This window comes from Microtus pennsylvanicus, chromosome 2, assembly GCF_037038515.1.
Source record: "Microtus pennsylvanicus isolate mMicPen1 chromosome 2, mMicPen1.hap1, whole genome shotgun sequence".
Lineage (NCBI taxonomy): Eukaryota > Metazoa > Chordata > Mammalia > Rodentia > Cricetidae > Microtus > Microtus pennsylvanicus.
In genome coordinates, this window is record NC_134580.1 from 4,466,055 (window position 1) to 4,522,862 (window position 56,808).

Here is a 56,808-nt window from a genome sequence, read left to right on the forward strand (position 1 = left end):
ACGAGCTTTGGGGCGGCACATAGATTAATAGAAATGGGTTGAGTTCTAAGAACCAATTAGTAACAAGCCTGAGCTATTGGCTGAACATTTGTGTTTTATATTAAGTCTCCGAGTCACTTATTGGGAAACAGCTGCCGGTTATTTGGGAGTAGGCAGTCAGGACAGAGAAACTCTGCTTACACCCCTTCTCAGAAATCCTCTACCCCTTGACATCTTGCCCAGTGCTTTAGCGCCTAGTGCTTTTTTTCCTGCCTCTTGTGTATTTACTATGACTCCTTGGGTCCCTTCAGGGTCTCTCTGAACCTCTCCCGACTGTAGGGTAGGCAGGTTATCTAGTTTCAGAATTCCTGGCTGCTCCTTTCCCCCTGCCAGGTGGCTCTCAGGGCTTGTACAGGTCTTCCCAGAGGTCAAGCAATCCAGGTAGACAGAGAGGAGGCCTGGAGGCCCCTTGCCTTACCCTGCCTCCTGGCTTTGTTCTCTTAGGCAATATCCTCCAGAAGAGCAAACTGGATTTGGAAACTTGCCTCTAAGACCAGGGGAAAGCGGTGGCAAGAGACTGTCCCCTTTGGGATGGGTGGTGAGACTGTGGCTTCCGTTCTTGCCCCAAGGAAGCCGACATTGATCTGCTGAGCGCCTCTGGGGAGCTCCATGTGGCAGGAAACTTCCTGATAAAGGTCAGTGAGGACAAACCACTTTCCCTGCGACTTCTCAAGTTTGGAAAAGGTTCCTAGTGAGTGTTTGAAAGCAACCGGCTAAACAAAAAGATCAGCTGTCTTAAGGGATTTCAGGAGACTAAGCATCTATTGAATCATTATTTACTACTAAGAAATAGAGGCAGCAGTGTTAAACTGAAGCCGTGGATGCTACGGCCAAGTGCGTCTCAAGGCCCTCAGTGATGGAACCTCACCATACCCGTCAACTTGCCTTCAAGAATGACTTGGACGCTTGCATATTTATTAAACAAAATTTACCGAAAAGATCAAATTGCACTTGATTGATAGAACAGTAGAAGCAAATAAATATGAAGGCGCGTGGTGGGCACACCTCTCAGTGGATGAGCTCCGAACTCTTTGTGGAATGTTGACAGTCCCAGCACTCCGAGCGGGAGACGCTCAGTGCGATTCAGCTGCATTTAGAGGAGGCGGAGGGAGACTGACGGGAAGATACAAGTTATTTCTCTTTTTGAGATGACTTACAAGATGCCACAGGAAAGTTGTATTTATTTTAACTTGTATAACAAGTGACACAATGTAGCATTTCCCTTCTCTTTGAGCGAGAGAGAAGTTATATTGTTTATTTGAGCTGTCCTAACAGATTCCACAGACCTGGTGACTTGAACAGCAGAAATTAATTTTCTCATACCCCAGGGCTAGAAATCCAAGATCACAGTGGGGCAGGGCTTGTCCCTCCCAAAGCTCTTCCCTTGGTAATGTGGACAAAATCTCCTCCCCGTGTCCTTGAACAGTTATCTGTCTGTACACAACTTTTTTCCTTTTTTAAGAAAGATATATTTATTTCACTGTGTTGTGAGAGGGTTTTGAATGCATGTCTGCATGTGCTGTGTGCAGGGGGTGTTCAGGGAGGTCAGAAGAGGGTGTGGGGTTATGGAGTTGTCTCTATATGGGTTCCAGAGAAAGTTGTTTGTAACTTTTTTGTTTTGTTTTGCTTTTTTGAGACATGTTTCTCTGTAGCTTTGGAACCTGTCCTGGAACTTGCTCTTGTAGACAAGGCTGGCCTGAACTCACAGAGATCCGCCTGCCTCTGCCTCCTGTGTGCTGGGATTAAAGGTGTGTGCCACCACCACTCGACATGTTTGTAATTTTGAATGTCTGGAGCCACATGAGCTAAACTCATTTTCTTATTTTCTAAAGACCACCAGTGGTGGGAGTATTTTTAAGTGGGGGAGTTGGTATACCTATTTCTACTTCCTGGGTCCTGAGATTATTAGTGTGAGCCACCACTTACAGCCCTCGGGTTTAAAGGGATGATGGGGGAGGGTCTCTTATTCCAAGATAATCGGATGCCTAAGAAGCCCAGCTTCTTCTGGGTCCATTACAGTTAAAATTGTTGTAAATGTGACTTGTGGGAGGTCCCTGGGTCATAGGAATTAGGTGTCTCCTGAGCCCCAGTGTTCATCCGTGTGTTTTGCTGTGAAGCCATCGGTCCCCATCTAGGCCCTGCATCAGATGAATCAGCTCCTACCCCAGCCTCCGCCACACAAGGGAACCTGGAGGGGTTTACCCAGCAGAGAGCATACTCCTCTTTCTCACATCCTCCGTGCCCCAGGTATGCTCCGCTCGGTCTGGGTGGAGCGAGGGAAAGAGGCCAGGTATTGGACTGCCCCAATCTGTCCTTCATGTCACCAGGAAAAAGGAATAAATGGATAAATAGTGTGAGGGTATGTTGGCAGCTGGACAAAAAGTCACGTCTGACCTACAGGGAATAAAGCAAGCAGAACCCGCTTAATACCTGGCATTCAGCCTTCAGCCTTCTGTGAAAATCTCTCTCTCTCCCCTTCCCCCTCTCTCCTTTCTTCTCCTTCCCTCTCTCTCTCCCTCTTCCTCCCTCCCTCCCTCTCTTTGTGTGACTGTGTGTGTGTGTGTGTGTGTGTGGTGTTTTGTTGTTGTTTTGTACTCAAACTCATGGTCTTCCTGCCTCAATTTCTGGTGCTGAGATGACAGGTATGCCCACTATAAAGTCAGTTTTGAACACAAGCTATTAACTAATTCGTGCCTTTGGATAGTTTCCATAACAACTTAAATTTTTTTTTTGCTAGAAGGATTCTTTGGGATGACTTTGGGGGGGGGCTTCTATTAAATTAAGACGGGAAGAGCTACAAGCATGTTTAAAAGCTGTTCTTTGGCGCTATCATTGCAGATGTTTTGGGATCCCTTCCAGGATACCCTGGACTTGTACACATGGCCACATTGGAGCCAAGTGCTGTTATTATCCTCCTTCAACTAAAAAGGGGGAAAAAGGAAAGTGGAGATCAGGAACTGGCCGAAGAGCAGGTGGATGGTGGTCGGAGGTGGTCCTGGGAGTTGAAGGCAGCAGCGGAAGCATGAAGCCTGGCTTCACTTTTTCTGGAAGCCACAGTCAGTCTGTGACACAGGTGTCTACAGCTGGGAGACATTTTAAGGGATCTCAGAATTAAATTTGCTTTGAAGAGTGGCAAGTGCAGAGACTAGCAGGTGCACAGGGGGGCTGCTGCGCCTCTTGAATTCTGACCCCAGTCACCCCTCCTCCCTTTCAGACACACAGCATGCTGCCCGCTGGCTGTTCCAGAACACCTCGTGCCTACTTGTTAGCACAGTCAGAAGCTACTGGGCACAGACAGCAGAGGTGGGCTACTAGCATGCACTGTCCAAAGCTCGATTGCCTCTCAAGACCACGAATTTGCTAGAACAGGATATAACCAGAGACAGCCTTGCAGTGGCGGACAAGAGCTTGCTGGGTGAGGATGCAGCCTGTACTGGATGCTTGCAAGTTTGCAACCAGTCACTGGACCCTGGCAGGTCATCACTTTCCAAGTCAGAATAGTAATCACTGGGTTCCCCCATGCCTGACCAAGACAGAGGAATGGGCCTCAGCTAATATCTCTGGGTAGAACATGAACAGCTACCTCTTTGGGGGAACTGGGGGACTGGAATGTTCACAGTGGTGCCTGGATGGGAACATCAGATCAAAGAACAGTTGGTATGGTGGCGAGTCTGCTCAGTTACTCTTCTGTTGTTTCTATGGCCTTGATCGGAGGATGGTAGAGTCTCAAGCATGGCAGTGGGAATGGCAAGTTAAAGTCCCGTGAGAAACGTACTCATTCTTCTGTAAGCTCTTACCCAGAGGTTCTCAACCTGGGGTCACAACCCCTTTGGGGTCACATATCACATTTTTACATTACGGTTAATAACAGTAGCAAAATGGCAGTTGAAACACGGCGATGAAACTATTTTATGGTGGGGGCAGCATTAGGAACCTTGAGAACCACTATATCTAGAGTATAACAGGAATCCCCATTTCCTTCATTTTTCTCCTCCTTGAGGTGTTGGCATGGGTGTCATTATAAGGACCTAAGAGCCTCCAAAACCTTCACCTTTGTGGACAGGGGATTCAGGCACCAAGTCCTGGTAGGCATAGCAGTGCGGCAAGGCCCCTCTTTCCTCTGGCTGTTTTGCTCTGAGCATGGTTATATGGACTTGCTGGGCAGCACAGGGAATTAAAAGGTGGGCTTCTAAATGGAGGGTCACAAGAGTACCTCTGGTGACCGGAGTATGTGGGGGTCCAAGAAACCTAGCTGGAGCTAGAGGAGGGGCCCTTTGCTTTTCACACAGTTCACCCAAGCCTCAGAATCACTTCCAAACTGAGGGGCACCCATGAAGAAAGTGTCCCCACAGTACAGCAAAAGCTTCAAAAGGGAATGGGTACTGAGACCACCAGCTCAGTAGGTGGACATCACCCCTGGACCAAACCTAACCAGAAGGAGGGCCAGCTGCACAAAAGGCCAACATGGACACAGTACACAGGACCCAGGTGGTCATGAAAATATACAAGATAAACAACAACAAAATGGCTCTGCATTCTAAGTGCTGGAATGAGTGGGCGGGTCCGCAGAGAGAAGCTGACTGACAAATGGCAGCAGTGATAGTTCAGGAATTAGAATTATCAGGAGAAAGTCCAAAATAGCAGGTCAGGTTTATTGCTCACTGTCACCAAGAAAAAAAAAAGCCAGTCAACTGCCAAACAAGCTACTATATTTATAGGATGACATAAATTTATATTATTTATAGCTCACACTCATGCGGACATATGCACAAATCTCAAATCTCAGATGTGGAAAAGAACTTCAGAGAGACAAACAAAGCTTCAAAGCCCAGTGAAACAGAGTCAAGAGGGCTAAGATCACGGCATTGGAGATCTGAAAGGAGGAAGAAAGGCCTACGAGAAAAGCACTTTGAAACAATAATGCCTGAAAATGTCCTAGATTTGATGAAATCTATAAATTTCTGGTACGAGGGACTTCATCACACTTTGGATAGGATCAGCTCAGAGGACACCATTGCAGGTAGCCTGTAGAGGTTCTGCAGAACAGGAGGCACCCAAGGTCACTGCAGCACCCACACTACCGAATGAGTGACCATACCAGAGTACAGCCCCTGCCCTCACCACCTGACTCACGGTGCATTCTGAAGCAGTCCTAGCAAACTCAGCCTACAGAGCTCAGTCAAATTTCAGGTTGTTTGGCTCCTTAGTTTAATTTCTGCATTAAGGATTAAAGTTTTATGAACGAAGCCTTAAACATCTAAGATAAAAATAAGAGCTTGTGGAGGAGGGGGCATGGAGAGATGGCTCTATAGAAAAGAGTACTGGAGGACCCGGGTTCGATTCCCAGCACCCATACAGTGGTTCACAGCCATCAGCTCCTGTTCTGGGTGATCTGATATCCTCTTCTGATCATCACATGGACACATGTGGCAAACAGACATAAATGCAAGGCAAAACAGCCGTATAATAAAAGCAAGTAATGATATACAATTTAAAGATGATAATAAATAAAATTAAAAGAAAAGAAAAGCTTTTTTTTCTGATTTACCTCACTTTATGTCTATGAATGTTTTGCCTACATGATTGTATGTGTGCTACCTGTAAGCCTGGCATCATTGGAAGTCAGGAGAGGGCATTGAACCCGTTTGAACTGGAGCTATGGATGGTTATGAGTCTCCATGTGGTGAACCAAACCCATGTCCTCTGAAAGAACAGCCAAGTTCTCTTAATCTCAGAGCCATCTCTGCAGCCCCTGCTACTCAGCCCCTGTCGATTTGTTGGGCTATCCTGCACCACGCTGAGACTCTGCCAGCAGAAAAGTCATGACCAGAGGAAAACCTTGCCTTAGACTCTTCCAAATTTGGGGTCAAAATAAACCATTTTCTCCATAAAGCAAAATCAAAGCCTCAAATCATTCCAGATAATGGGAATTCCGGTCATATATAAACATATCTAGCAAATTATCTGTCAGGGCAGTTGCTTAGCTAGTCACTACTGGGGTGGGGGTGACCCACAGACTGAGCTGTGCGCAGAAGATCATAACAAACTTAGCACCCAATGAGGGGAGAGAAATACAGGTGACAGTAATGCAGCCAATGCTACTGAGAGAGAGACTTTAGCGCAGGGGAAATAAGTCCCTGCAAAATTCATTTTATTGTCAGAAATTCATTTATTATCAAAAGACATGTATGCACTAAAAACAGAAATACAGTGAACGACTGAGATGATTCAGAGGCGCATGGAGAGGAAGTGAGCAACGTTGGGCTAAATACAGGGCCAAACCAGGGGACATCACGTGCCAAGTGCCCGTATTAAAAATATGAAAGAGTGTTGACAAACAAGGTGGCTAACACCTACAATTCCACCTCCATTCCCACAGTTTAGGAGATCAAGAAAGAAGATCACAGGTGGGTTGAGAGCAGTGTGGATGACATGGTGGGTGATCATGGGGCTGCCTAGAATACAAGGAGAGGCTGTATCAGACCACTCCTCCCAAGTCCATGATCCCACCAAAACCAACAGAGAAAGAGTAAAAGAAAGAGCGAAAAAATTGTGGAGGAAAAACAACAGAAACAAGAAGGACATACGTGAGGGAAAAAAAAAAAACAACCAAAAGAGGGGCAGGGAGGCTAGAAAGATGAGAATAACCTTAAATTAAACCATGATTCAGAAGAGTAAAAAAGTATACAAAAACAGCAACGTCCAAACCAAGGACTATGCAAACACTGCAGTATTTAAGAGAAAAAAACCAGAAACATTTAGCGCTTAGAAAGAGAGAGAAACAATAATCCAGTTTCAGGGTCAGGAATGGCTCTCTGCAAAAGCTGGAGATATGTGAGGTTCTCATGTGTGTTGGGGTCAAAGAAGCCCTTGGTGTCATCCCCGGGATCTGCCAGGATGCTGTTCATCTCCTCGTCAAAATAGCCACGTTGGTAAGCCACGTCCACGGGCACACGGTGGCTGTGAACAGGGTCAATTACACCACCAGTAGCAATCTGGGCCTCCAGCAGGCGGATGCCATGATTCTTGACAATGAGTTCCTTCTGCATGGCTTGGAAGAGGGAGATCTGCTCCCCAGTGTAGGGGTCCGTGTAGCCGGTGACAGCACGCTCAGCAGACAGCAGCTTCTCTTGGACCTCGCCACCCACCACGCCTGCTGCCACGGCCTCCTCCACAGACAGTCTGCGGTTGTGCACTGGGTCGATGATGAAGCCCGTGGCCGCCTGGGCCTCCAGCAGTACCAGGGCAGTGCCGGGCCTCAGCACGCCCTTCCACATGGCCTGATAGATGCTCATCTTCTCCTGACGGCCAGGCTCTCCCTGGACTGGCACCAGGACTCCTGCAATGCAGCTGGTGCCCTCCAGGTAGCGCTTGACAGAGTCCATCTCTGTCACCTCCTGCAGGGTCTTGGTCCCTTGTGCCAGTTCCCGCAGGGTCTCTTGGTCTATGATGCCAGACGTGTGCAGCTCAGACGCAGATACCTGGTGCCTCAGGCCACGGAAAGACACCTTGCTGAGCCGTTCTTCTGTCTCCTCGATGATCTGGGTGAGGATGGCGATGAGGTCCTGCAGACCCAGGGTGCCAGCCAGGTGCTGGGCGAGGAGCTCCTCCCGGCGGGTCTCACTTAGGTACGAGGAGAACAGGACTCGCCACACGGAAACGGGTCCACCCCGGAACTGCCCACGGTGGACGCTCATGGTGGCAGCACGCAGAGCCTGCTCCTGGTTCTGCCTGGCAGTGTCGGCCTTGTCCTCAACCGTCTCCTCGTCTGGGAAGGTCCCTGAGCTTCTGGCCCTGGTGTCTTGTCGGTCAAGAGAGGCCTCAGTCAGCTTTGGATTGGACTCCTGAGTCTCCTCGGCTTCCTCGATGATGGTGGTCAGCCTTCGGGTCAGCATGGGCAGAGTCAGCTTCCCAGAGCTGAACTGGGCCAGCAGCTCCTTCCGGGTGTCCCTGCTCACATAGCTGGAGGACAAAACGTCCCAAACCGGCACTTCTGGGCCCCGGAGACGACCCACTTTGACTTCCATGGTGGCCTTACCCAGGGTTCCTTGGGGATCTCCACGCGGGCTCCCATCCTTGGCTCGGGCCAGCAGTGAGAGGAGGGTGGTGCTCACGTCCTGAACGGTCAGCCCACCAGCTTGGTACCTGCGCAGCAGATCCTGGCGCAGGCTCTCGGGCACCTCGCGGTAGAAGAGAAGCTCCCAGACAGAGATGCTCTGGCTCTGGTAGTCGCCCGTGCCTGGCGTCACTCTGGCCTCACGGAGGGCACGTCTCAGTTCCTCGCTCAGGTGGTGCACACTGGAGCCCTTTCCCGCCAGTTGCAGCATGTAGAACCCAGTCTCTGGGTCCCGCACACAGCGACGAAGCAGCTGGAGGTAAGTGAGGTTCTCGTGTGTGTTGGGGTCAAAGAAGCCCTTGGTGTCATCCCCAGGGTCTGCCAAGATGCTGTTCATCTCTTCATCAAAGTAGCCACGTTGGTAGGCCACGTTCACGGGCACACGGTGGCTGTGAGCAGGATCGATGACTCCGCCCGTGGCAATCTGGGCCTCCAGCAGGCGGATGCCATGGTCCTTGACAATGAGGTCCCTCTGCATGGCCTGGAAGAGGGAGATCTGCTCCCCAGTGTAGGGGTCCGTGTAGCCGGTGACAGCACGCTCAGCAGACAGCAGCTTCTCTTGGACCTCGCCACCCACCACGCCTGCTGCCACGGCCTCCTCCACAGACAGTCTGCGGTTGTGCACTGGGTCGATGATGAAGCCCGTGGCCGCCTGGGCCTCCAGCAGTACCAGGGCAGTGCCGGGCCTCAGCACGCCCTTCCACATGGCCTGATAGATGCTCATCTTCTCCTGACGGCCAGGCTCTCCCTGGATGGGCACAAGGACACCTGCAATGCAGCTGGTGCCCTCCAGGTAGCGCTTGACAGAGTCCATCTCTGTCACCTCCTGCAGGGTCTTGGTCCCTTGTGCCAGTTCCCGCAGGGTCTCTTGGTCTATGATGCCAGACGTGTGCAGCTCAGATGCAGATACCTGGTGCCTCAGGCCACGGAAAGACACCTTGCTGAGCCGTTCTTCTGTCTCCTCGATGATCTGGGTGAGGATGGCGATGAGGTCCTGCAGACCCAGGGTGCCAGCCAGGTGCTGGGCGAGGAGCTCCTCCCGGCGGGTCTCACTTAGGTACGAGGAGAACAGGACTCGCCACACGGAAACGGGTCCACCCCGGAACTGCCCACGGTGGACGCTCATGGTGGCAGCACGCAGAGCCTGCTCCTGGTTCTGCCTGGCAGTGTCGGCCTTGTCCTCAACCGTCTCCTCGTCTGGGAAGGTCCCTGAGCTTCTGGCCCTGGTGTCTTGTCGGTCAAGAGAGGCCTCAGTCAGCTTTGGATTGGACTCCTGAGTCTCCTCGGCTTCCTCGATGATGGTGGTCAGCCTTCGGGTCAGCATGGGCAGAGTCAGCTTCCCAGAGCTGAACTGGGCCAGCAGCTCCTTCCGGGTGTCCCTGCTCACATAGCTGGAGGACAAAACGTCCCAAACCGGCACTTCTGGGCCCCGGAGACGACCCACTTTGACTTCCATGGTGGCCTTACCCAGGGTTCCTTGGGGATCTCCACGCGGGCTCCCATCCTTGGCTCGGGCCAGCAGTGAGAGGAGGGTGGTGCTCACGTCCTGAACGGTCAGCCCACCGGCTTGGTACCTGCGCAGCAGATCCTGGCGCAGGCTCTCGGGCACCTCGCGGTAGAAGAGAAGCTCCCAGACAGAGATGCTCTGGCCCTGGTAGTCGCCCGTGCCTGGCGTCACTCTGGCCTCACGGAGGGCACGTCTCAGTTCCTCGCTCAGGTGGTGCACACTGGAGCCCTTTCCCGCCAGTTGCAGCATGTAGAACCCAGTCTCTGGGTCCCGCACACAGCGACGAAGCAGCTGGAGGTAAGTGAGGTTCTCGTGTGTGTTGGGGTCAAAGAAGCCCTTGGTGTCATCCCCAGGGTCTGCCAAGATGCTGTTCATCTCTTCGTCAAAGTAGCCACGTTGGTAGGCCACGTTCACGGGCACACGGTGGCTGTGAGTAGGATCGATGACTCCGCCCGTGGCAATCTGGGCCTCCAGCAGGCGGATGCCATGGTCCTTGACAATGAGGTCCCTCTGCATGGCCTGGAAGAGGGAGATCTGCTCCCCAGTGTAGGGGTCCGTGTAGCCGGTGACAGCACGCTCAGCAGACAGCAGCTTCTCTTGGACCTCGCCACCCACCACGCCTGCTGCCACGGCCTCCTCCACAGACAGTCTGCGGTTGTGCACTGGGTCGATGATGAAGCCCGTGGCCGCCTGGGCCTCCAGCAGTACCAGGGCAGTGCCGGGCCTCAGCACGCCCTTCCACATGGCCTGATAGATGCTCATCTTCTCCTGACGGCCAGGCTCTCCCTGGATGGGCACAAGGACACCTGCAATGCAGCTGGTGCCCTCCAGGTAGCGCTTGACAGAGTCCATCTCTGTCACCTCCTGCAGGGTCTTGGTCCCTTGTGCCAGTTCCCGCAGGGTCTCTTGGTCTATGATGCCAGACGTGTGCAGCTCAGATGCAGACACCTGGTGCCTCAGGCCACGGAAAGACACCTTGCTGAGCCGTTCTTCTGTCTCCTCGATGATCTGGGTGAGGATGGCGATGAGGTCCTGCAGACCCAGGGTGCCAGCCAGGTGCTGGGCGAGGAGCTCCTCCCGGCGGGTCTCACTTAGGTACGAGGAGAACAGGACTCGCCACACGGAAACCGGTCCACCCCGGAACTGCCCACGGTGGACGCTCATGGTGGCAGCACGCAGAGCCTGCTCCTGGTTCTGCCTGGCAGTGTCGGCCTTGTCCTCAACCGTCTCCTCGTCTGGGAAGGTCCCTGAGCTTCTGGCCCTGGTGTCTTGTCGGTCAAGAGAGGCCTCAGTCAGCTTTGGATTGGACTCCTGAGTCTCCTCGGCTTCCTCAATGATGGTGGTCAGCCTTCGGGTCAGCATGGGCAGAGTCAGCTTCCCAGAGCTGAACTGGGCCAGCAGCTCCTTCCGGGTGTCCCTGCTCACATAGCTGGAGGACAAAACGTCCCAAACCGGCACTTCTGGGCCCCGGAGACGACCCACTTTGACTTCCATGGTGGCCTTACCCAGGGTTCCTTGGGGATCTCCACGCGGGCTCCCATCCTTGGCTCGGGCCAGCAGTGAGAGGAGGGTGGTGCTCACGTCCTGAACGGTCAGCCCACCGGCTTGGTACCTGCGCAGCAGATCCTGGCGCAGGCTCTCGGGCACCTCGCGGTAGAAGAGAAGCTCCCAGACAGAGATGCTCTGGCCCTGGTAGTCGCCCGTGCCTGGCGTCACTCTGGCCTCACGGAGGGCACGTCTCAGTTCCTCGCTCAGGTGGTGCACACTGGAGCCCTTTCCCGCCAGTTGCAGCATGTAGAACCCAGTCTCTGGGTCCCGCACACAGCGACGAAGCAGCTGGAGGTAAGTGAGGTTCTCGTGTGTGTTGGGGTCAAAGAAGCCCTTGGTGTCATCCCCAGGGTCTGCCAAGATGCTGTTCATCTCTTCATCAAAGTAGCCACGTTGGTAGGCCACGTTCACGGGCACACGGTGGCTGTGAGTAGGATCGATGACTCCGCCCGTGGCAATCTGGGCCTCCAGCAGGCGGATGCCATGGTCCTTGACAATGAGGTCCCTCTGCATGGCCTGGAAGAGGGAGATCTGCTCCCCAGTGTAGGGGTCCGTGTAGCCGGTGACAGCACGCTCAGCAGACAGCAGCTTCTCTTGGACCTCGCCACCCACCACGCCTGCTGCCACGGCCTCCTCCACAGACAGTCTGCGGTTGTGCACTGGGTCGATGATGAAGCCCGTGGCCGCCTGGGCCTCCAGCAGTACCAGGGCAGTGCCGGGCCTCAGCACGCCCTTCCACATGGCCTGATAGATGCTCATCTTCTCCTGACGGCCAGGCTCTCCCTGGATGGGCACAAGGACACCTGCAATGCAGCTGGTGCCCTCCAGGTAGCGCTTGACAGAGTCCATCTCTGTCACCTCCTGCAGGGTCTTGGTCCCTTGTGCCAGTTCCCGCAGGGTCTCTTGGTCTATGATGCCAGACGTGTGCAGCTCAGATGCAGATACCTGGTGCCTCAGGCCACGGAAAGACACCTTGCTGAGCCGTTCTTCTGTCTCCTCGATGATCTGGGTGAGGATGGCGATGAGGTCCTGCAGACCCAGGGTGCCAGCCAGGTGCTGGGCGAGGAGCTCCTCCCGGCGGGTCTCACTTAGGTACGAGGAGAACAGGACTCGCCACACGGAAACCGGTCCACCCCGGAACTGCCCACGGTGGACGCTCATGGTGGCAGCACGCAGAGCCTGCTCCTGGTTCTGCCTGGCAGTGTCGGCCTTGTCCTCAACCGTCTCCTCGTCTGGGAAGGTCCCTGAGCTTCTGGCCCTGGTGTCTTGTCGGTCAAGAGAGGCCTCAGTCAGCTTTGGATTGGACTCCTGAGTCTCCTCGGCTTCCTCGATGATGGTGGTCAGCCTTCGGGTCAGCATGGGCAGAGTCAGCTTCCCAGAGCTGAACTGGGCCAGCAGCTCCTTCCGGGTGTCCCTGCTCACATAGCTGGAGGACAAAACGTCCCAAACCGGCACTTCTGGGCCCCGGAGACGACCCACTTTGACTTCCATGGTGGCCTTACCCAGGGTTCCTTGGGGATCTCCACGCGGGCTCCCATCCTTGGCTCGGGCCAGCAGTGAGAGGAGGGTGGTGCTCACGTCCTGAACGGTCAGCCCACCAGCTTGGTACCTGCGCAGCAGATCCTGGCGCAGGCTCTCGGGCACCTCGCGGTAGAAGAGAAGCTCCCAGACAGAGATGCTCTGGCCCTGGTAGTCGCCCGTGCCTGGCGTCACTCTGGCCTCACGGAGGGCACGTCTCAGTTCCTCGCTCAGGTGGTGCACACTGGAGCCCTTTCCCGCCAGTTGCAGCATGTAGAACCCAGTCTCTGGGTCCCGCACACAGCGACGAAGCAGCTGGAGGTAAGTGAGGTTCTCGTGTGTGTTGGGGTCAAAGAAGCCCTTGGTGTCATCCCCAGGGTCTGCCAAGATGCTGTTCATCTCTTCATCAAAGTAGCCACGTTGGTAGGCCACGTCCACGGGCACTCGGTGACTGTGTACTGGGTCAATTACCCCGCCTGTGGCAATCTGGGCCTCCAGCAGGCGGATGCCGTGATTCTTTACAATGAGGTCCTTCTGCATGGCCTGGAAGAGGGAGATCTGCTCCCCAGTGTAGGGGTCCGTGTAGCCGGTGACAGCACGCTCAGCAGACAGCAGCTTCTCTTGGACCTCGCCACCCACCACGCCTGCTGCCACGGCCTCCTCCACAGACAGTCTGCGGTTGTGCACTGGGTCGATGATGAAGCCCGTGGCCGCCTGGGCCTCCAGCAGTACCAGGGCAGTGCCGGGCCTCAGCACGCCCTTCCACATGGCCTGATAGATGCTCATCTTCTCCTGACGGCCAGGCTCTCCCCGGACGGGCACCAGGACTCCCGCAATGCAGCTGGTTCCTTCCAGGTAGCGTTTGACAGAGTCCATCTCTGTCACCTCCTGCATTGTCTTTGTGCCTTGTGCCAGTTCATGTAGGGTGTCTTTGTCCAATATTCCAGATGTGTGCAGCTCAGCTGCAGACACCGTTTGTCTTAGGCCGGGGAAGGACACTTTGCTGAGTTGTTCTTCAGTGTCTTCTATGATCTTGGTGAGAATGGTGATGAGGTCCTGCAGAGCCATGGAACCAACTAGGTGCTGGGCAAGGAGCTCCTCTCTGCGGGTCTCACTTAAGTACGAGGAGAATAGGACTTGCCACACTGAAACTGGCTGACCCTGGAACTTCCCACAGTTTAGGCGCATGGTTGCAGCTCGCAGGGCTTGTTCCTGGGTCTGCCTGGCTGTCTCAGCCTTGTCCTTCTTACTCTTGTCTGGGGAGGTCCCTGATCTTTCTGTTTCAGTTTCCCTTTGGTGTGACACACTGTCTTTAAGTGCTTCAGCCTCCTGTGTGTGTTCTGCCTCCTCAATGATAGTGGTGAGTCTTTGGGTCAGTTTGGGCAGAGTTAGTGTCCCACTGCTTAACTGGCCCATCAGCACCTTTCTGGTACTGTCACTAACGTAGCTGGACAACATCACATCTAACAAAGGTACCTGATTTCCCTGGAGATGGCCAACCTTTATTTTCATGGTAGCCTTGCCCAAGACTTTCTCTAGATTCACATAAGGAGTACTGTCATCAGTCTGAGCCAGCAGTGAGAGGAGGGTGGTGCTCACGTCCTGAACGGTCAGCCCACCAGCTTGGTACCTGCGCAGCAGATCCTGGCGCAGGCTCTCGGGCACCTCGCGGTAGAAGAGAAGCTCCCAGACAGAGATGCTCTGGCCCTGGTAGTCGCCCGTGCCTGGCATCACTCTGGCCTCACGGAGGGCACGTCTCAGTTCCTCGCTCAGGTGGTGCACACTGGAGCCCTTTCCCGCCAGTTGCAGCATGTAGAACCCAGTCTCTGGGTCCCGCACACAGCGACGAAGCAGCTGGAGGTAAGTGAGGTTCTCGTGTGTGTTGGGGTCAAAGAAGCCCTTGGTGTCATCCCCAGGGTCTGCCAAGATGCTGTTCATCTCTTCATCAAAGTAGCCACGTTGGTAGGCCACGTCCACGGGCACACGGTGGCTGTGAACAGGGTCAATTACACCACCAGTAGCAATCTGGGCCTCCAGCAGGCGGATGCCATGGTCCTTGACAATGAGGTCCCTCTGCATGGCCTGGAAGAGGGAGATCTGCTCCCCAGTGTAGGGGTCCGTGTAGCCGGTGACAGCACGCTCAGCAGACAGCAGCTTCTCTTGGACCTCGCCACCCACCACGCCTGCTGCCACGGCCTCCTCCACAGACAGTCTGCGGTTGTGCACTGGGTCGATGATGAAGCCCGTGGCCGCCTGGGCCTCCAGCAGTACCAGGGCAGTGCCGGGCCTCAGCACGCCCTTCCACATGGCCTGATAGATGCTCATCTTCTCCTGACGGCCAGGCTCTCCCTGGACGGGCACCAGGACTCCTGCAATGCAGCTGGTGCCCTTGAGGTATCTTTTCACATCTTCGTTTCTTTCTATCTGGTCTACTGTAGTTCTTCCTTCTTCCAGATCCTTCAGAGTCTGTCTGGTGATGACGGCTGAGCTGAGCAATTCCTCTGCTGTGACCTGAGTTCGTAGTCCTCGGAACCACAGTTGCCTGCTTTTTCTCTCCTTGTCTGCAATCATTTGTAGAATAACTTCTACCACTCTCTGCAGTGCCCGGGCTGTGTCGCCTTTGTATATCCTGACCAGTTCCATCTTTTTCTCCTCCGACACATACTCTGAGTTCAGCAGTTCCCACACAGACCGCCTCTGGCCTCTGTACCTCCCCACAGTCACTTCCACCTGCTCTGCCTCTAGGGCCCTTTTAGTGGCCTCATCAACATACTCCATGTCCTTTTTGTCCTTAACCACTGGGAACAGTGCCCAGCCTGACTTCTCCTCCCTCTGGCACCTGTCCTGCAGCTCCTGGTACGTGACCTTTTCTTGTGTATTGGGATCCACAAACCTTTTCCTCATGTGCCTCTGATCAGCAACCAGCACAACGGTGTCATCGCTCAGACAGCCACGCTTGCATGCTGTTTCCAGGGGAACTCGGTGGTGGTGCCGTGGGTCAATGACCCCGCCTGTGGCCACCTGCACCTCCAACAGCCTCAGGGCCTCCTCCCGCCTAACTAATTTCTTCTCCATGGCCTGGAACAGTGGGATAGTCTCGCCTGTGGCTGGGTCTTTGTAGCCCTTTGCTGCCTTTTCTGCATTTACAAGCCTTTCTCGCAGGTCTTCACCCACCAGGCCAGCTGCTACGGCCTCATCCACACACAGCCTCTGGTGGGTACGGGGATCCATCAGGTACCCAGTAGCAGCTTGTGCCTCCAGCAACTGAGCTGCAAACCCTGCTGGGATGAGCTCTTCTCTGCTGGCCTCGTAGAAGCTCATCACCTCCTGGGTGAGGGGTGCGGTCACTCCAGCAATGCAACTGCTGCCTTCCAGGTAGGTGTTGACATGCTCCAGCTGGCGGAGATCCTGGTACCCTCGCTCCCCACTGTGAAGCGCATCCAGGGTCTTCTTATCAAGGATCCCAGCGTTGAACAGTTCCGCTGCAGTCACGTCACCGTGGATGCCTGCCACCTTGAAGTTTTGGTTTTGCTTCTCTGTTTCTTCCACGGTGGAGGTGATGACCTCCAGCAATTTGTCTAGGCCTATGTTCTGGGCTCTGTACTCCTGCAAGAGCTTTCTTCTCCTTCCTTCCGTAAAGTACTGAGAAGACAGCAGGTTCCACACAGACACCGTCTGGCCTGCAAACTTGCCTACGGACATCTGCATAGTTCTGGATCTCAGAGCTTGCCTTGTGGCCTCATCAATGTACGTGTAGGTTTCTCCCTTCTTGACAATTTCCAGCATGTACAGGCCTGTCTCGGGGTCCTCCACACAGCGCTCCAGCAGCTGCAGGTAGGTGAGGTTCTCATGCGTGTTGGGGTCAAAAAAACCCTTGGTGTCATCACTCGGGTCAGCCAAGATGCGGTTCATCTCTTCATTGAAGTAGCCACGCTGGTAGGCCACGTCCACAGGCACGCGATGGCTGTGCACAGGGTCGATGATGCCCCCCGTGGCAATCTGAGCCTCCAGCAGACGGATGCCATGGTCCCGGACAATGAGGTCTCTCTGCATGGCCTGGAAGAGGGAGATCTGCTCCCCGGTGTAGGGGTCCGTGTAACCGGTGACAGCACGCTCGGCTGATAAGAGCTTCATATAGGTTTCCTTGCCAAACATCCCAGCCTGGAAGGCCTGCTCTACAGTTAGCTTCCGGTTCTCCACAGGGTCAATGATGAAACCGGTGGCTGCCTGCGCCTCCATCAGCACCAGCGCTGTGCCTGGCCTCAGAATGTGCCTTCTCAAGGCCTCTGGGATACTCATCTTTTCTTTTGTACCCTGAATAAAGACCCCAGCGATGAAGTTGCCTCCTTCCAGGGACCTCCTTACACTGTCCATCTCTGTCACTTCCTGGACTGTCTTTTTCCCCTGATTGAGTTCATCCAGTGTCTGCTTGTTGATCAGCTGGGACCTAAACAAGTCCCCAGCTGATACCTGCTTCCGGAGCCCTTTGAAGGTGGCCTGCGGGGGCTGCTTCTCTGCAGCCTCCACCAAGGTGGTGACCATATTGATGACCTGCCGCAGGGCAGCAGCCCGCCCAGAACAACAAAGTGCCACCAGCTCCCGCCGCTTTTCGGTCCCAACGTACTCAGAGTGTAGCAGGTCCCAGAGTGACACACTGTGTCCTTTGTACCTCCCCATGCTGATGGGTACCTTCATAGCCCTCAGTGCCACCGCAGTGTGGTCATCCACCTCAAGCATGGTATCCTGGGGCAGTGGTAGCAGCCACAGGCCAGTGTCGGCATCCAGCACGCAGAGTTCTTTGAGCTGCTGGTATGTCACCTTTTCGCGGGAGTTGGGGTCAAAGAACAGCTTGTTTTCATTCTCAGTGGCAGTCAACACCTGGCTTGTCTGCTTGTCCAGGAGGCCAAGCTTGCAGGCCACCGCCTGGGGCAGGTGCACTCCATGGGCAGGGTCCACAACACCCCCCGTGGCCAGCTGGACTTGGAGGAGAGGAAAAGCTTCACTCTTGGACACAAGCCCTTTCTCCATGGCTTGCCAGAGAGAAAGGGAGCCTCCTGAGTAAGGGTCTGAATACCCTGTGACGGCCCTCTCCACCTGCTGAAGCTGTTCACTCAGCTCCCTGCCCACCAGGCCGGCTTTCACCGCCCCCTCCACTGACAGTCTCTGGTTGGTTAGCGGGTTGACGAGGAAGCCAGATGCCACCTGGGCCTCCAGCAGCTGCTGGCCCAGGCCTGTGGGCAGAAGGCCATTCTTTACAGCCTGAGCAATGCTCAGCTTGGTCCCCGAGGGCTGCAAAAGCACACCCGCCACACAACCTGTGCCCCAGAGGCAGGCCTTTACAGCAGGCTTTTCGGCTACTTCAGCCGGTGATTGTATGCCCTGGGCTAATGCTTCCAGGGTCTCTTGGGTAATAATACCAGCATCTCGTAGCCAAATGGCAGGGACCTCACCCCGTGGGCCTGGCACGGTGATGCGGGCCCGGGCCAGGAGCTTTGCTGCGTGCACCCAGCTGCGCACGGTGTCCTGTAGCTGTGGCACCGAAGTCTTCCCAACCCTTACCTCCTCAAGGAAGCCCCTGCGCTGCTCCTCAGTAAAATGGCAAGAGGTGAGCAGATCCCAGAGGGACAAGCCATCCTCAGTGCCAGCTGATGCCTGTAGGGTCTCCTGGATCTGAGTGTCAGTGGGGATCGCGGGAGCATCTTCTGTCAGGGGCAGGAGGTGAATGCCAGAGGCTTTGTCCTGGAGACATTGCTCCAGAAGTTGGGCATAGCTGGTGTGTCCCCGGCCATCAGGTGTGGGAAAGGTCTCAGGAGAGCTGGACAAGGCCACCTTCATCTCTTGATCAATGCAGCCCCGCTGAACTGCCACAGGCATGGGGAGGTGGAGGTGGGTTGTGGGATCAACAACTCCTCCTGTGGACACCTGGGCCTCTAATAGGCGGGTTGCTTGCTCCTTCGGGACAAGGCCCTTCTTCATGGCCCTGAACAGGGACACCTTTTCTCCAGAAAAGGGGTCTCTGTAGCCAGTGATAGAACTCTCTGCTCGTTTCAGCTTGCCATACACGTCTGCTCCCACCACTCCCCTGCACACAGCCTCGTCTACCGTCAGGCTCTCTGTACTGCAGGGGTCTGTGATGGCTCCAGTGGCTGCCTGGGCCTCCAGCAAGGCCAGGGCCACACCAGGAGCCAGCAGCTTCTGCTTCATGGCCTGGTAGAGACTGAGTCGCCGATTGGAGGGCTGTAACAGCACACCACCCACGGTGCCTGAGCCCCGAAGGTACCTGCGAACGTCACCCATGTGAAGGAGGGACTCTGCGCTGACCGCCCCTGTCAGCACCTGGTCTAGGAGTTCCTGGTTGATGATGTGGGCCTCTAAGAGCTGGTAGGCACTGACCTGGCCCTGTAGTGCAGGCACTGTGATGTCTGCCCACCTCATCATCTCTTTCTCCAGCAGCTGAGTGACCTGCTCCAGTGTGACCTTGCGCTGCCGAAAGCGCTGCAGTAGCTGCCTCCTCTGGTCCTCTTTGAAGTATTCTGAGTTAATGAGCTCCCATGCAGAAACTCTCTGCCCCCGGAACCGTCCATATCTCACAGATAGCAGTAGACTCTGGAAGGCCTGCCGAGTGGCGCTGTCTACTAGCTGGGGTCGTGTACCACTAAGGGGCAGGAGATGCAGGCCTGTCTCTGACTCATGTACACAGCGCTCCAGAAGCTGCAGGTAGGTGAGATTTTCATGTGTGTTGGGGTCAAAGAAGCCCTTGGTGTCATCAGATGGGTCCAACAGGATAGAGTTCAGCATCTGGTCAAAGTAGCCACGCTGGTAAGCCACGTCCACAGGTACACGGTGGCTGTGCACAGGGTCGATGATACCACCAGTGGCGATCTGAGCCTCCAGCAGGCGGATGCCATGATTCTTGACAATGAGTTCCTTCTGCATGGCCTGGAAGAGGGAGATCTGCTCCCCAGAGTAGGGGTCCGTGTAGCCAGTGACCGCACGTTCTGCCGACAGCAGCTTTGCATATACGTCAGGCCCAATGACGCCAGCCCTCAGTGCCTCTTCCACAGAGTATCTCTTGTTCTCTTTGGGGTCAATGATAAAGCCTGTAGCAGCCTGGGCCTCAAGCAAAATCAGGGCAGTACCAGGCCTGAGGAGCCCCTTGCTGCGGGCCTCATAGATACGGAGGCGTTCCTGGGAGTCAGGCAGCAGCAGGCCTGCAATGCAACCTGTGCCCTGCAGGTACCTCTGCACTGAGTCCAGGCTGCCCACATCCTGGGCTGAGGTCTGCCCACGTTCTAGCTGCTCAAACAGGTCCTGGTTGATTATCTCAGCCTTCAACAGTTCTCCTGGTGTCACGGTGTCTCTCAACCCAGCGAAGGTGACTTTGGCAGTGGCTGCAGCCTTCTCGACAATGGCCTTCAGCTCAGCTTCCAGCTCCTCCACTGACAGGGCCCCCTTCTGGTGCTGTTGGGCAAGCACTGCCCTCTGTTTAATGGGCACTGCCTCAGAAAAGAGCAGTTCCCAGAGGGATACAGGCCGGCCCTGGAACCTCCCTACAGAGATGGAAGTTGTGGCCTTGCTCAAGGCCTGCCGAGTGCAATGATCAATAAATGCGGGTCCCTGGGGCTCATTTGCATGGGCTTCTCCCGGGAGAGGCAGGAAAGCAAGCCCTGTCTCTGGGTCGGTGACAGAGAGGGCCAGCAGCTGTTCGTAGTGAAGACTCTCATGTGTGGTGGGATCTGAAAAGCTCATCTCCTGAGAGAGATGCTGCCGAGTCTCTTCATCCAGGCAGCCAAAGCGCAGGGCAGCCTCCAGGGGCAGCCGGAACCTGCGAGCTGGGCATATAAGCCCACCTGTGGCCAGCTGGGCATCCAGGAGGCGCAGAGCCAGTGGCTTGTCCACAAGCTCCTTCTTCATTGCCTGGAAAAGGGGGATGCGGGAGCCACTGAAAGGGTCATGATACCCGGTCACTGCCTGCTCTGCAACCAGGAGCTGCTCGTGGAGTTCTGGGCCCACCACACCCTCCCTGACTGCCTCCTCTACCCACAGAGGCTGACCCGTGGCTGGGTGCACGAGGGTGCGAGTGCCTGCCTGAGCCTCTAAGAGTTGCACTGCAATGCCCTTTGAGAGCAAGTGTTCAACTGTAGCTTGGAAGAAGCTCTTCTTGTGGCCTCCAGGCAATAGGACAACCCCCGCCAACCCTCCAGTGCCCTCCAGATAGCGCTGCACCTCAGGGCGTGTGGCCACGTCAGGCACCACCAGTGTGCCCTCCTGCAGGCCTCGAGCTGTCTCCTCATCTAGTACTCCTGCCTCCAGCAGCGCTGACGCACTGGCTGCGCCACCGAGGGTACGAAAGGTGGGCTTCAAGGGCAACAGGGGCAGCCCTGAGCTGGGGTCTTGCACACACCTACTCAACAGCATGCAGTATGGCAGCTGTTCTAGTGTGTTGGGGTCAAAAAAACCTGGGGCACCCATGCCGGGTTCTGACTCCACCAGGCTGAGCCATGTCTCCTTGTCTAAAAGGCCCTGCTGGCAGGCTACCTCTGGGGCCACTTGCACTCCTTGGGTTGGGTCTACCAGGCCCCCAGTAGCTAATTGAGCCTCCAGCCATCTCATCCCCGAGGTCCTGTCCACAACTTCCTTCCTGATGGCCTGGAAGAGGGCCAGCTTTCCTCCTCCGTAGGGGTCAGGATAGCCAGTAACCGCACGCTCGGCAGCCAACAATTTCTCCTTTAGCTCCAGTCCCACCAGATCCCGCCTTAGTGCCTCAGACACAGGAAGAAGCTGACCCTGGGCAAGGTCTACAAGGCCTCCAGTGGCTGCCTGGGCCTCGAGCAAAGCCAGCCCAAGCCCAGTAGGCAGGAGGCCCTGCTTCATGGCGGCGTAGAAGCTCCAGGTCTGCCCTGAAGCTTCCACATACACCCCAGCAATGCTTCTGGCTGTGGTAGGTGGCACAGCCTCCGCTGGGGGCTCAGAACATGTGCTGGGTCCCAAATGGTGCTTCATGATCTTACGGACAATGGGTTGCTCAATGCCATTGGCAACCACGACATCAAGAGGAGGGGGTTGGCCGTTCATCACGGACAACTGGTAGCCCAGAACTTGCTTAAGGTTCACGTGTGACCTGTAGGGGATAGAAAGATTCAGTCAGGGACCCTGAGTGACCTGGCAGGTGGAAAAGATAGGATCATGGGGTCGGATATAGGTTCATCTAAGCTGAGATAGTCCCGAATCCACAGCCAAATGTAAGGACAGGAGGACCCCTGAGCAGCCACAGAGGTTCATGGTAATCAAGGACCTCCAAGGGCATGAACAAATCTCATTGTTTGGGGGAGAAGGGTCCAACCTGCAAGTCCCTTCAAGAGGGATTAAGACAAAGACAAGCTGCCCAAAGAACTCAGACAATGCAAGAGTCAGTATGGTCAGTTTTGAAATCAGACTGCACCCTACTTTAAATTACACCATACTGTAGGAAACAGTGTCTTTCCAGGCTGTGCCTCGCCCTGGGAGACACCATTCTACAATCTGGCTTTTGCCATTTTGAGGGAAGTAGGTTGCAGGCCCTGGGCGGGTCCACAAACAGAGCCGTCTGTCAGGCACCAGCTTCCACACAGGCTGAAAGGACTTATTCCCAGGAGTAGAAAGGAAGGCACCATAAAAATTTATCAGCGTGAACTGCGACTGTAGGTACACATGGGCGTATTAAAGCCATTACCAGGGAAAACCAGGCCGGAGAACTTATCAGACATACCCATCTGAGAAAAGCATACAATTCCCTCACCCGGATCCCATAAAGTCACGGACGCCTAACACTGCGATGGCCTGGCCTTGCATCCACCTGGCACCTGGTGGTGCATCGAGAACTGGCAAGCAGAGGACCCCACAAATGTTGTCGCAGCTTTAGCTTGACTCTGTCCTCTGTTGTTGATGCGCCCTACTTGACTCTGGGCTCCTCTATCATTTTGTTTCTCTGGACCTAGACCTGAACCCACCATTTCCTGGTTTTGAACCCTGCTTTTGTTGTTCCCCACACAGACTCTATGGCTTTGTTCTCAAACCCTGACAGCAGCAGCTCCCTCCTGGTCTTGTTTGGCGTCTTATCAATAGACTCTCAGAACTTCGAGGACTCTCCTTGAATCCAGCTGCAGCCTCTTTGAGTTGCGTTCATTCTCCAAGCCACACATATACATAGAAATGTATAAAGACGTTTACTGTGTGCTGGGTGAGAGGTTGCTTTAGTAATTAAGAGCACAGCATCTTGACTGCCTCCACCTTGGCCAGATTACTGGAGTCGGTGGGATTACCTGGCAAATTCTTTGCATTTTGAAACTGCTGAACCTTGTGAGCTTGCTGTCGTTCAATAAGTTCTGACACCGTAGAAAGACACAGACATGCTTGTCCACATTTCTGGCATACCATACTCATAACACACAGGGAGCTGAGGCCAGCTGCTCTTGGGAGTCCCTGTGGATCATCTGGCTTCTACTCCAAGCCTCCAGGCTTCTAGTGCATAGGGCTTGGGGCCTCCTCCCCAGTCCTGTCCTAGACTCAGAAGACGTATGTTGGGTCTTCATGCCTGCGTGTGTCCTGGGTCACTCAGCTCCAGGTCTCTAAGCTTCTGCCAAGACTTGGAGCTTTGGAGTTGGGCTGAATTGATTGCCCAGAAAGGCAACTCAAAGTCCTAACCTGCAGGACACGACTGTAACCTTATTTGGAAGCAGGATCTCTGCGAATGTAACTAAGATGAGATCATCCCAGAGGCCTGCTGGCTCCAATCCAGTGCACCTGGCATCTCTAGAAGATGGCAGACTCGCTCAGGGAGAAGACAACCAACCACCCTGCAGACTGAGTCTTCACACTGTGTCCTTTCTTAGTTCACAGCCTCAGTATTTCCGGAACATTCTCTCTGCTCGGAAGTTCATCCAGGCTGGTCCTTGCATGAACTTTGGGAGGGGCCTGCCTACCCTTCCCCAACACATATTTGTATTGAGGAACTTAGCAGACAGACTTTGAATCTGGTCACTGAAGACAGGATCCTCCTGTACCAGGATTCTGCTCTGACCATCTGTGTCCAATGAATCAAGAGATTCCCGGGATATTCTCGGCTCTTTATACCTGCAGCTTGAGCCAGCCAGTCCTGAAGTCATAACCCGCTCTGTGTCCTTCTGGATACAGATCATCTTGTGCCCTTACACGTCACAATCCCCCTTCTACTCTGTTCTTAAAGATGCGTCAACGGGTCCAGCTGCACGCTGGCTGCCTGCTGGTTCACCTCCCACTCATCTAAGACCTCATGGCTTTGCCATGGCACCTTGAAGCTCATCCCATCAATTCTCAGCCAGACTTCCTGCTCCTGTAGGCCCAGGCTTCTGCCCCATGTGCACAGGAGCCTTCCACGCTCTCATCAGCTACCTCAAGGCTCCTCACCAATGCCTACACCACGTATGGAAGGTGGAAGGCAGGGAAATGGGAGTGAAGTTGGCTGGCTGGGCAGCTTGCCCAAGGCAGGTGCATAGCCTATCCTGTGAATGATAAGAGCCTTTGATAGCACGTGATTCAGTAGAATAGACCTGGCCAACTTAGGGAGGGTAACGGGCAAGTGGTCCCACTGATGCCTTCGAGAATTGCCCTATCTGAGGGCCTGCGCCAGGTTCAGCCCCTTGACATGATTGGGGGGAGACTCTGCAGGCTATAAAGCCATGACCCTTAGAGTTACTACTGAGACGGCATCCGGCCATAGCTTTGGTAAAAATGTCATTCTTCATTCCCTCCCTCAGGCTGGTCCTGAGCCTTCTGGGGTATCGGACTGCTAACCCACTGCTCAGAGTCTCAGGCCTCTGGCCTACAACTAGGCAGGCACCTGGACAGAGTTAACAGTGCCCACCACCAGTCTGCAGCAGAATGCCCAGGGCCCATGCTGCCAGCTTCAGGGCCAACATACAGCTCTTTACGGGTGGGAGGTGCTTTTAGGGCACAGAGTGGGACATGGAAAAAGTATATAAGACACCGATGGCAGGGGTAAGGCCATGAAAGACTGGGAGTGGGCAGTTGAACAGCTGTGGTCGAAGACCCAAGCAGCTATATTGTTAGGGGCCCCAAACCAGAACAGGAAACCGCAAATAGAACAGAACCACCCTTTGCCAAGAATAAGTCCCAAGTCAGGGTGGTCGGGGCTCTAATTTAGGATGAGTATCTTGATTAATACATGCCAAACTCTCAAAGCTGTAGACACCCTTGATGCCCCTGTATTAGTGAAAGTGTCCCTCCTTAGTCAGCCTACCCACTGTAGGGCCAATGCCTTCTGTCTCCCACAACTTAGCCTAAGGAGTCAGGAACCAACCCAAGAGGGTGGCAAGGGATAGGCCAAGAATCAGATTGGTCAGGGAAGGGTTTCCTAGAACAGAGGAGAGACAGAACACAGCGGTAAGGACTCTTGAACGCACAAACCCTTACAGAGACTGACGCTGAAAGCCTGTGGAAGGCTGTGTCTCTCTGAAGAAAGCAGCCCCGGCATTGGCAGCGTGTTTGTGGCATGGAATGAGCCCAGGGCTTTCAGACTAGCCTTGACTTATCCATTAGGAAGGAAGTGGTAATGGCCCAAACACAGAACAACAAAGTCCAGGTGCTAGTGACAACCTGAGGAGGCTGAGGAGAGGCAGCTAGAGGGGTCTAGCCACAGAGAGTCCCAGAGAGAGTTAGAAGATCAGCTATCCCTAGAACATATGAAGGGCTATTGATAGGACCATGAGAGAACAAGAGCCCAATTCCGGTGCCTGGGGTACAGGTACCACCAGCCCCCAACTCCTGGGCAAGAATGGACGTCAAGAGAAAGAGGTGCAGCCCAACTCTAGTGGAGGAGAGCTCTGGCCAGGCACCTACTGACCATGCTATGGCAGCGACCTGGACCCTAGGAACACCCACCAGCTCCTAGAGCCTGAGAGTTACTGGGGTCCCATATCAGCTTGGTGTGGCCACAGAGATACTTTATGGTTGTCTCATGTCTTTAGGAAGAACAAATTAAAGAGTTCCTTGACCATGGAGGCTCAGGTATTCACTAGGGGAAGGCCAAGTGGTTATTGAAGCTGGCTGTGGCTCTGTGCACTGCTCAACAGAAGCTGCTGGCAGATAGGATGTAGGGATAATGTTAAAGGCACAGCCTAGATGTCGGCTCCCAGGTGACACCCTGCCGTCTTGGCACCATCCCTTGGACATAGTATTTCTATTCTAAACCATGGATATTCCTAGTGCTAGGTCCCAGTGCAGGGTCATCTCCTGCCCAGAAATCAAGGTCTAGGAGCAGTGGGCTTCACACTGGAGGAGTGAGTTCCAGGATCCATAGAGAAGAAATACTTGTGAGGGCAGACTTGATTGGCAGGGGGTGGGGGGAAGGGCCATTACCCCGTGGATGTAATGGTCCTCATAATCACGTGGCAGCTGACAGTAAGTGAGAGAATACAGCTACTCTGGCCAAAGAGAAGACTCCCAGGGAAGGGGGTCCGGTCACGCCCCAGTGACCCCAGTCGACAGCTGTAGTGAATCAATGGCATTTTTTTTTTTAGATGACTGGAAGAGGTAACAAATGACCAACAGGACCTGAAAGCCACAACAAGACCAGGCCCATCCCACAGACCTTCTCCTCCTGCACTCAGGAAGGTACCCAATGGTATCTGAGAGACTGGTTCGGAGGCACAGTGTGACTGTAGTAGACACAGGGCTGCCTGGACATGTCTACTTTCAGGGACAAGCTAGAGAGCACGGCAGACCAGCCTCTCCCACCAACCTGCCTCCTGTCCCCTCCATGACCGTGTGTGTCCTAAGACCACCCCTAATGACTCATCCCAGACTCTGCTTCCCAACACTGTGAAGCATTGAGTTGGGGGAAACCTTGTGTGGTTCTGCCCAGGACAGGGCAGAGCACAGGGGAGAGACCCTAGGGAGGTGGAGCCTGGGTACTATCCCTTGACATATGGCTAGATGAGCGTGGGGCAGGGGGAATCCAGGACAAGCAGTTCACTGTCCTGCAAAGGTGTGACACAGAGCCTTGGGACTAGAGTAGGGATAGAGACTGCCAGAAGCGCATGGTCGTTAGTGGCTCCTGACCTGAACATGGACAGCCAGCCCTGTCAAGCACGCTTCATACAGAAAGGCAAGGCCCGAGTGAGAAGCCAACACAAGCTGAAGCACGCAGCTCAAGTTCCCTGAACAAAGAGCAGATTCAGGGTGGGAAGCCTCTGACAAAGAACCAGAGACCAAGGACTCTGGGGAAGGGGTGGGGCCGAGAGACTGAGTTCTGGAGCGTGTGAGGTGCAGCCGGTAGTTGGCAGCCACTCCCTGTCAGTTGGTGGGTGACCTTGGACCTGCTATGACTCTCCCTGGGCCAGGCCCCTTTCCAGGCGTGTGGAGGAGTAGACACTTGGCAACTGCAGTGGTTGCCTGGGAAAACAACCAGACACAGGGGTCAAGAATTTAAGTAGTATACAGAACTCTGTTGAGGAGGGCGGGAGTCCCAGGAAGTGTAGATAAAGGTAAAGGATCAGGGTCCCAGGTCTGGGACTGAAGCCTCTGTTAGGGCTTAGGGGAAAGGTTTGGGGAAGGCAGGCAGCAGGCACTCCTCTGGCAGAGAGTGATAGTGATAAGCCCTTCCTGCTTCTGAAGAGATGGTGACAAGCTGCTCTAGCCACCAAGAGGAAAGAGGGTCATTTCTGAGCCAGGTGGGTCAGTATCTCGAGCACATCAGACACCACCTGTCATCACACCAAAGGGTAAGCCCTCACCCCAGGCTGTGACAATGATAGGCACAAGGGCCCCCGTTGCTACCGCTGCAGCGCTGAGCTAGGTCAGAACAGAATGAGGAGGCCAGGCTGGACAGACTCAGCCCAGCACACATGGAGACAGAAAACTTGGCCTCTGCCCCATCGTGAGCAGCGTGAAAGAGGGCATCAGCTGTACCTTGCCCAAAAGACAGAAGTCAACGACTCTTTTGTAAGCTTGACATGGTAAGCAAGTAGGGGTAGAGACACAGCCCTGCTCCCTTCCTCTTCTTCCCAGGCCCCCCCCCCCCCATAGCAGCCAAGAAGCCATCCCTGTGGCTGCTTACCCTGGACAGCTGGTAGCTCCTCCTTGGGTCAGCACCACCTCCCTCACCCAAAGAGGGCTGCCAGGAGTCTCTTGATGGTTGGCGTAATTGCCTCTGTCATAAGATTTCTCACCACTAACCTCACTTTTTGCAAGGGGGTACAAGGAATACCCCACCTGCAGGGCTAAACAGCACACCACATATTCTGCTGGAACCTCCAGACAGCCCCCCATACACCCCAACTGCATAGCAGTCTGGGAAGGACCTCAGTTTCCCCGTCTGTCCCAAGGGCTCAGGGGTTTCCCACCTCCCAGCTGGAAGCTCCGACTGCCCAGGGTGGTAAATGGGGCCCCGGGTCCCTCAATAAATCTACCTGGGGCCACTGGCCCCTGGCTCCCACAGGTGTTTCTGTTTCGTTTCCCCCAACCTGCCCTTATGTCCCCACCTGCTGTGACAAGGGCTGGTGCAGCGTCCTCGGTCTCTCTGCTCCCTCCACACCCAAGCACCGCGCCACAAGCATTTAAATCTGCATGGCCCCTCCTTATGGTGACCCAAGTCCCTTCCCCATTGAGGGCGGTAGGCGGGGTTGAGGCCAGGCTGGACTGGGACAAGACAGGTGGAGTGGGCAGGTAAGCATAAACTATGGCACGGGGCAGGGCTACCTCTTTGCAACTTAAACTGGGAGAGGTTGCTGAGTTGCAAAGTCCCTCCCTTCTTCCCTCCCTATTACAAGTCACTGAAAAAGAATGCCGGGCAGGCGCTAGGTGGGGGTGGGGAGGCAGCCTGTTTCAGCCCCTTGGCTTTTGAATGGAGTTTGCAAGGGAAATGAAGACCTGTCAGAGAGAGTCCAGTTCCCCAAACTCCTTTTTATTGCGGAGAGCTAGAGCCACAACCCCGCCCTGTGTGCTGGGACTGTGTGGCTCCAGCTCCCGCTCGGTCCCTGAGCGAGTTCTGCCACTGTTTCTTGCCCCTCTCTGCTGGATCGTGAAGTCTTCAGGGTTTCTCATCAGTGGGCTGCTCCGAGGTTTTGACCCTGTAGGCACCGGGATCTCGGTGTTCTTTGCCAGTTGGCAGCCCTGTCTGAAAGGACTGGCCAGGCTTCACTTCACCATTCAGTTCCTCCACCGGGGCTCAGAGAAGGTCCTCAGTCCATCTGGAGGACCTGGCCCCTGGCTCTGAAGCCCATGCTAGCGCTCACCTTCTGAGGCGGGGGTCTGCTGGAACCCATTCGGATAGAGGTCCAGAGCTTCAGGGTGAGCACGTCAGGGGCTGGCATGCTAGGAGTCCAGCATAGGAACCTCTCGTGGATCTTCTGGCTGGTCCTCCCCTTTGCTGCTCAGAGATTCCAGGTTGCTGGGCTAAAACAGATGCCAAACGGCCCCTACCTACCCACCCCCAGGCCCTGGCGACTTGCATGTCCCTGCCTACCCCCAGCTCTCACCTCTGACAGGGTCATTTTTGACCAGAAATTCATCCAGAGCTGCCCAGCCACCTCCAACACGGACCATCAGGGCTCCTCTTGCCACCTGTCGAGCAGAGGGGTGTCTAGCCTTCTACGTAGGGACTGGGGGCAGTTCCTGAGGCTCTGTCCTCCCCACTGTCACAGGCCCACGCTCACCCCTGCTCACCAAGGCTCCTTGAACCTTGAGCCTGCCTCTGGCCACTGACGCACTTGTCCCTTCTGTGTTCCTTGTTCTGACCATGCAGTGTGGCTGGTTCTGGCCACTGGGGAGCCCTCGCTCCAACACGGTGGGGCGCTTGTGGTCAGGCCCACATTTCCCCCAGGTATAGCCGGGCCAGCCTTGTTCATCCCTGTCCTGCTGCCCAGTTGCCAGGAAGCTGTCCACAAGATCCTGCTGGGGAATGTTTCAGTGCTGTCTGTGGCTTGGGGTGTCAAGAACACCCTAGACCACTTTATTCTATGACCAAAGCAATTGCAGGTAGTACCCCCAACACCGACAAGTCCCAAGTGTACCGTGGCCCCTTGCTGTGAGGTGTCGGGGTAAACAGAATATGTATCTACCTGCTCTTACCTGTCCCTGGTGGCCCTGTTCCACCTGTACCCACTGGTCCCTTTTCTCTTTGTTCCTCTTGCTATGCTCTGGCTTCCTCCGACTCCAACTCTCCGTGATGACGTCTGCCCACCAAGGCCTCCAGCTCTGTTCTGAAATCTGCCCCAGGAGGGAAGCCTTAGCTCTACTTCTCAGATCCCCAGGCGACTCCTGGTCAAGATTCCTCAGCGTCAGTACCTCCCTTGGGGCTTGAGTCCAGCACTTTAGGCTCAGGGCCCCAGGCAACTCCACCAGAGGCCAGTTCCGGGCTTGTAGCGCCTACATATTAGGAAGCAGTGTTAGGGAACTGGAAGAACCCATGCCCCAAATGGCCCACCAATCCTGAGCCAATGCCCCCATCCTCCAGAGCTTCTCAGCAGTCCTGCCCAACACTTAGGCCTTCCAGCTAACTCCTCCTAGAGATCAAATGGTCTCACAGAGGGTCCAGGGCATTAAAGCTAGTGTCATTAGGCTAACCCTGGATTGGTCCACAGTTACTGTACAGACTAAAGTCTCTGGCCACTGGTCCCACCTTGGTCCCCGAGGGTTCAGCCTGGCTCAGGCTACAGGAGTATGAGACCAGTCTCTCTACAAGGTGGCCCACAAGCAGCAACATTCCTTCCAGGGTGTGCATCCTGGAGACGAGATGGGCAGATGTGAGCAGGGTAGAGGGCCAGCGAGAGTGGGGCGGGACAGCTGGCAAACAGGCTCACCTCTCACAGGAAGGGCTAGACACGGCAGCCTGGCAGCCCAGCAGCTCCAGCAGCAGGCCCAAGTGGCAGGTGCTCCCATAGGCAGTGTCTCCTCTAATCCTTAGCCATGACACCACCAGGGTTTGCTGTCCCCATAGGAACTCCTGTCACCAGAACAGCCTGGTGTACTGTTGGTTCTCCAGGTAGGAAAAGCTAAAGGGTGGAATCTTTTTTCCTCTGTATACCTCACATCTTGAGCCCTCTTCCTGACACCTCCCTTCACCTTAAACCTCACACTAACCGCCACACTTGCAAGAAGACCACACATGCTGGCCCAGTCCCTCTACCCCTAAGCCTCCTTAGTATGAGAGGGGCAGCTGCACCCAGGATTGTGCCGATGTTTAGGGCAAGGTGAAAAAAGTCAGTAAAATCCTCCCCATGGGTAAATAGGATCCACCACCACCCATTCCCAAGTTGAAGCCCCAGTCTTTACTTAGAAAGAGGCAGTTGTATATATAGCTAACTGTACGGTGAGGCATCAGTGTGACTGCTGCCCTTAAGAGGGGTGGGATTTGGGGAGCGGAAAGGCAGCTCAGTTGGTAAAGTATTTGCTACAAAGCATGAGGACCTGAGTTTTATCCCTAACATCTATGTAAAAAACAAACAAAACAAATCAGCATGGTGGCTCGCCAGTAACCAGCACCAAAGAAGCAGAGGTAAGATTGCTGGGACTCAGTAACCAGCCCTCTAGATGAGTAAGAACTCCAAGTCCAGGGAGAGACCCTGACTCATAAATAAGGCAGGGTAGGGGGAGGCAGAGAGATAGCTCAGCAGTTAAGGGCACTTGATGCTCTTGCAGAGGACCCGGTTCAGTTTTCAATACTTAGGTCAGACAATTCATGATTGCCTATAACCCTAGCTCCAGTGGATCTGGTGCTTCTGGTCTCTGTGGGTACCCACATGCATGTGTGCATACATATATACACACATACACACATGCATAATTAAAAATAAAATAATAAATCTTCAAAAGCAATAAGGTGAGCCGGGCAGTGGTGGCGCACGCCTTTAATCCCAGCACTCGGGAGGCAGAGGCAGGCTGATCTCTATGAGTTCGAGACCAGCCTAGTCTATAAGAGCTAGTTCCAGGACAGGCTCCAAAACCACAGAGAAACCCTGTCTCGAAAAACCAAAAAAAAAAAAAACCAACCAAACAAACAAAAAAAGCAATAAGGTGGAAAATGCTTGAGAAAGACACTATATGCCCACTTCTGGCCTCTGCACAAGTGTGCATGCATGGATACATGTAAACACGTACATATGCAAAAGGGGATTAAGATTTGGACACAAAACACATAGAGGGCACAGAAAGAAGACACTGTGCACATGGCAAGGAGAGAGGTAGAACAGACTCTCAGGAGCCAGCCCCGTCCATTTCAAACTGTCAGCTTTCAGAACTTTGAGCCAGGGTACAACCACAGTTTCAACTTCCCCATTGGTGATAGCTGCTTCCAGTGGCCCAGGAAACCATCAGTCCCGAGAATGAGAAAGAAATCTGAGAACAAGCAAAGGAACCTAGAACTTCTGGGCGGACAGCAAATCTCAGGAAGGGTCTCGTGCATCCCAGCCACTCCTGTGTTATAGAAAAGGGGGCTAAGTGGAAGCAGAGCCCACTCTTGCCTGTTTGTTTCAATGCTGGACCATCCCAGACTGTGAGTCATGGGTAAGTCCATTTCTTTCTATCTTGCTCCTGACGAATTTTCTTTCCAGCTGTTGCATAAATGGGACTCATTCACAGCCATGCTTTTATCTTAATTAATAGCTCTCCACTTGCTGGAAAAGGCATGTAGATACTAGGTCACCCCTACCCGTACAGCCTGGAGGCTTGACGGTGCTGTCCAAAGAGGAGCTGCCCTCGCTAACAGTCAGGGATGGTCTGATCTCCAGCCCCGGCCCTACTGGGAAAGCTGTGGCCTTAAATGGAGATTTGGGACAGTCAGAAGCTGGAAGGTGAGCACGAAGTCATCACCAGCAATCTCTCCAGCTGGCTCTGTGGCCCCCACTTCCTTTCCCCGATGCTCTCCCCCATCACTCCCAGAGTTCTCTGCCTTGGTTCCTCCGACAGCAAAAAACAGTTCAATCTCAGAGTGTCCCTGTGGGTCACCTCTCCCCACAAAGGACTCTTGGGGATACCTTCCTCCCCTAGTTTGTCAAGGCACCTGCGAGGTTAGGTTCCAGTCATCCTCCAGCCTCAGCTCCTTCATGGCTGCCTGCTCCTTGAGACCACACAAGATCTGCACAGCTGGCTCCCATATGGCCTTCAGCCCAGTGTCTTGCTCTCGAATCTCTAACCAGTGCCCCTCCAGAGGCTTTGTGTCTGCCTGAAGCACAGCTAGGAGGAGACACGAACACCTGAGAGCCCAGCCTTGGCAAGACCTTCACACTCAGTCTACCTTGGTTTCTTGAGCATAGGCCTGATCCTGCCCCCAGCCCTGACAGGGACTTCCCAAAGACTCCCAGGTACCCCCAAGGCCCTGGCCATGTACCTGATGAGGGGCTCTGATCCCAGATGGTCACTGTGGGTGCCGCTGCATGACTAGAAGTCTCTGCCCACTGTGCCAGCTGTTCAAGCCGCTCTGCTAGCTGGGCCAGCTGGACGCTCAGCTGTAGGGGGAAACCGGCATTGTTCTAGACAGCCTTCGCCAGGGACAGAAAGCACATACTCCCAGCCACTCTAGCTATGCCACAGTGGGCTGCAGTCTCCTCAAAGGGCATGAGGTAGGTAGGCTGGAGGTCTTTCTTCTATGTAAAATCAAGGGAGTACAAGCACCTGCTTCTGATCCTTGAGCCCTGGGTGTGCTGAGGCAGACCCCTCCAGTCCAAGCTGGGCCTCCGAGCCTGCTGGTGGCGAGGCCCTGGAGGACGCTGTCCTCTGAGCATACAGCAGCTTCTGTTGGGCACAGGCGACTTGTGACTCAGTCAGCCTCACACGCTCCTGAAAGTGATCCAGCTGCTGTCGCACCAGCTGAGCTTGGTCGCCTGAAGCCAGAGGCAAGAGGCCAGGGAGGAAACACCGATACTGAAGGGGAACTGAGGGACCAGTAGCAGGGATGAGAGCATTAGAAGGGTCCTTGGGAACCATCAGTGATGACATCGAGGCCTTGGACTCGGGGACTGGGTTAAGGGTAGACTTTTCTGTGGGCTCCCTGAGCACATGCTGGTGACTGGGTGGGGACCACTTACTTGTGAGGAGCTCTGTCAGCCTCCTTCCCGTTTCTAAAACTCTTTCCAGGTCCTTGGCACGTACCCCAACCCCTTTGTACACCTCCTGTGAACAAACACAAGACACTGAGCCTGTGACAGCCCACACCGTCCCACCCCAAGCCTGAGCCGTACCTGGGAGTACGGTAAAGATTCCTCAGGGCACTTGGGCCCCAGCAGTAGCTCAGCCAGGAGCTGTTCACTTGGGTTCAGCTGTACCAGCAGAGCTTTGCAGGCCGCTTCAAAACTCTGGGCCGCTGGGACCAGCTGCTCCAGGAGTCTCCACCTTGGGGCGAAGATGGAGGAGCTGGCAGCCGTGCCCTTCTTGCCCTAGAACCCTCACAGTCCCCCCACCTGTGGCTTCACCTGGTTTCTGCCTGCTGTACCAGGCGATGCCACTGTGTGCGCAGCTCTGCCGGGCTCCCAGCCTCTTGTAATCTTGGCTCCACGTGCGGTGCACGCTCCCTCAGTAGACGCAGGAGCAGCTACCAGACATGGGGTCAGAGGGCTCAGGCAGGGTTCTGGGGTCCCTGCCCATCCTCCTCCTGCCACTGCCCCCTCTTTATTTTTTTTTTAATCAAGGGGGATTACTGGCTGTGGGAATATTAACAGGTATAGGTATACAGCCCACCCTTAGGGAACAGATCTATTGTATTCAAGCACATGGTAACGACCATTAGTTACCAGTGACTTGACCTGAGGTTCAAGGGGGTAAAAGTGCCCCCCACTCCTGTTCCTATCTCCTGGTGGCCCTTGTACCTCCTGTTCCCGCAGCTGGGATGCAGCCAAAGTGGCGTCAGCAGCCAGGGGTCCCTGTGAGGCCTGCAGTTCCTCCATACCATCCAGCCAGCTGCACAGTGTGCCCAGGGGGGCTCGGGGTGCCTGCAAGAAGGATGTACTCACCTCATCTGGCCTCCACTTGGACTCCCCACACTCGAGAGCTGTCCTTCCTCACCTGGGCTGGCTGCTTTCTTTGACTGCGGGGCCCCATCTCCACGGCTTCTGTCACCACTGTCTCTGTCACCACTGTCTCTGTGACCTCTGTCACCTGGACAGCACGGGAGCCCCACCAGGCCCAGGGGATCCCTGGTGGTAGTGGGCCCTGAGGAGCTGCGGATGGAGAGAGATCCTCTCGGGTCCTGGGGCTGGTGTGGGTCCTGGGGCTGGTGTGTGAGCGGTTCCTCCTCTCCCCCAGGCAGCCAAGCCTTGAAGCGGGGTTTCCCATGGTAGATGCTGAGCAGTTTGCAGGGTGTCCAGGACAGCAAGGGCAGCCCTACAAGGGCAGGAGGACCCAAGTCAGGACCAGGGGGTCCACAGGACCACCTGCCCCTACCCTTGCGCAGGTTGGTGCTGGGGAGGCCCCCTGGGACTGGGTAGACTACCCTGGCCTAGGGGACTGCTTCTAGCTCCGTGCACCCTACCTTCCTTCAAGCCACTGATCCACCAGCCCCAGCCAGTCTGGCTCCAGCACTTTTCTTGCTACTGTTTCCTGGGAAACCCAGTGCCCATCCTCAGTCATGTGGGTGGGGGAAGGGCTGCGGAGAGGAAGGGGCTTCTAGCTGGAGTATCTGGCCCCTCCCCCCTCAGTTCCTGTATGGAACGAGGGGGGCATTCAACGAACTCAATTCCCACCCAAGTCCCAAATAGTCACTCACATGGCCATTGGGCTGCAATCCCTTTGGGTTAGGAGGCCGAAAAAGGGGGGCTGCTATAATGGGTACCAGGCCTGCCCTGGGGATGCCTAAGAATTATAGGAATTATAGGAAATGGGGGCATCGATACCCACTTTAGGAGGGGACTGGAGAGTCACAGAAATTTCCCACAGCCATGCGGGCCCCCAGGGAGTGCTGGAACTACACCCTCTCCCAGTCACGTGGCCACTCCATGGTACTCAGACAACCCCCACCCAAGACTTCCTGGCACCCTAGACTGGTCTGCTCTGTTTCCAGAAACTTCACACTTGCCGTACCTTCCCCACCTGAGCCTGGAATGACCTAGCCCTCCTCCATCCTGGAATCCCCACCAGATAGAAGAGCAGGAGGGTGGGGATGCTCAGGGATCTCCACTGGTGCAGGTGTATTCATGGAGTCCAGCATGAGCCCACCACTCACCCTCTACCCAACCATCATCGAATCTTCTACCAAGGAGTGGAGTTTGTGCTCAACAGACAAGCCAAAAGCCCTCAAGTGCCCAGGGTCATGCTGGTCCCAGACCCTCCCTCTCTACTGACAGAGAGACTTAGGAGTCCCCAGGGCCTAAAGCTAGCCCTGCCTACCTCCACCCACCTCAAGCCTGTGACCACCCCCACCCCCCACCCCACCCCGAGACCTGTCCCTGCCTGGGTTCATCTTTGTCATGAGTTTGTGTTGTTGTTACCTTGGGAACTTTCCATGGAAAATATTGGGTGAGGTGGGCAGGCTGGCAGGCCAGGGCAGGCCATAGACGCACAGTGGGTGGATGGCTGGTGGACGCCTCTCCCAGGAGGGCTTGTCTGTCTCACACCCTACGACGGCCCACCCTGTCCTGCCTGCTCTCTTTTCTCAGCCCCCACCCCAGGCCAGGCACCGAGGATGTGCATTCCCGGGGGCTGGGAGGGCGTGTCCCAGCACAAGTCTGCCCACACCTGGCATGCAGACTTCACTTCCTCCTGTCTACCCTGCTTCTTTAAGGGACCATGGCATTCCTAGGAGCAGCTGCGCCAAGCAGTCTCTGGGTCATACCCCAGATTGGGCGTGTAGTCTGGAATGCCCCCCTCCCCTTCTCCGCACTCATCCTTGGGCCTCCATAGCTAAGAGGGAGGAGGGTGACCCCTGCCTCTGATACCTGGCCTCTGACTTGTTCTGCTGTTCAAGGCAGAACCAGGTCAAATTTCTGTACAAATCTCCCTGTAGCTGCCCACGGCTGGGACAGTAGAGGTCCAAATATGGGGAGGTTCTGAAGCCTATTTGGGGTAGCTGCCACCTTTCTCACTTGCCCCAGGTCAGGATCCTATGCTGAGCTTGGACCACCCCGAGACAAGAGAGGACAACGCCCCCAGCAGGATCCTCCAACCTTGTCACCCTACCCTGATTCAAAGGTTCTAACAGTCACATTCCAGAGATCCTAGCAGCTTAGTGACCACACGACCTCCTTTGTACATGAAGTTCCTGAATTATAGCAGCTAAGTGGATGACCAGGAAGGAGTAGAGCTGACCAAACTGCTCACACTCCTGAACATCCAGGCAAGGACAAGAGCCCACAGCTGTGTGACTTGGAGCCTCTCCTTGGCTCTGCCTCTGGGACCTCACATAGGCCTCTCTCCTTTTAGAAGCCCCTCCTTTGTATATTCACACTGAGATCATGATACCCCACCCAGGGACCCCCTAAATAATGTCCCCTGCCCTGCTAGTTCCAGCCCTCAAGGGACCATGGCCCTGTCACTAGGGCAAGTAGCCACAAGTGCAGGGACACATATAGGGCTCACTGCATGCTGAACCTAGGGTAAAGTTCAGATAGTTCCAGACTACAGAGAGGAACACAGGCTGCAGCGGGTCTGCAACACAGCCCAAACCGGTCCTGGTCGGACCAATTCCTATGAGTGGACACTCACGGCAGTTCTAATAGTGGCCAGAGGTCAGCCCGGACAGCACTGATAGGGATGAGCTAGCTTCCATACACTTATGGGACCGTGGATCCAGGGAACAGGGATGCTGGCCTTGGGGGAATCTCTGCTAGGCAAGAAGGCTGAGGTAGCCAGGGAAACTGAGCACAACTGTGGCCCAGGGATGGATGATGGAGGGGCTGTCCTGTGCATGGCTTTACTATCAGGGTACCCAAGACCCTGGAGGAGAATAGCAGGGGGAGGGCCCTAATAGAGCTGACTCAGAGGTCCCTCTTGACAAGGCTGTATACATAGACACGAGTGGGGTGGCTTTGCAAGATACAAAGCATTCTAGGAAAGAAAGCACAATAAAAGAGTGTGGTGGCCGGAAGGAGAATGGTCCCAATAGGCTCATATATTTGAATGTCAGTCACCAGGGAATGGAACTGTTTGAGAGGATTAGAAGGATTAGGGGGTGTGGCCTTGTTGGATGAAGTGTGTCACTGCAAGTGGGCTTTGAGGTTTCAAAAGCCCACGGCAGGCCCAGTTAGCTCTCTCCCTTGGCCTGTGTGGATCAGGATGTAGCTCGAGGCTACGGTTCCAGCATGATAAGTGCCAACATAATCCCCATCACGACAATAACGGACAAAGCCTCTGAAACCATAAGCAAGTCCCCAGTTAAATGTTTCCTTTTATAAGAGAGCCCTTGGCCATGGAGTGTCTTTAGAGCAATAGACAAAGAGGAGAGTTTCAACATTTAGCAGTGCGTGTGTTTTATGATAGAAAAGCCTGGGCTGTTTGGGGAAACTGAGTCCAGGGATTTACACCCAGCCTGGGCAGCAGAGGCTCCTTAGCTCTTCAAGTTGGAGGACAAATGGCTGGCCACATGGTAAGTCTTAAGTGCTGTGGTCCCAGGAAGGATAGGCAGAATATGGCCTTTGACTGATCACAGAAGCAAACAAGGCTAAAAGACAACAAGCAAACAAATAAATGAATGAAAGAAAAATGAAAAGGGCAACTTAGACGGATCAGTCCTAAGCGGAAAGGAGGCGTGAGTACCTAGGGACCTTGAGCCAGCCTCCAGTCTGGTGAGCTAGAATGCTAGTGATCCCCAGGACCAGGCTGACCAAGATACAGGATACCCATCAACCTTTTACCCAAAAGTTCTAGAAAAATCTTATGGTCTCTCAGGGGTTTTGGCTGGGGCACCTGCTATTACAGGTTGAACTCTGTCCTAAAAGCTACCTATGTTCAACTCGTAATTCAAACCTGGGAGTGTGACCTTATTTGGAAATGGATTTTTTGCATTTGTCATCAAGTTGAGGTCACTAGAATGGGCTGCCTTCCAATACAAATGTGACCTTGTGAGAGAATGCGGTGTGAATATGAGACACACTGGCAAGAAATGACTCCACGAGGAAGCAGAATGGGAGGACCTGCAACCTCCCGCAAGGTGCCTCAGGTTTGGAAGCGATCATCAGAGGTGGAGCGGAAAGAGTTCAACCTGAACTGCAGGGGGAATCACACACTGACCGCCAGAACTGAGGGGAAAGAGCATTTCTATTTGCTTTGAGTCCCCAACCTATGGTCCGTTGCTATGGTGACCTCAAGACAACCTGACTGCATAGCTGTGAGCCAGTCATGATGACCAGGCAGGTGGCATCCCGCTAACTTAGTCCAAGTCAGGCTCTCCTTGGGGCTGGTGTGGCACCACTACCACCTCATGCAACTCATCTGCAGTGAGAGGGGAGAGGTTCCCAGAGAGGGCCAAGTAAAGACTTTGCTTGGGGACACAGACACCTGGCAGGTCAGGGCTCAAGGCTCCAAGCTGGGCTCCAGGACCAGCACACAAGGTTCTGGCAACGAAGAGAGTTGGCACACAGAAGGTGAGTGTGCCAGCAATACCTGGACTATCTGTAGCGCGGTGGCTGCAGCATGTCTCGTCCTCCCACTCTCCACACTGACAAGTCAACTCTATTTTTCTAGAAATCATGGCAGCCGCCACAGTTCTGAGGAGTCAGTGACCAGTAGGTAGATCCGAGGAGACTGCATGAACTCCTGTAAAGGCTGCCAGGACACTACTACAACCGGTTCCCTGGGGGCTGCACACTGTTTCCTGGTGTTCCTGCCCTCGTAACACCCTCAGGTCCTGGAGATTTGCTTGGCAGGTGAATACAGATGTAACAAAGTATGCCTAGGTTTAAGTTTCCGGGGAGGACAGAGCTCAGTATCAAAGTGCTTTCCAAACAATTACAAGGTCTTGAGTTCAACCCCAGCACCCCCTTTCTCTCCAACCTCTACTACCATCCCCCCCAAAAATTCCAGTACTGGGAAGCAGAGACAGGGGGATTTTGGGTCTCTTGATAGCCAGCCAATCTAGCTGAATTGGTGATCTTCAGGTTTAATAATAAAAAACCTTGTCTTAAAAACTAAGGTGAGTCTGTGAGATTGAGAATAGTCTGGTCTATGGAGAAAGTTCCTGGTCAGTCAGGGCTACTTAAGGGGCTCTGTTTCAAAATAGCAATAGTAATAATAATAATAATAATAATAATAATAATAATAATAATAATAATAAGGACTAGACTGCTCTTTCAGAGGCCCTGGGTTCTACTCCCAACACCTACATAGTGGCTTAACAACCATCTGTAACTCCAGTTCCAAGAGATCTGATGCATCATCTGGCCTCTGTGGGTACCAGACGTGCACATGGTACACAGACACACATGCAGGTAGAAACACTGACACATACAACGATAAAGATAGTAATTAAACATTTAAAATTATTTAATTAATTAAAAAAAAGGAAGTCCCCTGGGGCGGTTGGTAAAGAACTGATGATTAAGGTTTACCGGCCCTGCCCAGCCCTGGACTGGAGCTGATTCAACCAACAGGTGCTTCAAGTTGCCCTCCCCGCCCTTCCCGTGCCTGCCTGCCCTTGCCCCCACCCTGACACTGCTTTTCTGGTTTCACTTCCTAAGAGCTTTCACTGAAATCCAGATCTTCACGTCACCTCTACTCTGTTGGCGCCAGATGCTCGGGTGCTGCTTGCTTTGGAGGAGGCGCCTTTAACCCAGTTGTACAGCTCTTTGGCTAAAACATGTCTCCCCACTCCGGAGGCTCCATCGAGACAGACATGCTAGGCATGTTGACACAGAAGCAGGTAGACTGCCAAACTCAAGGTCAGGCTGGGCAATTTATAGAGAGCCTATCTCAAAACAAAAAGGTTTGTTCTCTCTCTTTTCTCTGTCTCTGTCTCTCTCTCTCTCTCGGTCTGGGGCTGTAACTCAATAGTAGAACACTTGTCAGGTATTCATGGGATGGGGCCCTAGGTCCTTAGCACAGCAAAAGAAAAGAAAGACACCTTGAGCCAATTGTAGGGGTGCATGCTTATAACCCCAATAATTGGGAAACTAAGGCAGGAAGCTAACAAGTTTGACGCCATCCTGGGTGACATAGGAAGTTCTAGGCTAGCTTGGACACTATCTCAAAACAAACAAACAAACAAACCAGCAAGGTTCAGGCTTTGGAGAGATTCCCATCAAAGCTTCGGCTTCCTGCTTGTTAAGCTGTGGTTTCAGTCTTCCTGGAGATACCCGCTAGTAGACATAGGGATGCTGCACCACCCCCAGCTATCCCACAGCAGGACCAAGTCCCACATACCTGGTGCGCCTCCTCCCCAAGGTGAGGCTGCTGAGCCCAAAGGCAGGGAGAGTCTCTCCCAGGACAAGGTTCCAAGGTGCACCTCAGCTCCAAGACTCTCCATGGGCCGGAGAACAGCACCGCAGAGTCAGAGAAGAGGGCAGGAGCCGCTCTAGATGGAGCCACACAGGGAGAGAACAGCACGTCTCTGAACGCTTGGCTACAGTTCACACTGGGAGTTGAGAAAAATCACAAGACGGACAGACCCAGTGGTGAGCCAGACCCTGTGAGTGGTGATGTCACTTTACTCCAGCCACTAAATGCCCAGAGAGCAGGGAACATGCTTCCTCTACCATTCCTGAGTCCTTCTCAAACCAGCAAGCGGCGGGCAGAGCTGAACTGCCCACGAGGCCATGGATTTGCTTGCTTTCCCTTCTGTTCCCATAGATGCCCAAGCCAGGTAGGGAGGCTGACACCCTCCACACCAAAGGAACTGCTTCATTTTCGGGTGAATCTGAGGATACTCGAGTTGCGTGAGGAGGAAGATTCGAGGGCCTGGGCGAGCAAGGCCCAGCTTTGGATCTAGCTGCCTGATTCTACCAGCATGAGACCAGGAACTTGGAGTTCTGGACTAGGGTTTGCAGTCGGCAGCAGAAATCCAACCAGTATAGGCCAGGCTGTAGCCTCCTGTAAACATACCCCAGCCCTAACACTGCCCCGATACAGGTCATAGGGTGGGGCTGAGGAATCACCTTGGGCTCCTGAGGCTTCACAAGTCAATGCAGCAGACAGGCAGTTCCTGGGCTTACAGCCTGTGAAACAACAGCCTGCACACAGTCCTCCATGCCACATGCCATGAGAGGGTGCTGCTGTCTTGGGCCGGTTTTCAGTTTTTGCCAGGGCACGGAGAAGCAGGCTCAGCCAGACTCTGACAGCTCCCTGAGCCTATAGATAAGCAGGGCCTGGGTCCTCGCCACCACAACTACCAGTTTCATGACCTCATAAGCAACCCCTGGGTGACAGCCTGTCTTGGAAAGATGTCCCCAGCTTCTTGGAACCCCCTCAGCATAGGGACCTTCTTCACACCTGTGTCCACCCAAGTGTTCACTGTCCCAAGCCTCTTGCCCTCCCAACCCCTACATACTTGTCCCATCCTCTCCCTCTCTTCTCTCTCTCTCTCTCTCTCTCTCTCTCTCTCTCTCTCTCTCTCTCTCTCTCTCTCTCTCTTCCCCCCCTCTAGTTTTTTGAGACAGGAAGTCCCAGTAGCTATGGAACCAGTCCTGGGACTTGCTCTGGAGACCAGGCTGGCCTCAAACTCACAAAGATCCACCTGCCGCTGCCTCCTGGGTGCTGGGATTAAAGATGTGCGCCACCATCACCAGGCCCTCTCTGTTCCTCTGACCATCTTTCTGAGCACAGGCTGCTGCCCATGGTGGACGCCCAGACCTACTGCTTCAAATGCTGCTGGCTGGTTGGGTGAATGCGCCTGGTGACCTCTGTTGGGATGATGGGCTCATCCTTCCAGCTGGGGATAATATGTTGAGCTTAGACATCTTGAATTGCCATCTCCATCACCTGGTGATGTCTATGCCCCGAGGCTCCAGAGAACGGTCATAAAGAACAACAAAAGCAGGTGATAAGGAGGTGGCCACTACTCATCTCAATGGGCAAGCTCCCTTGGACCTGCTGGCACCTGCAGTGTTGATTTCTCTGGATACACTGGAGTTCTGGTGCCGATCCCCACCCAGCTTTATAAAGCCAACAGTTTATGACAGGTGGCTTGAGAGGCCTGACCTAGCTTTCCAGCTGTCTAGTTCATCTCTACAGAGGCCAGGAACAGGAGAAGGATGTGCTGGGCTCCTACCTGGAAATGATAGGGGCTCCACACAGATCCTTTTGGGCAGGACACAGGACACTGTGAGAGCTGCTCCTCTGGACTTTACTCGGAGGCCTCAGCCCGAGAGCTGACACCTCAGAGGACACTCCCCACGCATGACTGAAGGGCTCCATGCAAGGTTTATTCCCTACCTTTAGATGAAGCATGAGTGTGTGCGGCGGGGGAGGGGGGTACATATGAGCTTCCCCTGTCTTTCTCATCCACCATTCTTAGTTTAGCTTTAGTCCGATCACTCAAAAGAACTCTGAGGAGTTCTTGTCATGTCTACAAATCAGATGGGAAGAAAAGAAACCCCCCTCCAGCTGTGTGAGGTAGGAAACCTCCCAGAGTATAACTTGGCAGGACTAATGAGGTCAGCATTCAGATGGAACTGGTCCTGGGGTCCACCAGACCACTACATTGCTAGCAGATGTCCTGCATGGCTTATCAGGGCACCCTGGCTGGTAAAGGAGACCAGAAACAACCCACAGACCCCGGCAGGGCTCATTAGAAGCCATGATTCTCTGGGCAGTGGTGGCACACACTTTTATTCCCAGCACTTGGGAGGCAGAGGCAGGTGGATCTCTGAGTTCAAGGCCAGCCTGGTCTACAGATGGAGTTCCAGGACAGCCAGGGCTACACAGAGAAATCCTGTCTTAAGAAGAAGAAGGAGAAGGAGGAGAAGGAGAAGGAGAAGAAGGAGAAAGAAGCAGCAGCAGCAGCCATGGTTCATTCACATAGCCAAACTCTAGGCAGCTGCCGGAGGGAGGAAGGGCTTTTGAAAACAGCTCAAGAAGGGTGGCCAGGTTCTGGAACCTTAAAGAAAAAAGAAGGCAGAACTGTCCCATTGTGCTACACTTATGGGGAAGGAAATGCACTTTCTTCACTGCCAAAAAGCCATAGCCTTGATCCCTAAAATAACAGAACTACATTCTTCCATGGCTCTGGAAGCCAGAATCACAAAATCAAGGTGTCCTTAGCTGTATTCCCTTCAAACCTCCGAGGGGGGACACTTCTTTGCCTTTTTCTGACTCCTAGTGGATCCAAAAGTTCCTTGGACAAGAGAGCCCAGCTCTGGTCTCTGCTCCACATCCTCACAATTCTCCTCCACCAGTGTCCTTTAGTAAGCCCACAGTTTACTGCATGCTATCTAGTTGCTGCTGCAACCGCACCCCTTAGGCACTGACCTGACCCGGGCTATGGGGAATGAAGAGAGGACAGACAGACACACATACAGGAAAGCTGGGATTGGGTGCGCTGTGAGGCTCTGATAGAGACGCACCAGCAAACACAGCCTATTGATTATACACAGCATGAACAAGGAGGAGTGGGGTTAGCTCATCTCAGCAGGGGGTTTGTGTAGGGGAGCAGTCTCAGGGGGCTGTCATCTAGGAGAAGGAAGTTGCAGCTGATAGTTTCTGTACACACTGTCAACATTCACTCTCACTGCAGAAGGCCTCGTTGTTCCCATGAGTCTCAGGTACTGGTGGTCCTTAACATGGCCGTATTCATGTCAATAACACAGATTCACTCAGGACTTTGTCTGTTCCCCACAGATTACCGTTACAAAGACACTTCTCCTAAGACCACGTTCCCAGATACCTGGAGTCAACATTCAGACCACACCAGGGAGGAAATACAAACAAATGATCACTTTTAAAAGCTCTAGAAGGTATACATGTGCCACTTTCATTTGGACCCAACACTCATATTTGCTAAAGACGCGATAGCTGAACGTTGATTGTTCAGTGATATCTTTGAGCCCATCTCAAGTGCATCTCAAGCTGCAGTGCCCTGGCCCAGCTGCAGTGGCTAGGCTCCTATTCAGCACCTGGATTTCACTTGCAGTGCCTGGCTCACCTGCAGCCCCTGGTTAGACCTCTGACAGTCTCTGGTCACTCTCTATAACCACTGTGTCTCTGCCGCACTGAGTTGGTAAAGATGGTTATCACAGCTCACACAGCCCACACAGCTCAGGTCAATAGTATGACATGGACATTATACCCATCCCAAGACCATAGACATAACCCGGTTTGGCTCATAACCCCCCAGGGCCACTAAACGGGAAGGATCTGGACCAAACTCCATTTGTTACATATTGATGGTAAATGGGTTTGATTTTGAAACCACTCCTCAAAGATATGCAGTCCCAACCTTCAGGTACCTCAGGATGTGACCTTATTTGGAAACAGGGTCTTTGTAATTAGCTGAATTGAGGTCACTCTCACGAAGGATATGCCATTGATCCAACGTGACTGGTGTCCTTATAAAAATACTGCTGAGTGCAGGTGGTGACACAGAGGTGAAGACATTGTGTAAGAGCAGGAAGAGTGAGTAATGCATCCAAAGCCAAGAGAGAGATGCCCAGGGATGCCTGGGGGTGCCCAGGGATGCCCAGGGATGCCCAAGATGCTCAGGGGTGCCCAGGGATGCCCAAGATGCTCAGGGGCGCCCAGGGATGTCCAAGATGCTCAGGGGTGCCCAGGGATGCCCAAAATACTCAGGGCTGCCCAGGGGTGCCCAGGGATGCTCAGAGATGCCCAAGATGCTCAGGGGTGCCCAGGGATGCCTGGGGGTGCCCAGGGATGCCCAGGGATACCCAAGATGCTCGGGTGCCCAGGGATGCCCAAAATACTCAGGGGTGCCCAGGGGTGCCCAGGGATGCTCAGAGATGCCCAGGGTCATGGTACCACCAGAAGCCACAGGGTTGGGGACAGATTTCCCGTCAGCCTCAGCACGGCCAGCTATGTCTGACCTCCATCTAGACGTGGTTCAGGCATGTGGGAACATGTTTCTGCGGTGTGAAACCTCCTTGCTCTGGGTGTCAGAGGAGCTCCAGGCTCTACTGCACCACCAGCTCCAGCCCCCGACAGGTGGCTATGCCACGTGCTAGCCATGAGCAGCTGTCACCTGAGTCCTGAGTTTGGGTGGGACTCTCCAGCGCACCATGGGACAATGAACAAAGAAAACATTGGAGGTTGTGTGTGGCACTTCCTCCTCAGAGCTCATCTCTCAACACGGAGACTGGACTGCGGCCAACACAGTCTATGTATGGGCCCCATCTCTAGCAAGTCCTCAACTGTTAAAGAACCACTCAGGCCCCTAGGAATCCTCATGTCTTTTGGCTGCTGGACCCACAGCTGATGAGCTGAGCTGACCACAGGAACCCACGGGTCCCAATGCCCCTGACAGCCTCTCCCAGTGGTCACAGCTATCATACAAGTTTGTATCTTTCAGGCTGTAGTCTGACAGCCTTGTGGGTGGAGCCTCCAAAGATGGCTGTGCAACTGAGCCTATAGAGAGTTTCCGTTGCCTGGTGTGGTGTTCTTTCCTCCACTTTGTTCCGAGGCCACCCACCCGAGCCCACGTGACCGCCCACCAGTGACCGCTAATGAGAGCCAGGGAAGTAGTGGGGGAGGCAAGTAATTAAGGCGATGAACAGCTCCAGGAACCTTTGTGTCTGTGCTCGCTGCCCCCTTGCCTGTCCTTGACCTTCCCTTGGGAAGGTCGTGACCACAGACACACTCATGTGGGTGCCCAACTGTGATAACAGGCATGGCTGACTGTCCACCCCCAGTCCCTACCCTCTAGGGCGCCCCTTTATTTCTGCCTGAGTATGCCCAAAAGGGGCTGTAGGGGCCCTGATAATCTGTGCTCACCTCTTTCAACCCAGGCACCCTCAGGCCATGCATGACCAGCTGGGTTCCCTGCTCTGCCAGACACAGGGTGGAGAGGCACCACAGTGAGTAAGGAACTTAAGACTGTGAGTGACCCAAACCTAACACACACCGGCAGTAATAGGAGTAATCACGCTTAGAGAACATGGAGAGCTCCAAAGAACGTCTCACGGGAGAAAGAACTGATGCGTGAGACCTGGAGAGGCTGGGCACAGGGGCCACAGGGGCTGAGTGAGCCTGGGGGTCAGACAAAACAGAGAAAAGCCAGAGCCAGCGGGATAGCTCAGCAGGTGAAGGCATTTGTCCTGCAAGCCTGACAACGTAAGCTCCATCCTGCAGCTATTTGTGCTGTAGGACTCATGTGCCCACATGTACACTTCTCTCTCTCTCTCTCTCTCTCTCTCTCTCTCTCTCTCTCTCTCTCTCACACACACACACACACACGCCAGCAACAATAACACAAAGTAAAAAAATAGATAAATATAAGCTTTTAAAAAGAAGAACAGAGTAAGAAGCCAATGTCCAGGTGAGAGGCATCTCAGAGGCAGGGATACATGGCCCCAGGGAGTAGTGGAAGATGAAACCCTGCTTCCCAGCACTGGAGAAAGGAGAGATCACAGGACAAGGTTTGGGAGAGTCAGAGAAGATGGAGCTGCACCCTGAGGCCACGGTGAAGCTGAAAAGCATCAAGGACAAAAGGGAAATTGTGTGGGCACGGATGGCAAGGGAAGAAAGCCAGGGCAGGCTCCGTGGAGGGTTTCATAGCAGCGGCACTGAGCGTGAGAGACAATAGAGTGTTGTTCTGAGGCACAGACAGGAAAGAACTCCAGCCTTCGCTGTCTGTACACAGCCATTCAGACATCATTCAATGCAATGTCAGGATAACGACAATACCCCCGGACTCCAAGTCCTCCGAGGGCGAGAGCATTGTGGAGGTGACAAGAGGAGAAAAGGGCAGACATGAGAGACTGGGGGTGGATCCCCGTAAGACTGGAGGGAAAACAGACAGAACAACCGAACAGCAGAGATGAGTGTGCACACAGACTAGCCTTGGAAGAGTCTTGGGTTTGGTGGCCATTTTCCTCTTAAGGGGAACATGAGGTGTTAACACAGGTGAAAAAATGAAGACGGAGAAACAGACAAAAACATGAATGAGCCTCAGAGGCAGCCAAGCTACAAACAGAAGGCTATACATTACTAAACTCCCAAGAGAAAACATGATAAACTCACAGGGAAGGAAAGAGGGGAGGAAGTAAAATCACACAGCAGGATTGCAGAGTCGAGTCCCACAGCAGACTCGCAGGGAAGTGGACTAACTTCACCCAAGGAAAATGACTTATAATATCCGTCAACACGTGGCCTACTTCTATTTATTTGTTTATTTTGAGACAATGTCACTTATAGCCCAGGCTGGCTTCAAGAATAACTAACTTTTATTCTGTTTCCCAAGTTCTGGGTGTGTGTGTGCATGTGTGTGTGTGTGTGTGTGCATGTGTGTGTGTGTGTGTGTGCATGTGTGTGTGTAAGGATGTGCAGGTATGTGCCTGTGATAGCCCACATATGGAGGTCAGAGGACAACCTCAAGTGTGTGTCCTCACCCTCAACCTTATCTGACACGGGGCCTTTGCTGTTTTGCATGCACCAGGCCAGCTGGCCCCAAACTTCCTCCTGCCGCTGCTTCCCATCTTGCTGGAGATTATAGAGAAATCTACAGTAGCCTGCTTCGTGTTGAGTCTGGGGTGTGAACCCAGGTGTGTGAGGCAGGAGCTTTACCCTTGTACCCACCTCCCTAGTCACACATCTGCTTTCTATGGTGCTGGGAACCAAACTCAGGGCCTGTGCACAGTAAACAAGCACTCTTCCAATGGAGCCACATCTCCAGCACTGAGAACACTTTTAAAAAGGAAAAAGGCATACAAACAGAAAGGAAATGGCCTTACATCTTTTTAAATTATTTTTAAAGATTTAGCTATTGATTTTTAGAGACAGGGTTTTACTGTATAAGAGCCTTTACTGTCATAGAACTTGATCTGTAGTCCAGGCTGGCCTCAGACTCACAGAGATCCACCTGCCTCTGCCTCCCAAGTGTTGGGATTAAAGGTGTGTGCCACCACTGTCTGGTGATTTATTTATTTTGTATGTATGTATGAGTGTTTCATTCATATGTATACGTGTACCATGTGCATGCCTGGTGCACATGGAGGTCAGAAAAGGGGCTCATGCCCCCTTGAGCTGGAGTGTGGGTGCTGGGAACTGAACCCAGGACTTCCAGAAGAGCAGCAACGCTTTTCATTGTTGAGCCATCCCTCCAGCCCCCTTAGATAATTCTGATCAACTACATTAGAGAGTTGTTGGAGTCCGACTTAGAAAATGGCCATGGTGGCTCACATGTTTAATCACAGCACTCGAGAGGCAGAGGCAGATGGATCTCTGTGAATTCTGGGCCAGCCTGATTTTATAATGAGTTCTAGGTCAGCCAGAGTTACATAATGAGACTCTGACTCAAAAGAAATAAGAAGGTAAACAAAGAAAAGTAATAAGGTTGGAGAGATGGAACGCTCAATCAAATCACCTGCAGTGTGAGCGTGAGCTGTGATCCTCAGCACCCACAGAGAAAGCCAGGTGTGGTACTGTGCAGCGATGATTCCAGCTCTGGAAGGCAGGGACACTTCTGTCCTAGGAGGGGAGAAGGACAGGGGTTGGGGGCGACAGGGGTGGAGAGAGAGAGAGAACAGATATCCAAGGAAGCCTGAAGTGGACCTCTGACCTTCAAGGGTACCTAACATCCCTGTTCACCCAGACACATCACACATGCGTGTACCTACACATGCATAAGAGAGAGAGAGAGAGAGAGAGAGAGAGAGAGAGAGAGAGAGAGAGAGAGAGAGAGAGAGAGAGAGAGAAGGGACCCACAAAACCAAGAGGGGAGGCTCATACTTTTGGCGGCAGACAAGAAAGGCTATCACAGACTCTGGGTCCTGACACACCCATGCTCTGCAGAGAACACAGATTGAAACCCCAGAGGAATTCCAGCCAGGCAGCTCCCTGGAGACAGCTCCCAGCAACAGGCTGTCAGTGATGAGTGGCCGTGGGGTCCTGCGATGAACTAAGGAGCTTTGTTTCAAAGAGCTCCTTGCCCCAGCCTCCTCCTCTGCTCTGGGAGCCTTCATGATGCTCATCCTGAGGGTACAGGATGCCCTCCTAACCAACCTTGTCTTCTTCAGGGACTGTTTTGTGGTTAAGTAGTTACCAGGGTCATAAAGGGAAGGAGAGGTGTCCTACCGCTGATAAAAGGGAGTACTCAGCCCCGCCCTCTCCTTCCCAGTCTCTGGGAAAAGCAAAAGGCTACAACTCAGGACACAAAGTAGAGCTGCGCTGATCACCTGAGCTTTGGGGAAATCACGTGACTTCCCAGATACTGATGGACCAACGTGCCACAGGTGCAGCACACAGGCTGCTGCCTCTGCGCATTTATCAGGGGACAAGGACATTCAGTCACAACAGGTCAATACCAACTGGGGGAGGAGCACACATTTAATCCTAGCAGATTTCTGTGAGTTTGAGGCTAGTCAAACTACATAGTGTGTTCCTAGGCCAGGCAGAACTGCATAGGGAGGCCCTCACACACAGAGACACAGCTACACACACACATACACACATGCACACACAGACACACACACCAGTACCATTGACTGACCTCCAACAAAAGGCAACAGCCGAGTTACATTAATATTACCAACCTCTACCAAGGAAAGCTGCAGAGCAATGTCTATAGCTGTGTTCACACATCCTGTCTTCCCTCATCAGCAGGAATGCCAGCCTGAGTGTGGGCACACACTTCCCATGGTAAGCTGAAGAAATACAACAAGGTGTGAGTCAAAGCGTTGCTTGCCGCCCACTACCCTCAGACTCCTTCTGGCCAGCCCATTAGCTAAGCCACAAGCCCAGCAGCGGCCAGTGCTTTAACTGTGGCAGGAGGAGAGCAACTCAGTGAAGGAGAGGACAACAGAACAGAGGCCCGACTTCTGGGGCACTCTGGGGGCAGCCCCACTTCCCTGCATACCTGCTTTGGAGGCTTGACTTCCTTCTATTTAAGCTCCAACACTCAGGGGTCTCTCGGTAGCCCAGTTCAGCCCAGGCCCCACCTGACATATCACACACTAGACACTATCAGGGCAGTGGTGGTGCATGCTTTTAATCCCAGCATTGGGGAGGCAGAGGCAGACAGGTGAATCTCTATGAGTTCAAGGCCAGCCTGATCTATACAGTAAGTTCTAGTTTTTAGCCAGGGCTAAATAGCGAGATCCTGTTTCCATTTAAAAAAAAGTAACTAGACACCATCTGACAAATAACTCTTGCATTATCACAGGAATTATAAAGCAAACTTTTTTATTTATTTTTGAGAGTCTAAATAAAGAAAATTTTTAAATAATGATGACCAAATAATGAAAATATCACATATCTTTTGCGAGGTGCAGGTAAAGTCTTTTGAACTAAGGTGGTGATTTAGAAACACATTATCGGGAAACAAGAGACATGTTAAGTAACTAGAGCAATGCTGAGAACTGATGACTGACAAAAGTGGCACAGAGAAACCAAAGAAACACGATGTAGAATCCAGAGATGATGTAGAATCCAGAGATGATGTAGAATCCAGAGATGATGTAGAATCCAGATGATGTAGAATCCAGAGATATAGAATCCAGAGATGTAGAATCCAGAGATGATGTAGAATCCAGAGATGATGTAGAATCCAGAGATGATGTAGAATCCAGAGATGATGTAGAATCCAGAGATGTAGAATCCAGAGATGATGTAGAATCCAGAGATGTAGAATCCAGAGATGATGTAGAATCCAGAGATGATGTAGAATCCAGAGACGTAGAATCCAGAGATGATGTAGAATCTAGAGATGATGTAGAATCCAGAGATGATGTAGAATCCAGAGATGATGTAGAATCCAGAGATGATGTAGAATCCAGAGATGATGTAGTATCCAGAGATGATGTAGGATCCAGAGATGATGTAGGATCCAGAGATGATGTAGAATCCAGAGATGATGTAGAATCCAGAGATGTAGAATCCAGAGATGTAGAATCCAGAGATGATGTAGAATCCAGAGATGATGTAGAATCCAGAGATGATGTGGAATCCAGAGATGTAGAATACAGAGATGTAGAATACAGAGATGATGTAGAATACAGAGATGTAGAATCCAGAGATGATGTAGAATACAGAGATGTTGCAGAATCCAGAGATGATGTAGGATCCAGAGATGATGTAGAATCCAGAGATGATGTAGAATCCAGAGATGATGTAGAATCCAGAGATGATGTAGAATCCAGATGATGTAGAATCCAGAGATATAGAATCCAGAGATGTAGAATCCAGAGATGATGTAGAATCCAGAGATGATGTAGAATCCAGAGATGATGTAGAATCCAGAGATGATGTAGAATCCAGAGATGTAGAATCCAGAGATGATGTAGAATCCAGAGATGTAGAATCCAGAGATGATGTAGAATCCAGAGATGATGTAGAATCCAGAGATGATGTAGAATCCAGAGATGATGTAGAATCCAGAGATGATGTAGAATCCAGAGATGATGTAGGATCCAGAGATGATGTAGGATCCAGAGATGATGTAGAATCCAGAGATGATGTAGAATCCAGAGATGTAGAATCCAGAGATGATGTAGAATCCAGAGATGATGTAGAATCCAGAGATGATGTGGAATCCAGAGATGTAGAATCCAGAGATGTAGAATCCAGAGATGATGTAGAATACAGAGATGTAGAATCCAGAGATGATGTAGAATACAGAGATGTTGTAGAATCCAGAGATGATGTAGGATCCAGAGATGATGTAGAATCCAGAGATGATGTAGAATCCAGAGATGATGTAGAATCCAGAGATGATGTAGAATCCAGAGATGATGTAGAATCCAGAGATGATGTAGAATCCAGAGATGATGTAGAATCCAGAGATGTAGAATCCAGAGATGATATAGAATCTAGAGATGATGTAGAATCCAGAGATGATGTAGAATCCAGAGATGATGTAGAATCCAGAGATGATGTAGAATCCAGAGATGATGTAGAATCCAGAGATGATGTAGAATCCAGAGATGATGTAGGATCCAGAGATGATGTAGAATCCAGAGATGATGTAGAATCCAGAGATGTAGAATCCAGAGATGTAGAATCCAGAGATGATGTAGAATCCAGAGATGATGTAGAATCCAGAGATGATGTAGAATCCAGAGATGTAGAATCCAGAGATGATGTAGAATACAGAGATGATGTAGAATACAGAGATGTAGAATCCAGAGATGATGTAGAATACAGAGATGTTGTAGAATCCAGAGATGATGTAGGATCCAGAGATGATGTAGAATCCAGAGATGATGTAGAATCCAGAGATGTAGAATCCAGAGATGATGTAGAATCCAGAGACGTAGAATCCAGAGATGATGTAGAATCTAGAGATGATGTAGAATCCAGAGATGATGTAGAATCCAGAGATGATGTAGAATCCAGAGATGATGTAGAATCCAGAGATGATGTAGAATCCAGAGATGATGTAGAATCCAGAGATGTAGAATCCAGAGATGATGTAGAATCCAGAGATGTAGAATCCAAAGATGATGTAGAATCCAGAGATGATGTAGAATCCAGAGATGTAGAATCCAGAGATGATGTAGAATCTAGAGATGATGTAGAATCCAGAGATGATGTAGAATCCAGAGATGTAGAATCCAGAGATGTAAAATCCAAAGATGATGTAGAATCCAGAGATGATGTAGAATCCAGAGATGATGTAGAATCCAGAGATGATGTAGAATCCAGAGATGATGTAGGATCCAGAGATGATGTAGAATCCAGAGATGATGTAGAATCCAGAGATGTAGAATCCAGAGATGATGTAGAATCCAGAGATGATATAGAATCCAGAGATGATGTAGAATCCAGAGATGAAGGACTGAGGGATGGAGTAGAGGAGCAAAGCACACACTGCTCTTGCAGGTGACCTGAGTTCTTCTACATGAAGCAACTCTCAATCACTCTAGACCCAGGGGAACCGAGACCTCGGGCCTCTGCAGGCCCTGCCATCATGTGCACATCACATACCCATGAGCAGACACACTCTCTCTCACACACACACACACACACACACACACACACACACACACTCACACACATAAAATTAAAAATAAAATAAATCTTAAAAGGAAACATGAAGGTTCCTGGAGGGATGGCTCAGACATGAAGAGCACTGGCTGCTCTTGCACAGGACCTGGGTTCAATTCCTAGCACCCACATGGCTAAAACTCTATAACTCCGGTCCTAGAGGATCCAACACCCTCTTCTGGCCTCTATGGGTAGCAGGCACACAAATGATACACAGACATATATGCAGGTAGAATACCATACATGGAAACTTAACACAGAGAGATGAATCCATGTGTGGTTTTTGCTGAGAAAAAGAGACAAAGTGATGGGAAGCTAAGACCTAGACGGCATATAATACTATACCCTCTTGACTATACAGAAAACAGAGGGAGAGCAGTGTGCTCAGGGCTTATATAAACGGCTCTCTGCTAAGTCAATAAACCTGCCATTCTAGGCCGATGCCAGACTTTGCAGGCTTTTCACCCAGACGGCTTCAATGTCACTTCTTTGAGTCTTCAGTGAGAACTCGTGACCCAGACAGGACAGGGTATGACTGTATGAGATTTCAACCTGCTATTCAGAATATTGTACAATTTCAAACCTATACGATTTTTGTTTCTGGAATATTCCACTTAATATTTTCAGTCTATAGTAGAATACAAGCGACCGAAACAAATTCTGTATTCATTTGTTTTTATTTTAGTTGTATGAGTGCTTTGCTTGCATGTAAGTGCACCGCATGCATGCGACGCCCAGGAGGTCAGAAGAACAAGTTGGATCTCCTGGAACTGTAGCTACAGATGGTTGGGAGCCACCACATGAGTCCCGGGAACTGAACTCTGGTCCTCTGGAAGCAGAGCCAGTGCTCTTAACTGCTGAGCCGTCTCTCCAGCCCCTATAGTCTTTGGTTCTGTCTGCAGTTCAGTTTTCCCTAGAAAACCTTCAAAGAAATAACAAAATACTCGGCCTCTTATCCATCTGTTCCAACAGAGCTCAGCGTGCCAACAGCAGCTATGCCTCAGCTCTTTTTTTCAGAGAGAATTTACAGATTTGGTCTTAGCACATTCACGGTTCTTTTTCTTGACCTAATCCTAAGTACTTCAGTCACTTGGGGACCTTCAGTCTCCTTTCCATGAGCCGTTTTGGTTCTTGGAAGGATTAACCAGGTGCCTCCCTAATCCACCAGAGAAAGCCTGCAGAGACTTAGCCATGGGTGTGCTTGCCGCCTGCTCTGGTTTGATCTTGATTTAGGGCTAGGATACAACAGGCTGCTGTCACTCAACACATTTGGGCCTGGGAATGAGACACGGCTTTCTCTTCCAAGTTTATGCCACTGACGTTATGTACTGACGCCCATTCTCGCCCGAGGGCCCTCGCTCTTTCTCGTTCTCCTTCCCCCGCTCCTGCTCTCCATACATCATGCAAGTCATCCTTTTAAAGCGTACCGCTCCATGGTGTTTGTACAATCACAAGGTTGTGCAATGATACCACTATCTAATTTCAAAACATTTCCATTGCCCCAAAAGAAACCCTATACCTTTGTTTTTTGGAATGGGTCTTGCTGAGCTGCCCTGGCCGGCTTCACCTGAGCCTCCTACTTCAGCCACCAGAGGCTATAAATGGGGCCACTGTGCCCAACACCTGCATACCTTTGAACAGTAATGCTCTACCCCCCAAAACCAGAGATCTATGTCCTGACCTCACAGCTCAGCTCTGCCCTCTCTGAACATTCCATATTAATGGTATCATATACACACAGCTGTTTCTGTTTGGTTGGTTGTTTGGTTGGGTGGTTAGTTTTTTGAAGCAGGGTTTCATGTAACCCAGGCCAGCCTCAAACTCATTATATAGCCAAGAATAACCCTGGACTCTTTATCTTCCTGCCTCCACCTCCAAGTGCTGGGATCACAGGCATGTTCCACCAAGCTTAGCACTCCTGCGTGTGTGTGCATGTGTGTGCATCTGCATGTGTGCATGTCTGTGTGTGTGTGCATGTGTGTGCGTGTGTGTGTGCATGTGTCTGTGCATGTGTGCGTGTGCATGTGTGCGTGTGCGTGTGTGCATGTGTGTGTGTGCGTGTGTGCATGTGTGCATGTGCGTGTGTGCATGTGTGTGTGCATGTGTGTGCGCGTGTGTGTGCGCGTGTGTGCATGTGCGTGTGTACATGTGTGTGTGCATGTGCATGTGCGTGTGTGAGTGTGTGCGTGTGTGTGCGTGTGTGCATTTGTGTGTGTGCATGTGTGCGTGTCGTGTGCATGTGTGTGTGCATGTGCATGTGTGTGTTTGCATGTGTGCGTGTGTGCATGTGCATATGTGCGTGTGTGTTTGCATGTGTGTGCATGTGTATGTGCATGTGCATGTGTGCATGTGTGTGTGCATGTGCGTGTGTGCATGTGTGCGTGTGCATGTGTGTGTGGTGCTGGAGGATGGACCCCAGGGTTTTGCATAGTCTAGGTAGGTGCTCTAACATCAAGCTCCATCCCAGCCCTCCTTTTTTAACGAGTTACTTTCTTATTAGTTGCCATGGGATTTACAGTTAGCACCTTAAATGATAACAGTTCACTTCAGATTATCATTTGAGTGCACTTAAACCACATACAGAATTTCCCTCATATGCAGCTGATGTTTCCACCTCTTTGGTGTTATTATTGTCACGAATCCTACGCACATTGTATTGCCATCAACATAGCTTTATAATTACTGTTTATGCAATTGTCTTTGAAACGAAATAGGCAGTAGACACCTTGACCCCGGCTAGGCAGAACATCATGTTTATGCAAAGATATGATTCTGAAGATAAAGAGTCAGAGCTTCCAGGCATGGTGGCTTATTCCTGTAAGCCTGGCACTCGGGAGATAGGGGCATGACAAGCAGAAAGAAGTTCAAGATCATCTTGGCCTACATACCAGTTTGCTTCCAGCCTAGGATGCATGGGAGTTCATTTTAGAACACCAAGCATTTACCACAAGTCTGAGGACCTGAGTTCACTCACCAGAACCCACACAAAAGCGGAAGTGAGGAGCCGGGCGATGGTGGCGCACGCCTTTAATCCCAGCAC

The 56,808-nt window shown here is 52.7% G+C and overlaps 2 protein-coding genes across 2 annotated transcripts; both read right to left on the reverse strand.

The window, feature by feature from the left end:
* Positions 1-6,169: 6,169 nt before the first annotated feature.
* Positions 6,170-28,281, reverse strand: Eppk1 (epiplakin 1). Its single transcript, XM_075959600.1, has 2 exons — positions 28,247-28,281; positions 6,170-21,849 (listed from the first exon to the last, which is right to left on the reverse strand). The coding sequence occupies exon 2, from the start codon at positions 21,801-21,803 to the stop codon at positions 6,798-6,800; it is 15,006 nt and encodes a 5,001-aa protein (XP_075815715.1). The 5' UTR covers positions 21,804-21,849; positions 28,247-28,281; the 3' UTR covers positions 6,170-6,797.
* A 379-nt stretch (positions 28,282-28,660) lies between these two features.
* Positions 28,661-35,030, reverse strand: LOC142844686 (uncharacterized). The gene is made up of 15 exons (XM_075963502.1): positions 34,761-35,030; positions 34,565-34,687; positions 34,172-34,290; positions 33,941-34,091; positions 33,788-33,872; positions 33,375-33,583; positions 33,091-33,208; positions 32,764-32,936; positions 30,566-30,708; positions 30,385-30,487; positions 29,835-30,131; positions 29,430-29,654; positions 29,243-29,327; positions 29,000-29,133; positions 28,661-28,881 (listed from the first exon to the last, which is right to left on the reverse strand). Exons 1-15 carry the CDS (start codon positions 35,028-35,030, stop codon positions 28,795-28,797), a joined length of 2,322 nt encoding a protein of 773 aa, XP_075819617.1. The 3' UTR covers positions 28,661-28,794.
* Positions 35,031-56,808: the final 21,778 nt, after the last annotated feature.

Excerpts from the sequence above, each read along its gene's own strand:
- LOC142844686 (XM_075963502.1), bottom strand. The coding sequence starts at position 35,030 with ATGGGAAACCCCGCTTCAAGGCTTGGCTGCCTGGGGGAGAGGAGGAAC. Across the intron at positions 34,688-34,760 it reads AAAGAAAGCAGCCAGCCCAG|GCACCCCGAGCCCCCCTGGG; the intron begins GTGAGGAAGGAC and ends TCCTTCTTGCAG. Across the intron at positions 30,132-30,384 it reads CTGAACCCTCGGGGACCAAG|GCGCTACAAGCCCGGAACTG; the intron begins GTGGGACCAGTG and ends CCTAATATGTAG.
- Eppk1 (XM_075959600.1), bottom strand. The coding sequence starts at position 21,803 with ATGAACGGCCAACCCCCTCCTCTTGATGTCGTGGTTGCCAATGGCATT.